At 43.0% G+C, this 72,089-nt stretch overlaps 1 protein-coding gene and 1 long non-coding RNA gene across 4 annotated transcripts; both read right to left on the bottom strand.

The window, feature by feature from the left end:
* Positions 1-24,580: 24,580 nt before the first annotated feature.
* On the bottom strand, positions 24,581-50,159 carry C1H21orf91 (chromosome 1 C21orf91 homolog). Of its 2 annotated transcripts, none has more exons than XM_074946816.1 (5): positions 49,900-50,159; positions 48,825-48,955; positions 32,190-32,723; positions 25,929-26,030; positions 24,581-25,411 (listed from the first exon to the last, which is right to left on the bottom strand). In XM_074946816.1, exons 2-5 carry the CDS (start codon positions 48,946-48,948, stop codon positions 25,251-25,253), a joined length of 921 nt encoding a protein of 306 aa, XP_074802917.1. In that variant the 5' UTR covers positions 48,949-48,955; positions 49,900-50,159; the 3' UTR covers positions 24,581-25,250. The 2 variants fall into 2 exon arrangements, with proteins under 2 accessions (XP_074802917.1, XP_074802920.1); XM_074946819.1 differs by having other exon boundaries at positions 24,585-25,411; positions 25,929-25,991; positions 49,900-50,066.
* A 7,802-nt stretch (positions 50,160-57,961) lies between these two features.
* LOC141983835 (uncharacterized) lies at positions 57,962-67,815 on the bottom strand. Of its 2 annotated transcripts, none has more exons than XR_012638539.1 (3): positions 67,685-67,815; positions 61,005-61,166; positions 57,962-58,041 (listed from the first exon to the last, which is right to left on the bottom strand). It is a non-coding gene; the product is annotated as an uncharacterized LOC141983835 (long non-coding RNA). The 2 variants fall into 2 exon arrangements; XR_012638541.1 differs by lacking the exon at positions 67,685-67,815 and adding an exon at positions 66,628-66,726.
* Between the last annotated feature and the right edge of the window lie 4,274 nt (positions 67,816-72,089).

The following is a 72,089-nucleotide window of genomic DNA, read 5'->3' as shown; positions in this document are numbered from 1 at the left end:
GCTGGAAGGTCACAGCATACTCTACTTTATTTCTTGGAATTCAGATCAATAATACCCAAGGAATCCAAAACAAAAAGAGGGAAAGCAGGTTGCTCCCTAAAACAGCAGCACAACTCACCCCACCTGATTGTTAATCCCAGGTGCTTCACTACAGAGCCACCTACTTTGCAAGCAGGACTAGGAACAACACTGATCCCCCCCTTCTCCCTTAAAGTGATAGCTTGCAATTCCAACACAGTCCTCAGTACACCAAAATACTGATACCCATGTGGGTCATCAGCAGGGCTGGAACCATAAGCCCACAGACTTCTTCCACTTGAGCTAACAGAGTAACTGATAGCAGTAGTAGGTTGTCATTCTCTATGTGGCCTAACACTCGAAGGGGATTGGACACTGGCCAGAGGGTTTCACAGATATACGCTGACAGCAGAGGAATGGTGAGACTCTGGTTCCATTCTGGAGGGGAGTATGCTCTAGCTGGCACAGAATTTTCTTTATTCACCTCAAGCTTGATGCCTTTATTCCCATCCCCTCAAACCTGTCTTTGTCCCAGTCGTGTCTCTTCTCCACTCCACTTCTTCATCCCAGTCCCATTCTCCTCACCTAGCCAGTCCTAGTCTGCACTCCTCAGGCTTCTCATTCCAGTCCCAGTCTCCTTGCCTAGCCAGTCTCAGTTTCCCCTTCTGGTTTCTCTTCTGATTTGTCTCTTTCTACCCCACCCTGGCCTCCAGTTCCCTCCTGTCCACTCCCATTTTCATACACATTAGCGCCTAGCCTCCATATCCCTCCCTGAACTTCTCATCCAATCTGTGTCCCCAACCCTCATGGCCTCTTGTTTCAGTCTCTTTGCCCAGCCATTCCTAGTTCTCCCACTTGCACACCTGCTCCACATTATATCCGTCACCCCTCACCTCTTTCTCCCACCCTGCTGGTTCTTAGTCCCAATCTCTTTACCCAGCCAGTCCCAATCTCTATCTCTAGCTCCTTATCCAGTCTCAGTCCCTACTGTTTCCCTTCCCAACTCCCAGTCACTTTGCCCAGCCAGTCCCAGTTTTCCTTCCCCATCCCCCCGACCCTCAGGATCCAGTCCCAATTTTCTCCCCATTTGGCTTCTTTGGGCTAGATCCACAAATGGATTTAGGTGCCTATGTCCAACATGAAGGTGTTTTGAAAACCTCAAAGCCCCTGCTCATCTCCCACCTAACCCTGGAGGTGCCTCAGATTCCAATGGTAAAGTCCCAAAGGTCAGTGCTTATCTTGTAATGAAAGAGGTGCCGAGGCTCAAGCAATCTTCTTTACATTGATAACTGATGCAGCAAGACCAGAGGTGCTGGGGCTATGAACTACCAAGCCTAGAAGTGCTGGGGCTCAGCCCTGGCACAAATTAAGTGCTGCCAAAGGTACCTAAATTTCTCTTGGTGGGCACGCACACAGTGACTGCAGTCCTGATGCTGCCACTGCTTGGCACCTAGTTCAGGCCTAAGTACTGGCAAAATGTTCAAACTAGGTATTTCTCCATTCTTTGGTACCTAGCTCTCCCCATGCATTGTACAGGGGGCCTGGGCACCTAACTCAGCATTCCATAAAGTCGCAATGTGCTTAAGCCCCCTTGTGGATCTAGCCTAGTGGGTTCTCAACCTATTTAGTGTTGTTGGCCACATATGCAGCTCTCAATGTATATACTATTTGTATGGCCCTGAGGATGTCACATGGGCCGCAGCTGTGTGCTGATTGGGCCATGACTGAGTACCACTGCTCTGTTATAATACCCTGTTTTCAGTTGCTTGTAATTTTGCCATCTTTAACCATTTGGGCTGAAAATGTCGAGTGTCTGCTTTAGGCTGATCATTTATTTATTATTGGAAAATTTCAGCCAAAGCAGTTCAGCTGTTTCCAAGAATAAAATTCATTGTTTTGTTCATGTTAAAAAATTCAAGTGAAGAAATCTAGCTGAAGATTTGGCCTGCACTGAGCATGTTCCAGCTCAGGACTGACCAGGACTTTACCTATAATTCCAGCTCTGGGCTGCTGCAGGCTGTCTCACTTGTGCTCTCAGTGACCCCCTTGCTGGGCCCAGGTAGCATGGAGGAGGAAACTGTCCCCTCTGTTTTTCAAATCAGACAAGAGCTGGATTTTCACATAAAACAGGACTACAATCTCTGTTTTACAATTTAACTGTGGAGTCAATAGGATTTGCTTCCATAATAACAATTAAAAGAATACTAAATTTGAGCAGATAAAAACAAGAACTGACCTTCAGTATGAAGGCACAATGAAACACTCCCACATTCCTTAACAGGGCTTGATAATGTCTTGTTAAAGATGAGCATGAACTGTGAATTCCTCGTTGTTACCAGCCCATTCCATGACTGAAACATTTTTGAAAAGTAACTTTGGCTAGTGAATACAATTAATGTATGGTTGATGTCCGTACACAGAAAACTTTATTCTATTTGCATCCAAATATTAACTATTAGTGAGTTTAAAATATTTTTTCCTTAATGAGATAAGCAGAAGTTTTATATCTCCTGTGTCTTACGTATGTTATGGCAGCAAGAGAAAAATCATATAATATAAAGCGTGAAGAGTTGTGAGTTCTGTTTTGGAGAGAATTACTGTATAGATTATAAGAACAAAGGAAACAGGAATTAGGTTAGAATATGATATACCAGTAGGCATGCATTGTTTTATACCAAGAAGCACAAATTGTAGGTAAAATTTTGAAACTTGAGTAACTAAAGTTAGGCAGCTAAATATTATATATGTATTTTACAAAGGCACAACTGATTTTAGGGTAGAACCAGAACCCAAGATTTCTGGTTACCACTCTTATGGTGACCATAACTATTTTACATTTGGGGACAATGTATACCTTCAGATCAGCGGCACTGTTATGGGTACCCGCATGGCCCCACAGTATGCCAACATTTTTATGGCTGATTTAGAACAACACTTCCTCAGCTCTCGTCCCCTAACGCCCCTACTCTACTTGCGCTATATTGATGACATCTTCATCATCTGGACCCATGGAAAAGAAGCCCTTGAGGAATTCCACCATGATTTCAACAATTTCCATCCCACCATCAACCTCAGCCTGGTCCAGTCCACACAAGAGATCCACTTCCTGGACACTACAGTGCTAATAAACAATGGTCACATAAACACCACCCTATACCGGAAACCTACTGACCGCTATTCCTACCTACATGCCTCCAGCTTTCACCCTGACCACACCACACGATCCATTGTCTACAGCCAAGCTCTACGATACAACCGCATTTGCTCCAACCCCTCAGACAGAGACAAACACCTACAAGATCTCTATCAAGCATTCTTACAACTACAATACCCACCTGCGGAAGTGAAGAAACAGACTGATAGAGCCAGAAGAGTTCCCAGAAGTCACCTACTACAGGACAGGCCTAACAAAGAAAATAACAGAACGCTACTAGCCGTCACCTTCAGCCCCCAACTAAAACCCCTCCAACGCATTATTAAGGATCTACAACCTATCCTGAAGGATGACCCAACACTCTCACAAATCTTGGGAGACAGGCCAGTCCTTGCCTACAGACAGCTCCCCAACCTGAAGCAAATACTCACCAGTAACCACATACCACACAACAGAACCACTAACCCAGGAACCTATCCTTGCAACAAAGCCCATTGCCAACTGTGCCCACATATCTATTCAGGGGACACCATCACAGGGCCTAATAACATCAGCCACACTATCAGAGGCTCGTTCACCTGCACATCCACCAATGTGATATATGCCATCATGTGCCAGCAATGCCCCTCTGCCATGTACATTGGTCAAACTGGACAGTCTCTACGTAAAAGAATAAATGGACACAAATCAGATGTCAAGAATTATAACATTCATAAACCAGTCGAAGAACACTTCAATCTCTCTGGTCACGCAATTACAGACATGAAGGTTGCTATCTTACAACAAAAAAACTTCAAATCCAGACTCCAGCGAGAAACTGCTGAATTGGAATTCATTTGCAAATTGGATACTATTAATTTAGGCTTAAATAGAGACTGGGAGTGGCTAAGTCATTATGCAACGTAGCCTATTTCCCCTTGTTTTTTCCTACCCCCCCACCCCCCCAGATGTTCTGGTTAAACTTGGATTTATGCTGGAAATGGCCCACCTTGATTGTCATGCACATTGTAGGGAGAGTGGTCACTTTGGATAAGCTATTACCAGCAGGAGAGTGGGGTGGGAGGAGGTATTGTTTCATGGTCTCTGTGTATATAATGTCTTCTGCAGTTTCCACAGTATGCATCCGATGAAGTGAGCTGTAGCTCACGAAAGCTTATGCTCAAATAAATTGGTTAGTCTCTAAGGTGCCACAAGTACTCCTTTTCTTATCACAGTACTGGTACTGATGATGGATGGTATTTTCACAAGCATCTAAGTAACTAACATGCATGTGACTTTCATAAAATATCAGGTTTGGAAGGGACCTCAGGAGGTCATCTAGTCCAACCCCTGCTCAAAGCAGGACCAATCCCCAACTAAATCATCCCAGCCAGGGCTTTGTCAAGCCTGACTTTAAAAACCTCAAAGGAAGGAGATTCCACCACCTTCCTAGGTAACCCATTCCTGTGCTTCACCACCCTCCTAGTGAAAAAGTTTTTCCTAATATCCAACCTAAACCTCCCCCACTGCAACTTGAAACCATTACTCCTTGTTCTGTCATCTGCTACCACTGAGAACAGTCTAGATCCATCCTCTTTGGAACCCCCTTTCAGGTAGTTGAAAGCAGCTATCAAATCCCCCCTCATTCTTCTCTTCTGCAGACTAAACAATCCCAGTTCCCTCAGCCTCTCCTCATAAGTCATGTGTTCCAGTCCCCTAATCATTTCTGTTGCCCTCCGCTGGACACATCCACATCCTTCTTGTAGTGTGGGGCCCAAAACTGGACACGGTACTCCTGATGAGGCCTCACCAATATCGAATAGAGGGGAACGATCACGTCCCTCGATCTGCTGTTATGCCCCTGCTTATACAGTCCAAAATGCCGTGAGCCTTCTTGGCAGCAAGGGCACACTGTTGACTCATATCCACCTTCTCGTCCACTGTAACCCCTAGGTCCTTTTCTGCAGTACTGCTGCCTAGCCATTCGGTCCCTAGTCTGTAGCAATGCATGGGACTCTGCACTTGTCCTTGTTGAACCTCATCAGATTTCTTTTGGCTCAATCCTCTAATTTGTCTAGGTCCCTCTATATCCTATCCCTACCTTCCAGCATATCTACCACTCCTCCCAGTTTAGTGTCACCTGCAAACTTGCTGAGGGTGCAATCCATGCCATCCTCCAGATCACTAATGAAGATATTGAACAAAACCGGCCCCAGGACAGACCCTTGGGGCACTCTGCTTGATACTGGCTGCCAACTAGACATGGAGCTATTGATCACTACCCTTTCAGTGGGAGCTGTGAGCCTAAGTTACTTTGGCACTTTTGAAAATCCCACCCACTGTTTTGATCTAACACAATTCCAGTTACCTACATTGATGTAGCTGAATGTCCTTCTATTCAACAAGAAAGTAGAAATTCTGCTACAAGATTCTTTTCTTGATGGCAATTTACCAGTGATCTGAATTTGATATTCTTTTCCTTTTGAGTGAGTTCCTTTGCTTAAACCGTAGTCCAAAACTCAACATCTTTTTAACTTTGATTTGTTCATTATTTTTAAAAGTACAAAAATATATTCCCAGATCTCACACAAAAGCCAAATTGCTTTGAGTATTTGTCATAATGAAGGCAAAAAGAGAATTGGCCATGAACAACAGGAACAATAGTACAGATTTGTGCAGAGTCTCCATGGAAAATCTGAAGTGATTCAGCTGTTTCTTTTGAACTGCTCAATTGTTGCATATTTGAGAGCTCAAATTCTGAGAGTTATTGTGTGACTCTCATTTCACAGAAAAACACATCCTTGTACATTGTGATCCACGTCTCCAGCCTTCCCCATGAGTAAGTCCTTCAAAATACAGCTAATGTTATTAGAGACGATACTTAAAGGTGATGAAATTCTCTGTGTACATGGCTGTCACCTGGAAGGAAATGTATGTCTTTGTATTTAATTTTGAAACAGTTGTTGTCTGGTATTGAGCAAGTTCTCTTTTTGTGCCGAGTTATTTCAACTTAAGGCTATGTCTTCACTGCACAGCTGTATCAATGTAAAAACACAACTTGTTATCTCTATTTAAAATCCTAGTGGAGACAAGGGACAGTAATTCTTTCCTCGATTTGTAGCTAGGAGAGGTCAGCCCTAATCTCCCCACTTTAGGTTGACTGTGACAAGCTACCTCAAGTTAAAACCTCTAAAGTGCCTTGTCTCCATTATCATTTCACATCAAAATAGCTATCCTGGGGTAAAAACACACTGGTTTTTCATTGAAGAGAAAGCCTAACTGTTAAAAGCAGAGAGAGCTCTACTGGACTGTAGCTGAAGCTTTTCTTTCTTTTCTTTCCTTCCAGCTGTTACTACGGCATGTGGCAGCTCAGTGCCTGCAGAATTGTAGTTGCCCTTTCTCTCTGGTTTTGGTTACGCAATGGGAATCAGGATTATGCACTGGGAGACAGGATTTCTCATGATCCTGCACTCAGGCTAGAGGTGGTCAAAAAAACAGGAACATTTTACACAAAAAAATTCACACACACCTTGTTTAATTTTTTTAATTTCTTGATCAGCTCCACTCTGACTCCCCAGTAACACAGGCGCAATAGAAATGTAAAAGCATCTTTTGGTGTTGTTTATAAAAATAAGTGGCCCCCGTATCATTTGGGCTGAGCTTGAAGTGCTGGTTGATCACATGTTGTTGTCACATGCTCTTGTGCAGCTTTGATTCTGCAGTATGACCGCTCAGCTATTTTAAAGCCTTTGCTTTTCAAATAGCTACGGGCATGTGACTTTCAAAGAGCTTGTCCATTACTCTTAGGGCTGACATTGTCAGCAGCCTAGAACAGTGGAAACTGACAAGCCGGGAATATTCTTGGCTGTTGGGAATCAGGATAGAATCTCTGCTCCAGCAGGCCAAACTATAGGGAATGTTGTTGATGGCTGCAGCAGCTACTGAGAAGGCTCAGCGACATCCATCTCTTGTTAGATGACGTGGTTATCATTAAACAGATGAAATGTTCAGTCACTGCTTATATTAGGGCATTTCCCAGATGCCATTGTGTGGATTCTGACCTGCAGATCCAACAACATTGGTAAGGCTATTGTTCTTTACCAAAAAGTCCTCTAACCCTGGGGATTTTGCATGTTCCAAGATTAAGTACTAATTCAAACAATTACACTGCTTTCCCCCATTGAAAAAGACTTGGAAATTACCACCATCATTCGTAAGGCCCAGCAGTAAAGCGCTTAACCACATGCAGAACTTTACGCAATGGGACTGCTCATGTGCTTAAAGTTACACACAGGCTCGACTCTTTTGCCAGATTGAAGCCTAAGGAAAGATGTGTTCAGTATTAGTCTCTGAAACCATCCTGGCTAGGAAGCTTTGTGTTTTTTATTGCAGAGTCACTGCACAGCTATAAACACTGTAAATTGCACTCCATGCTATTTTCATTTCAAAGTGTGAGCACTTTGGAATTTGAATTCTAATTAAAATAGCTACTGGAGTCCTGTAAACTGCTGGGAAAGAAATGCTAACACTGACTTTTAGTGAAAATCTGATGGTCTGTGCTAGACTTCTTTTTTTAGCTTGAACAGGTTAGCATAAAAGGTGGAAAAATTGACTCTATTTCCCAAACATTTCTTCTTTCCTTAGAAGGAGGATTAAGAAATAGTCTTATTTTATAAGCTGATATTTGCCTTTCAGTTTACTCATTTTTGTGCTGCATCAGAAAGCTGGGGAAACGTTTTAAAGTGAAATCATTATAGGGAGTGCTATTCTGCACAGGAATTTGTACCAAGCAAGAGTTACTAAAAGTAGAAGTTTGGCAAATTGCATCAACTCAGTTGTGGTCTCCTCATCTCAAAAAAGATAGACTGGCATTGGAAAAGGTTCAGAGAAGGGCAACTAAAATGATTAGGGGTTTGGAACAGGTCCCATATGAGGAGACATTAAAGAGGCTAGGACTTTTCAGCTTGGAAAAGAGACTAAGGAGGGATATGATAGAGGTATAGAAAATCATGAGTGGTGTGGAGAAAGTGAATAAGGAAAAGTGATTTACTTGTTCCCACAATATAAGAACTAGGGGCCACCAAATGAAATTAATGGGCAGCAGGTTTAAAACAAATAAAAGGAAGTTCTTCTTTACACAGCGCACAGTCAGCCTGTGGAACTCCTTGCCTCAGGAGGTTGTGAAGGCTAGGACTAGAACAGGGTTTAAAAGAGAACTGGATAAATTCATGGAGGTTAAGTTGTTGTACCAATAAATTAAAAACCAGCAGGATCTTATTAAAGGGAAAAAGGCAAAATACCACATTTATTGTGAATACAGAAAGAATCATAGTAAGCAGTTAGTTACAGCTGTAACATTCCATTCAATCTCATCTTTATTCACTCATTCATTCATACAAACACACACACACACACACACACACAGGTTCTGCAAGGTTGTTATCATAGTAAGCAGTTAGTTATAGCTATAACATTCCATTCAATCTCATATTTATTCACACACACACACACACACACAGAGGTTCTGCAAGGTTGTCATCATAGTTACCAGCCTTAGAGTTGCTCATGCCAAGCCACTGGCCAGGTGGCCTGGACATGAGGAGGGAGCAGGGCCTTGTCAGATGCTCATCTGATGCTCCTGGAAGTTGGTTTGCAGAATCAGACCCCAAAGTTCTCACTTTTTAAGAGTCTATTTTTATAGGAATTTCTTCCTATGCCAGTCTATGGGAATTGCTTCATCATGCTGTTGCTGAATCAATCAGCAGATAGCACATTCCTGACGGCTCCAAGAAGTTATCTTGTTCTTTGGTTCTCCCACTCTTGAGGCTGTTGGGTGGATTCCAGTCTGCCCTCCGGGGGTCCTCTGGTTATTTCCACTTGACGCCTTCTTCAGCCGATGGACACTGGATTCTTAGGCTGGCACCTCCCTGATCATTCAGTTGTTATCCACACCAAGCATCCGTCCACATACATCCTCTATCTCTATTTTAATCACAATTGTTAATACAACAAAAGGGCGGGGAGTCTCTGGGTGCTGTTTCTGTTGTTAGAGTATTGCTTTGAGTCTCTGTGAATTGCTTTGAGAACAGATTCTGTCTTAGAATGTACTAACACAATTAGCAGCTTGCAAGTTTCACACATAGAGGGAGAGAAACAGTACCAAAACCCAAGAGACCTCTTAATTAGTAATACCCTGGAATTTAAACTATGGGGAATCAAACTCATTTGTGATTTTAATACAGAACTTCTTTAATATGATCCAACATAATCCCCCTTTTGACACTAAGATTTATAATCGTCAGTGTCACTTTCTATGTAGCCTATTCAAGAGAAGGTACTGTGAGGCAATTTGAGTTTGTGATTCCAATTCATGCCACATACACGATCCTAGTGATGTATCTTTACTACAAGGTTCTGGGGCAACAGGCAAGGTGAGGCACACCCACTTTTGAGGAGTCCATTCGGTACAACCTCTAGTGTCCAATAGCTTCCCTCCCTCCCCAGCCCACTGGCTCAAGGTCCAGGGTAGCCAGAAGGATCCCATGTGTAATATGGGGAGTGGGCTAACCTTCAATACCTTTGCCTCCAGGGACTGTTGGTGTGCAATTTTGACAACAATTTCTCCCATTAACAAGTCTGGTTTTACAATACTGGAAACATATTGAATCCATTCATATTGATAAGTGTCAAACAATGATCTCTTTCTTTTTTAACAAATGCATCAAACCTTAATATTTCCCAATATGACCCAGAACATTTTGTGTTCCAAAGTAGCTAGTGCAAGTTTCTGCATTTCAGTGCATCCCATAGCTATGGCTGTGTAGTTTCCTATTTCTAATTTTTTTTTTTCTTATGCATAAGCCATGTGGTAGTATTAAGCCATTGCCAAAGATTCCATCGGGCTTTTAGGTTACCCAGACCAATTTGGACCAAGTCTACGTTGGCATGTACTTGTTTTTGTATCAGGCTGTCCTGTAGCTGGGACAGAAAGCTTAATTTATTTTTAAGTTCCTGCAGGTCTTCAGTATTTTTTTTTTTTTAAACACACAACAGTGCTAGCAACAAGACAAAACACAAGACAAAACATAGAACACAAAACACAATTTCTATTGTGACAGTAGATTCATGGTTTTGGGTTGCTTTTCAGCTGGCATTAGCTTTTCCTGATTTTCTGAAAGACAAAAAGAACATGTTTCTACCCCTTTTGGGGTGGCAGATTATTGCTTAAAATATTTCTTTTACAAATACCCTTGCTGATTGCAGGCAAAACAGAGGAATTGCCCCCACATTTTCCTGTTTTTGTTCTATAGGCAGGCCAGGTTTCAATGGCTTTTATCTTTTAAGGGTTATGGGGAAATTATCCCACTGTTTAGTCATTAAATCCCTGAGTTTTCCTTCTTATACTGCAGACCAAGTTAATAATGTTTTTCCTGCTGTGTTAAGCTTTAAGTTTTATTTACAGGTAATAACTGAGAAGCATCATTACCATACGACGTTAAAGGGTTTTTCCAAAAATCATACACACTATACATTGTTACAGGGATACTTATTATCATTAAATTTATTAAAATTATCTTGTTATCCCATGCCTTTTATTTAGACAATTTGTTTGCTGACCAGGTATGTCCTTTATCTGCAGCTCCTTTGTGCTGCTAATTCTTTCCTTCCTTTATCATTTAGGTAATTTGCATTTTCACAGAAGCTTCCTGCTTTTGGATTTAAAGCCATCAGCAGCTCACTAAAAGGGACACCATCAACTTTCACCAGAGTTTTGATTACTTTTAACTTCTGCTTCCAAAACACACAGCAATCTGAAAAAGAAAACCCAACCTATTGTGGCTCCCTTTGGAGCCCTAATAGCATTTTAATTAAGTAGCATGGTATGTTTGCATTTCTTTTGCCCCTTCTACAATATACCCTGCACATGTTCTGGGGCAAATGCACATTCCTTCCATAGTTTAACTTCTATAACATTATCCAGATCCATTTTTACATAAGGTGTCACTATTTCTTTTTTTGCTTACAGAGGTTTCATGTACCTTTATCAAAGTGACAGTCTGATTACTCAGAGCCATTTTAAGACTCAGTGTTTCTAACATTGCTTCTTTTTGTTTTGTGCACCTCACCCCTGCTGTTGCTTCAGAGGGGCACTGTCTTTAATTTTTTTTTTGTACTACAACTCTCATCTGCTATTTTGTTACAAAAACAAACAAACAAAAAGAATCCAGAATTTTTTTTTTATATTCTCCTGATTTTGACTGCACTGCTGCAGCCACAACTTAAAAACATTTTAAATTTTGTAAAGCATTGAGTTACCTTTTAAGGGTTAAATGCCAAATCCCAAAGCCAAACAACACTAATTACCTGTGTCTAGCAAAAAGGTCTGTCAGTTTTGCAACTTTGAATTAAAGAGTCAAATGGATTTTTAGTGGCATTATTTAAAACAAAACCAACTGGTCCTTAGAACTTTACATATTTACACACACAGAGATAGATACATACACATTTTCTTTAACATCCCTTCCACACTGCTCTGTTTTTTTTACATCTTACATTCCCTTTATACATTTGAGGCAGCTAAGTTCCAATAGAACCCTCTTATGTTCTTTTAGCAAATTTGACTAAATTGTCCAGTCAAATGATTTTAATCAGTTTATTTTTGCCTGGCTAATTTACAGACATTCCTTTGGAAAAGGGCCCATTTTTCTTTCAGAATGGCTGCAAAGAAACCAAGAATGCTCTTTCTCTAACACTTTTCCTTTTTAACATTTTCACAAAGTTTAGCTGCTTAATTCCCTCCAGCCTCTGCAGAGTTAACTTTTTTTTTTTTTAACTCTTTATCTTTGTAATTATGCCTGGGGGTGCCATACATAGGACCTTCTCCCCCTTTATCTGCCTCCCTCCAGCCTCTGCAGAGTTAACTTTTTTCACTCTTTTTGTATTCCTGGAGTGCCTCTTTCACTATTTTCAGCTGGCTTTGGGTATTTGTAGCCAGCACCTTCGAATTGTCTGCTCCCTTTTCCGTTTGTGCCTTTTCCTCTTTATGTGAAGACAAGCGGAGGGAACAATCCTTACATGCCTCACACAACAACCAAATTGCTGCTGCATCTCTTTTGGCAGCACTAGAAGGCTTGTATATGAGGATATACTGAGCCAATCTATCCTCCAGGTCCGAAATAGTGCAGACATCAGCTAGGGCTTGTTTAGTCCAAGGACTGTGCCCAAATTATTGAAGGTTTTGTTTAAAAGGTGTAATTTCTTTAACAAAAGGTGAGGTTGGAGTTCCTTCTGACTCCATTCCTCCCTCTGGTACTGGCTTACCCTGTTTTCTTTTAAACATCTTAACATGGATATATCAATCTCTTTGTCACTGCTGGTATTACTTAGCAAGTGACACAGCCAAGATTCTGAAATCATAGCTTAATCTATGCGTTTTTCCCCTGCTACCTTCCCGGAGGCCAGCAGGTCCCCTGCTACCTTCCCGGAGGCCAGCAGGTCTGGTTAACCTATTTCTCCCCGCTACCTTCTCGGAGGCCAGCAGGTCCGGTTAACCTGATCTTCCCTGCTACCTTCTCGGAGGCCAGCAGGTCCCCTGCTACCTTCTCGGAGGCCAGCAGGTCTGGTTTAATCTGTTTTCCCTGCTACCTTCTCGGAGGCCAGCAGGTCTAGTTTAATCTGTTCTTCCCTGCTACCTTCTCGGAGGCCAGCAGGTCCCCTGCTACCTTCTCGGAGGCCAGCAGGTCTGGTTTAATCTGTTTTCCCTGCTACCTTCTCGGAGGCCAGCAGGTCCCCTACTACCTTCTCGGAGGCCAGCAGGTCTGGTTAACCTAATAGAAATGCCTAGCTCACTAGAGCTGGCGGTGTGCACACCAATATTTACAATAACTGAGGTTTTTTACCAATATTCCCCCTTTCGCAATTCTCCACCAAAATGTTGTACCAATAAATTAAAAACCAGCAGGATCTTATTAAAGGGAAAAAGGCAAAATACCACATTTATTGTGAATACAGAAAGAATCATAGTAAGCAGTTAGTTACAGCTGTAACATTCCATTCAATCTCATCTTTATTCACTCATTCATTCATACAAACACACACACACACACACACAGGTTCTGCAAGGTTGTTATCATAGTAAGCAGTTAGTTATAGCTATAACATTCCATTCAATCTCATATTTATTCACACATTCACACATTCACACACACACACACACACACACACACACACAGAGGTTCTGCAAGGTTGTCATCATAGTTACCAGCCTTAGAGTTGCTCATGCCAAGCCACTGGCCAGGTGGCCTGGACATGAGGAGGGAGCAGGGCCTTGTCAGATGCTCATCTGATGCTCCTGGAAGTTGGTTTGCAGAATCAGACCCCAAAGTTCTCACTTTTTAAGAGTCTATTTTTATAGGAATTTCTTCCTATGCCAGTCTATGGGAATTGCTTCATCATGCTGTTGCTGAATCAATCAGCAGATAGCACATTCCTGACGGCTCCAAGAAGTTATCTTGTTCTTTGGTTCTCCCACTCTTGAGGCTGTTGGGTGGATTCCAGTCTGCCCTCCGGGGGTCCTCTGGTTATTTCCACTTGACGCCTTCTTCAGCCGATGGACACTGGATTCTTAGGCTGGCACCTCCCTGATCATTCAGTTGTTATCCACACCAAGCATCCGTCCACATACATCCTCTATCTCTATTTTAATCACAATTGTTAATACAACAAAAGGGCGGGGAGTCTCTGGGTGCTGTTTCTGTTGTTAGAGTATTGCTTTGAGTCTCTGTGAATTGCTTTGAGAACAGATTCTGTCTTAGAATGTACTAACACAATTAGCAGCTTGCAAGTTTCACACATAGAGGGAGAGAAACAGTACCAAAACCCAAGAGACCTCTTAATTAGTAATACCCTGGAATTTAAACTATGGGGAATCAAACTCATTTGTGATTTTAATACAGAACTTCTTTAATATGATCCAACAAAGTCCATTAATATTATTAGCCAGGATGGGTAAGGAATGGTGTCCCTAGCCTCTGTTTGTCAGAGGGTGGAGATGGATGGCAGGAGAGAGATCACTTGATCATTACCTGTTAGGTTCACTCCCTCTGGGGCACCTGACATTGGCCACTGTTGGTAGACAGGATACTGGGCTGGATGGACCTTTGGTCTGACCCAGTACGGCCATTCTTATGTTCTTAACTCCTGGTCTGTTGAAATTCCAGTTTAGTCACCTTTATTGCCAATATAATACAATATTTAATGCTTTGTAACATGAATTTGCTTTGACTACATATCCTTTTAGGTGACAATCACATATTAGCTCCAGGAAAGACAGCAATACCAAGAATCATTAGAAATACCAGCTTGCATATGCTCTTATTGGGACAACCCCCCCAGGCCCTTTAAGGCATCAAAAACATTGAACTGTGTGTTAGTCTTGTGTCTGAGGTCTCTCCCTCTCTCCTTCAAACATTTGGCCAAAAAAGGGAGGGAGGGGAGTGGCAACTATTTAAATATTTTCCAGAAGAGTACTTCATTTAATAAAGAGGGATTAGAAAGAGATCTTCCCCAAATTGCTATATTTTCAAGCATGCCTGCACATATATCTCACACTGTTAATATATAGGCGCACACATCTCCACTCACACAAATGTGCTGGTAAGAGCCATGTGTTAAATTACAGAACCCGTAACCAATGCAAATTTAGCAGATGGCTCCAAAACTTATCATGTACCTTTATAGCACCACCTGTCTCTGCTCACTAATCTGTGTCCATGGGGCCTTCTTCCTGCATTCCTCCCCACCTTTTAAAAATAACAGCAACAACAAAACATGGCAAAGGAATGATTCCTCTCCTCTCCCCATTCCACCTCCTAAATATGCAGACCTGAGGCCAAGGATGGGTAATATTAATTCTTACAGCAGTGTGTCCTTGTGACTATGCAGGGCTTTGAACAAAAGCGGTCATAACTGATGCAGGGTCTTGTGGGCTCTCCATTGCAGATCTGGCTTGTTACACTCCACTAAGGATGTAAAGACATGGGAGAAGCTCTCTGCTCAGAGCCACCTTGATCAGGAGTAGGGAGGACCTAAGGTGAACAGTCTTAAGGTCACGCCTACGAGTAGTCAAGCCTGGGGAGAAGTTTTTACTCTGCCGCAGTGCATGGAATGTGTTTTAAAGGAGACTCTAACCCTGACAAGGCCTCCTTCAGGTTTTGGACTTGACCAGAAACAATGATCATGTGGGAAGGGTCAGATCTAAGGACTCAAAGTGGTTCGTATTAGTGGTGCCCAGTGTGTAGCCCATGTCTGGGATCAGTATCTTTTCCTGTGTGTTATAATGACAATTTTAAGAAAAAGAAAAGTTTTCAGCAATACTTACCAGGAATATGTTTGAAGTTCTCTAGCCTTACTTATATTAGCTCAGCTACAAGCAACCTCGTATAGCAGTGATGCTGCTACTGTAGTAAGATTTCAAGCTTTAAAGTCAGCCTGAATTGAAACAAGCACTAGTGCATGTAAAGTATATCTGTGATGGACTGAAGATCTGTAGGCCGTTGCATTCTAGCGGATGTCATCATGGGGTTGTCAAGGTAACCCAGTAGGGTGCAGTTGTGTTGGGGTTTCAGCTGACAGGAAGAAATCAGTTGGAAACCAGGGATGTGGTGGGATTGTGTTTGGGGATATAAAACTTGGAGCCTCTTGGGAGGATAAATGGAATTCTAGCATTCCTCAGTCCTACAGGATGTTCTGTCAAGTGTGAGACCAGAAAGTAGAGTCGGGAGAAAAAGAAAAACATGTTTTTAGGAGACAACCACATTTTGTTCAGTGTTAATGTTAATGTTAATTTTTCCCTCTAGATATATTGTCCTGGAGTTGAACAGGCCTAGTAGTTCATATAAAGTCTTTTTTTTTTCTTCTCAAATTAGCCTCGTGACCTGTTGCACTTAACTGAAAGGCAATAAGTAGCAAGCTTGGATGTGCCCTTGAAATCCTGCTCTGATTAAAGTTCCCCAGAAGAATCAGAGCCTTGAATAAAACAACTATAAACCTAAGAGCCTGGATGGGGGAACCATGAACTATTATTCCTTTTAAACCTTCTTTTATTCCAAAAATGGTACAGGAGCTTTAAGGCTGCACAGTTAAACATTCAAAAGTTAGCAAATGTAAAAGTTATGATCATACACTACACTCACTCTTCCCCCTTGTGTCAATGAACTGAGGACATTGCCTTTAATTATACGATCGCATGCTATTACAAGTGAAGTGTCGTCGTTTTTCTACAACCTGAGATGCATGAGTAACGTTGTAATTTTTATTCTTGTATATTTACACAGTTTTCATTATAATAGTCCAGTATCCCTGCTGATAGATTTTTAAAGTAATTTCACATTAGGATACATAGTACTTTCAACTATGAACTAATATACCTTCTCTCACCAATCAGCAGCACTGCCTTCCCTTTTTAGTTAACAGTCTCACTGCAAATTTTGTGGCCTGAAGCCCCTTAGACAGCAGGGAGCTTACTACTGACAACTGGTGGTGAACAGGGAGAAGCGTGGCCCACAGCTGCTTGAGAGCTCCAGATGGACAGACTACATAGGTGAAGGGGCTCTCTGCTGACATCTGTTGGTGAACAAGGGGAAATAATTGAATGGGCCAGGCCTCATTTGCATTTCTGTTATGTGACAATTTGGGGCATTTTGGTCAAAATTCCGTTAACTTTTTAAGTTTGGGGGAATAGAACATTATTATCCCTGTTGTGTAATGAAAGGGCATGAGACCTGCATCAACTGTGCGGGGGGAGAGGGGTCACCTTGACCAAAACTACAATCTGGTATGGTTGGGTAGTAGTGAGTTTGTTCCTGCCTTGTGATAGGAGTGTATTCCTAGTAATAAAGACTTGATCCTATATGCCACTGCTCTCTGCCTGAGGAGTGCACAGAGGTGTTTTCATGAACATGAGGTGGGTAATGGTGAAGAGGTAGCTTTTGCTGAATCTGCAGAGGGTAGTAGCTGAGCTGTGGTGTGGGTCTCATACCCAGCAATCAAAGCTGTAATCACTTCAGCTGGGCTAGGACCAGGCAACACTTCTGTTTGGGGGTCTGCCTGAAGTCTGGAGTCTCCTAACGCTGGAAAACAGTGAGTGGCATTGCAGCAGGGGAGGGAAGTGGCTATTTCAGAAACATATTGCCTTATTGGACACGTACAGTGTGAGAGGAGGACTACGTTTAAAACTGTTGTCTAGACATCATGGGAGAAGGGTGAAAGGTCTCACTGGTTCCCCCAAGCTTATTCTGTGCCCTTTTGTTCATACAATGGCCTCAGTGCTTGTATGGGGAAGTGTTCCTTTCAAGGGCATCCAGGTGGTATATAGTTTCCCAGGCTTATGGACAGAGGCCTTGAGCCAGTGACATTACAGATCATACAGATGTACAAGGGGACAGGGTTAAATGTTGCACGTGGAACCTCAATGGCAGCATTTACTAACTTCTGAGTGAGTAACTATGCAAATATTATCAGGTCTTTTAAATATGGAATTTCCTACATTTTTCCCCCTCCAGCTAAGGGTGCAAGTAAACAGCGAGTACCAGATTTATTAAACCCTTAGTATGTTTAGGAATAAACATTTTTTTTAAAAAAGTTCAACACCTGGAAAATTAAAAATATAATTTGGAAATGTTTGTCACATTTCAGGGTGCAATCCAGATCAGTGAGGGGCTGTGCCACTGCTGCCCTGCAACTTTGGGTGCCTCACAATGCTTTGCTGTTGTAGCTCCCAAGCTGGGCTGTTCGCAAACAGCCTAACAGCATGCAGGTCACACCCTGAGTGTCTGGGTATAGCTGCAGCCCTGATCCAATAGTTCTGACACAGCAGCCTGTCAGCAAACACCAGCCACTCTCTGGCTTCCTGCAGCCTTGGTTATTACTTGCACGGTAACCCAAGCACACTCCCAGGCCCAAACATTCCCCAAAACATGTTTTCTGCACTGTTCATCCCCCTCCTGGGTAGTTCAGATATTAAAGGTCCATTGTCCCCTGTGAAGGGTCAATATTCAACAGTTTTCTACTTCAACTAGAGTAACCAAACAGCTTAGTTTAAATCCAACACTGGGTTAGTTTAGATTAAAAATAAAACAAGTTTATTTAACTACAAACAGAGATTTTAAATGAGTATAAGTATAAGGTATTCAAGTCAGAAATACCCACAAGAAAAATAAAGATACAACACTTCCTAGTAGCTAAAATTTAACAAGTTAGACTTGGTTCAAGGTAACATTCTTACCACATATTTCCAGCAACATGGCCAGCCAAATTCTCAGGTCAGGCTCTCCCCTCACCAAAATCAAAGGGCTGGTTTCTTTGGTTTTTGTAGCCGAAAAAGAGAGGTTGGGGGTATTTTTGCTCCTCATTTTTATAGTCCAGTCACCCTTTGAAATGCATTTTCTTGAGGGTTACCCCAGATAAAGTTCATCCCCGCAGTGAAGACAGAGACATGGAGTCTGGTGGTGAAAGAGGTTCCATGTTGTTGTTTGCTAAGAAATCATTATTTAGTGCAACTGTGGTTCTTTGAGATGTGATCCAGACATGTATTCCTCTTAGGTCTGTGTGCACCGGAGCCGTTGGCATAGTTGAACCACCTCCAGGAGAGGCAGTAGCTATGTCGGTGGGAGCAGCTCTCCTGCTGACATAGCACTGTCTACACAGGGCATTAGGTCGGCATAACTACGTTGCTCAGGGATGTGGATTTTTCACACACGAGTAGATGCAGCTGTGTATTACATTTAGGCATGTGTGTGCCCAGTGCACTGGAGCCAGAGAATTTTGCCTTGCAGGAACCATAGAGGGGCAGCGCTCACGTCTCATGGTCAAAGCCCCTCACCTGGCTATATGAGGTGGTGGCACTGCCGCTCCAACTACTCTGTTCTTTCACACCAAATGTCAAAGATGAGACTCCGATTCAGAGGGATGGAGGGTGAATTGTGGAATACACATCTGGATCACAGTAAGTAACCGTTTCTTCTTCTTCAAGCAGATGCAGCCATGTATTCCACTTAGGTAACTCACAAGCAGCACCCACCCCCAAAAGCTGGGGCTCAGAGTCTACCTAAGCAAGAATTGGAGGACTGCCCTTCTGAAGGCTGCATCCACCCTGGAAGATGTGGTAATGGCATAATGGGTCAAAAATGTATGTATGGAAGATCACGTAGCAGCCTGCAAATGTCCAATATGAAAACATCACTGAATGCTATTGATGTTGCTTGTGCTCTCATTAAGTGAGCTCACTCCCTCTGAAGGGGTATAGTGGAAGCTATTTCATATGCAATCTTGATACAGGATGTTACCCACCATGGGAGTGTCTGTGAAGAGACCACTTGGCCCTTTGTACAATCTGAATATGACACACACGGGCAAGGCGAAGCACTAAATTGTTTAGTCCTGTCCAGATAGAAGGCTAGACATCACCTGATGTCTAATGTATGGAGACGCTGCTCCTCCGGAGATGAATGTGGCCCAGGAAAGAATACAAGTAAGTATATCACCGATTTCAGATAAAATGGAGAAACCACTTTAGACAAAAATTTTGGATATGGTTGTAAAGTCACCTTGTCTTTGGAGTATTGTGTATAAGGAAGCCCTGCGATTAGACCATGCAACACGCAGACTCTCCTTGTGGACGTTGTCACCAGGAAAGCAGTTTTCTGACCTGAGCAGAAAGGGACAAGATGCTGGGGGCATCCAATCAGTGCTGCTAGGACCACGTTAAGGTCCCACAGAGGAACCTAGTCTTGGACTGGAGGCTGTAAATGAAGAAGCCTTTTTAAGAATCTTACCACTATGGACTGGAGAAGACTGATCTTCCCTGAGGAGGATGAAATGCTAGTATCGCTGCCAGATGCACTTTCAATGAACTAAGTACCGGCAACTCCATAATAAGGTACTCCATAATGTCCTGGATGGAAACCAGCATCAGTTGAATTCCGCAGGAGAAGTGACTGCATGGAAAACCATTTCCATTCTGCTGAATAGGCCAGCCTGGTAGAGGGCTTTCTGCTGTTAAGTAGAACCTGCTGAACAGCTGCCGAATACTGCTCTTCCTCCTCATTCAGCCATGCAGCAGCCATGCCACGAGATCCAGGGAACTGAACTCAGGGTGCAAGGTGTGGCCATGATTCTGAGTGAGTAGGTTGGGATGGAGAGGAAGTGGTATGGGAGGCTGAACTGACAGTGCAAAGGTCGAAGAACCAGCACTCTCTTGGCTGCGCTTGGGCAATGAGGATGAGCTTGGCCCAATCTGCCTTCAGCTTGAGAATGACCTGTGGGATGATTGAGATCGGGGGAAAGGTGTAGAAGAGAGCCGTTTGCCAGCTGAGATGGAAAGCGTCAGACAGGGAACTTGGACCGAGGCCTGGGAAGAGTAGAACAGGAGACATTTCCTGTTGTTCCTTGTAGCAAAGAGGTCTATCTTTGGAATTCCCCCAAGTTGTGGAGATAGTCCAGAGCATGCTTGTCTTTAGAGACCATTTGTGACTCAGTGAAAAATTCCTGCTGAGATGGTCGGCAAGGTGATTCTGAACAGTGTTCCCTCTAATTTTTTACCATGTGTGGAATGAATTTTGTTTTGTGCACCAATATGGAGGTGACGTGTGATTCATGTGGCGGGAGTGGGGCCGAGGGGTTCGGCGTGTAGGAGGGGGCGCAGCGGCAGGGCAGAGGGTTGTGGTGGGGGGGATGAGGGCTCTGGGCTGGGGGTGCAGGCTCTAGGGGTGGGGAATGAGGAGTTTGGGGTGCGGTAGGGAGCTCAGAGTTGGGGCAGAGGGTTGGGGTGCAGGGGGCATGGGCTTTGGGGTGCGGCTGGGGATTTGTGGTGCTGGCTGCCCTGGGGCTGCAGGAGGGAGAGAGAACTCTCCACAGCCCTCTCTCGCCGCAGCAGATCAGGGCCAGGGCGGCTCTCCCGCGGCCATGGGAGGTCCACGCTGGGGCCAGCGGGGTGGGGCATCTCTCTCTGCTGCAGCCCTGAACCCCTGTGCAGGAGTTCACAGCCCCATCCCTCACAGCCTCAGCTCGCCGGGCTGCCAGCACGCTAGGCCTCCGCTCCTGCTGGGCAGCATGGCGACGTGGCTGGCTCTGGCCCGGTGGCGGGGCTGTGAACTCCTGCTGCTCTGAGCGGCATGGTAAGTTGGGGGGGAGGGAGATTGGATAAGGGGCAGGGGATCCCAGGGGGCAGTCAGGGGACAGGGAGTTGGATAGGCATGGGAGTCCCGGGGGGGCCTGTCGGGGGTGTGGATAGGGGTCAGGGGAGCAAGGGGACAGCTAGTTGGGGAGGTTGGATGTGGGGCGGTTAGGGGCGGGGGTCCCAGCAGGGGGTGGTCAGGGGACAAGGAGCGGGAGGGGTGGGTTGGATGGGTCGGGGAGTTCTGAGGGGGGCAGTCAGGGGGCGGGAAGTGGGAGGGGGCAGGGGCCAGGCTGTTTGGGGAGGGACAGCCTTCCCTACCCAGCCCTCCATACAGTTTCATAACCCCGATGTGGCCCTCGGGCCAAAAAGTTTGCCCATCCCCACAAAAGGCTCATGGCTTCTTTCTGGTCCTTGCTGGATTCAGCAGTGTGGTGCTGAATTACGAGAAGGTAAAATCAATGAAATTGTCATCTGCTTCCTGTGTGTGGAGCACCTACCACACTGGGCTCCAATGACTGACATCTCTGGGTTGCTGCAGTACTAAACAAAGCGATGAGTTTAATCTGCCTGGAAGACCTGGTATCTTCTGGACACACACTATTAGTCCCTCTTTCAGCTCTCTCTTTGATTTTTAAACGTTAAGTATGTGTACGTTTGAATAATGATAGTCTCAGCTTTTTAAATGTTGAGTTTGTAAGACTTTACTAAGACAAATGCTTTATTGGTGCACCATGGAGTGAATAGACACATATACGTATACAGCCCTCAAGCAATGAACAGAAACCCGAGTTTTTAAAAATATAATTAAATAAAAATTACTTCTAGTCTTCATGGAACTGCTGTTTGGTTCTTACAGTGATCTAATTTTGATGACCTTCTGAGACACTTTACAAGCACAATTTTTATAGGTTTAAGAATTTCCCTTTGGAGAGAAACGATATGGTCTCATCTCAATTTTATGCGGTGGGAGCCTTGCAGGCAACTACAGGTGCAGTTGCATCGAACTATGACAAGTACCAGTCCAGAAGCATCACATACCTGACCAAAATATGAGTGTGTGTCCTTTGTGCTTCTCCCCCACTCCCCCACCTCCCAACAGCCAACATGGATCAGTGGGGGCAGCTTTGATTTTTGTAAAGTCTTTGGGGATGACCAGTAGAGTCTAAAGATATTTTTTTTTAGTGAGTGAGACATAATTGTTGGTTGAAGTTCACTTCTTTAACCTCTCATATTGCTCTATTCCACTAAAGGGTGTGTTTCTGTGAAACCTATTGCCATTCTTTGTTTGGCTCATGACATCAGTATTATCTCTGGGTGGGTTCATTAGAAACTCATACAGCATAGCTGCCCACCTAGAGGAAATAAACAGTATCACACTCTACTATAAAAGGAAAGGAGTACTTGTGGCACCTTAGAGACTAACCAATTTTTTTGAGCATAAGCTTTTGTGAGCTAGAGCTCACCTCATTGGAAGAAAAGTACTCCTTTTCTTTTTGCGAATACAGACTAACACGGCTGCTACTCTGAAACATTCTACTATAAAGTTTGAGAAGTCCTGGTACTTCAGAAAGTGCAAGTACTTCCAGGCTGAATTCTGAGCAGGTGATGGATTTGAATATTTGCAGTGTAGTTGGATAGCAGTAAAGGGTGTGGGTTTTTTGTTGTCAGTTGTTAATTAGCTGTATAGTATACTGCATTCCATTTAGTTTTACTACATTAACAAGCTCATCTAAAGCAAATCTACTGAAGACTATTTCAGCAGCTAGGCCCAAATGATCAAAATATATTAAGGCACCTAACTCCCATTGAAATCAATGGGTGTTCAGTGCCTAAAGACCTTTGAGGCTCTAGGACCTAGCAATTATGCTACCAGAAGTTCCTCTGAGTGGTATGATACTGCAGTTGGATTGATTTAATAAAGTTGTCCTGATTTAGGTATATAACAGGGATTGGCAACGTTTGGCACGCATCCCACCAGGGTAAGCCCCCTGACGGGCCAGGCCAGTTTGTTTACCTGCTGCGTCTGCAGGTTCGGCCGTTCTGGGTCAATGGGGGCTGCGGGAAGTGGCGTGGGCTGAGGGATGTGCTGGCCGCCTCTTCCCACAGCCCCCATTGGCCTGCAGCAGCAAACCGTAGCCAGCAGGAGGCCCACCCTGGTGGGCTGCGTGCCAAACGTTGCTGATCCCGAGTATATAACAACCTGCAGCAAGAATCTTTGCATCGCCATTTATCAGTGACGTGAGCCTTTAACTTATACTAATGATGGGTTGCCAAGATTCATGGCCAAACAGCCTCATCAAGGAATTCATTAAAGGCTGTCATATGGGCTGTGGATAAACTGTTGAATTTACTCTGCTCTAAAAGGGTAAATATTTCAAAATGTAATCCAGTTAAGTAACCAGAGACCTTTATCAATACACTACCAAAAAATCCCCTTGCTGAACATCTTATTCATGTTTATAGTTATCTTGATATTACATTAAGAAGATGGTCTTGCCTATAGAGAATCCATATTCTCTGGTAGTTTTAGATACTCAGGGATTAGCTAATGCACCACTGTACTTCTAGGGCTCATTTTGCATGCAAGCCATTTGATATTACAGCTCTTTCTCCCTTCAATCACAAAATACCGCAGTGACAAACAATTCATAAGTTCCTAATGCTGGTGCTCAGATTTTGCAGTTGTTCCTTTCTAACAGATGAAGGCTTCTGAACTACATGTGACAGTCACATTAGTATTCAAACCCTAGAAAACAATATTGCCCTGGCATTTGTTCTGACATATTTTCTCCCACCTGCCACTAGATTACTTCTGAATATGAAAACCCCAGCACCATGCCATCTTAATTGTGTGCACACATCAGTTTCATTTATTTCAGCTCTGGGAAAAGCCTTTACTAGTAACTTGTTTTTTGCAGTAGCAACAGAATGAGCAAAACAAAACACTAACTGTTTACCTAAATTTTACATATTAGATACCTTCTTCTGAGAAATGTAAAGAGCAGAGACTGTGCCTTTTTAATATTGGTAAGCACAGTATTATTGGTGCTCCCAGCACTAGTTCCTCTACAGAACTGTACTACAACCAAGTCTCTTCAATTCCTATTCTATTTAAAAACACTAGTATTGAGACAGTTAATGAGGTATGACAGGTTTATTTAGTTTCTTTGAAGCCATATACTTTTATTAAGCATTGAAAAATATTTCACACATACAAAACCAACTCCATACACTAAAACCAAAATATGGAATTTCAAAAAAGAGGTGCTGTGCTTAAGTTTATTCTTCCATGCCTGATGAAATCACCTTCTTGAATTATAAAGTTGCTAAAAAGAGATGCACCATCACAATTTATTTAATGGGAAATAAATTTGTCTTTAGAAAACAGTTTTTTTTTTAAAACATCTGAATCATGAAATATAACCATACACAAGGCATAAATGTTACACAGAATCATTCAAATATTTTATAAAGAGATTTGAAAAAGTACCTAAAATAGTAACTTTTGTTCAGTATAAAATTTCAATAATAAAATATTGCTCATAATAAATAAGGAATTTCATGAATACTGCTCTCCTTGTAAAGCTCTCTTGGTTGGATGCTGTTTGATCAGGTATCAGGTCGTTCTTTGTTGTTGAACAGATATTTCTGTATCACTAAGACATGACACCTGCTTCAGGGGACACTGTCAACTGTGCGTGGAAAAACTACTTCCAGAGTGAACAAAAACAACCCCCCAGTAGATTTTAACATCTAAACACTTGCATTTGTTAGAATCCAAAAGCTGTTGCATACAACTTGTTTTATTTAAGTTTGAAGAAATTTTTTTCCCCCATCATTTCCCCAAAAGCTCCTAGAAGTCGGTGCAGCTTTATTTAATGGAACTGTTAAGGAAAGTTAATATTAGTAAGGACCTCATCCCATTTATATGGGGACATTTGATTTCATTCCTGCTCTTCCCACCTGTAGACATGGCAATTTGGAACAGTTCTTAAGCAGTTGCTCAATAGCAATGTGGCGGACATTGAGTTCTGAGGCCAAAGAATCCTTTTCTTGCACTTGCCGAGTCAGCTCCTCAAAAACATCTGTAAGAAGGTGGACAGTCAAGTTTAAAAGCCATTGCCTGAAGACGTGTTAAACTTGGTTTTGGAATATGCAGTGTGATATTTACAGGTGCACAATGGAGAGCATGAGTACTGGGAGAACATTCAAACATTTTTAGCTGCAATACTCCTTGGTATACAACGCCCCAGTATATTTTAACATCTAAACACTTGCATTTGTTAAATAATCCCATTTAATTTATTTGTAATTTTATTTAAAAAGTTAAGCTCAATGAGCTGGTTACTTTAAAATACAGTTTAAACTCTTGCACAAATACCTTACCAGCAAACGAAGAAGCACATCTTCGAGGAGTTGTAACTGTTTATCAGGAGGTAAGTGCATTATAAAATGTAGAAGTGTCTTTCCTGTCTCTGCTCTGAATTCAAGCTTGTGTAGATTTCAAAATGATCATTTAAGCAAACCTAGAGTTTCATTTCAAATGACATTTTCTGCATTATAAAAAAAAAAATCAATAAGTATTTAAAAATGATCTCTCACCCTGGATTTGCTTGAGGAGTTTTTCATTCAGTTGCTCTACCTCTTCAGGAGTCATCATATTCACTGCAACATGAACAAAACCCATCACCACCTCCACCAAAACTGGGGATAACAAAAAAGCACCTATGAAGTTTCCCATTTGTCAAGATTTTTTATTTCTACCCTTGAATGTTAATAGCTGTATTAATGTGGATTTGTCAGTGTTTGAGATTTTTCTAGTATGATAATTGCTATAGTATAGTAATATAGTATGTGCTATAAGACAAACGTGTATTTCATACAAAAACACTTAGTTCAATGTTAAAAGTCGAACATTCAATGTTATGAAGTGCCAGAATTAAAGCTGCAAGAAAGGATATGCAGTCTTTAACTACATGATCACATTATGTTTTTCTAAAGTGTGGGGAGGGTTAATTTTCATACTTTTAGGCACCTCCACAATTAGATGGTGAGCACGAATAGGAAGTGCTATGAAGTTTGTGACCCTGCAAAAACTGCCTCTGGCCATGACTCCTTCAAGGTAGAAAGGATCTGTCAAGAGCCATGCTGGACTACGATGTACACAAATAGCCCGATGGCAACATTTTTCAAACCTTCGGGAACTCAGAACAAAGTCAAGTATTTCTTTCTCTTGCCCAAATCCCACAAGCACCAAAGACAAACCCTGTACCACCTTAGAGCCCTTTGAAGTGCCAGAAAACTGTCAGTTTCCTATTTTCTACTCAGCTTGCTTTTCAACTGTCCAGTCCATGATAGTTTTTTCCATGTCTTTCTTCCCTATGCAGCTTGACTGCCCTCAGAGAGAGGGCAATGCAAATAAAGGGAAGGGTTTTGAAAAGTTCTCAGGGGTGCCAAACTCCACTTCAACTGAAGTCAATGGAAGGAGAGTGAGGCCAAAGCCTAGTATGTGTCTGGAAAAAAAAAATCTCACGAGAAAGCGTCTTATGCTGTCACAAGTGCAGGGCAGGTTGGGTACGGTCTGCTACTGCTCAGATTTCCCAGGCAGCAGAGTGAAAGTGACAAACCTTGTCATTAGCACAGATGCCCACAGGATGCTGCATAGAGGCAGCAGAAACTTGAAGATCTTAGTAAGTTTTTACTGTGCTGCAGCTTGGCATAGCCATGAGCAGGTGCACCAGAGTCGCTTACTGCAGACTTACCACCACACTGCACCCATTTACACCTAAGTTCTTGTTCAGAAGATTAAAAAAATTTCTAGCACTTGTTTGAAGTAAAGTCAAAGTTAAAATCAACCTGGGATTTTTTCTTGCCCCATTTTTAGTTGCTATCTTCTGCACAGCGCCCTGCCCACGGGGCCAAGTGAGGAGGCATTCGATATAGAGGGGACAAAGAGCAGGGCACATGGGGTTGCTGGGGGTGTGTGTGGGGCACACAGACTGGGATTTAGAAGGGCTAGTGGGGGAAGGGGGGGCCCAGAGGTAGTGGGGTGACATTGAGCCAGAAGCTGAATGGGGGTGGGCAGGAACAAATGGGGCCAGGGTCAGAAGTGCCTGACGGAATGGAAGAGGCTAGGGGGTCAAATAGGTCTGCATGGCATGGCGGAGGCTCCCTAAATCCCTGCTTCCACTGCCCCACCCCACCAAAAAACGAACCTGTTCCATACTTCTTCCATCCATACCCAACCCCCCCACTCCTCTTCTTCAGGTTCACACTCTGGCTCTTTCATAGCAATTACTTCCCTCTCTTACCCCTGACTCCCCTAAGTCTTTGCAATGCAAGAAATATGTTTTTGTATTGTAGTTTAAATGAATTAACAACTTTGAGTAATATGCCTAGTAAGAAATCTATTTGTTAAAAAATTTCTGGAATCTTTTTTGTCTTCTGTATTGTTACTGACATACTTGCTGACAGGTATTTTGAAATAAACTACCAAAATAATTGAAACTAATTATGTTATTATATTGTGTTATTTTGACAAATAAAATATGCAAAATTTTAAAACACTGTGCATAGAATTTAATTGTTTGGCACAGAACTCCCCCAGGAATAATTTTAAGAAACCTGCTAGCCAGAAGCAGACAAGAGAATCCCTAAACAGACTCAAGGTACAGCAGTGTTGTAGAAATCTAAGTACTCTTAACTCTTTCCCCGTAGCTGGTGACAGGCTTCTCACATGGACATTGCTAGTGGTATTTCAACAGCCCCTCACCCCCACCATCATTTTTGTCTCTACCCTCTATGCTAGCAGCTGGAGTCCAATAGCTGGTAAGTTTTGTTAACATTTTCAAGCCCCGTTTGTAATAGCCCAATAATGTCCGTAACAAACATATCACACTGCAGAAAAAACTAGGAGCAAAATTAGTTGAGAGTGACAGTGTTCTAATGCAATCCATATCTGAAATAATAGTTAAAACAAACACACTGGCCAAGCAATATGCATTTATAAATCCACGAAAAAGAAATCTGTAGGAGTGCTGACAGACTTAGCTATATTGCTACTAGGGGGGCAGGTGACGCTCTGAGACCAGCATACTTCAATTTTGACAGAGGACTGACTACATTTATTTTTTTTTTAACAAAATGTTTAGATTTAATTACATTAATATCCACTAAAGTGACGCAATCTCAAAACGACTGGTGACTTACAAACCAACAGTAAATTATGAGTCTGGAAATTTTGTTGCAAATGGAAAATTAGATCTTTTAGTATTACTTTTCTTACAGTTTAAAGCCTTTTTAAGCCTCCCGCTACACAGAGCCATCAGGAAGTAACTTATTTTAAACACAAGAATGGCTTCATACCTTTGGTTTTGTTTCAGCAGTAGGAGGTCAGACATGTAAGTCTCAGGATGACCGACTTCAGTCAGACAAACCCACAGGCCAGGTCAAGCTTTACATAATTCCTTATCTGCTGTAAACTGTCAATTTGGTATTAAGTGAATCAGGATTCCAAAACACAGGTGGGTCAAATAGATTACTGCCTGCTTTGAGATTTGTTGCTTCATTAGATATCGGCAATATGATACACTGCAACAGTTAGGATTATATACTGGAATCCATGTCTGAAATTCAGAACGTCATGAACATGGTGCTTAATTTATTCATATTTAATACTGTGAAGAATACTTATAGTTTTAAGGGAAAAGTTTTGTTTGGATTTCTTTGAGAGCAGCAGCCCAAAGAAACGGACATCATCTCCCCTTATAGCCAGACCTTGATATGAAGACACACTTTTCGGTGTCCACTCCTTCCATTGTGAATTCTACCTCTGTTCTCTCCCTTTTGTTTCTTCAGTTCTCTTCCACACACTTTGCTAGTCTCTTATTTCCCCATACCTTCTCAAGAGCCAAAAACCTTCCCCACTATTTCATTGGTCCTCAAAGGAGCAGTCAGCATATCAGACCCTAGTGAACATCTCCTTCCAGCAGTCCTAGTGGGCAATTCAAGCTTCTGACACTCTGGAACCTGGCAGTGTTTCCATTTCCCAAAGCTGGAACAGAATCCAGCCACTGCCCCAATCCAGGGTCTGGAGGCACCCTCTCAGGACACAGACAAACTTAGTGCCCGCTTTGAGTGTTGGAACCTGCTATGCAGCTGCCTAGCCCCTCTGGGCATAGTGCTGACCCTTCAGCTTCTGATGTTTAGATATGCCCCATCCCACAACCTATGCAAAAGGTGTGAAGCTTCTGGTTTACAGTTCAACTCTCTCAGGGGCAATGTGGTGATTATGAATCTTTAACACAGAGTAGACAGGCTTGCACTGATTCTAGCATCATTGCTCTTTCCTTAAGAGAGAAAGCAAGGAATACAGAGTGCTCCGAAAACACCAGAATGTCCCAAGTGCAATGTCCCTCTCTAGCTCACTCTTCCATTGGGGGAAGAGCAGGGAGGGTAATCAACTGTGTCGCATCAGGCAAGCAGGATCCATCCCCATGTTCACCCTGAAACAGCTTCCCCTCATGTTAACTCATGGTGGAGACAGGCACGCGCACGCACACACACACACTCTTTTACCATTACATTAATCTCGTGCTGCAATTTCATAAAATTTGCAATTCAGAAGTGGTACAAACAGAACCTCCAAACTAACTTAAGGTCCAAATACTGTTTCTTGTTCTCAACGGAAGCAATATTCTGACCGGGGAAATCATGCCTTGCACTGCTTCCCAGTGAATCCCCACCAAACATGTTCTACTTAGGCTGAAGAAGCAGCATCAATAGATACCAGAGGGATCTATATCCAGCCTTCCATGCATTAGGGGCATCTGAACGGTCCCTTCCCCGTTTTTGTTTTTCTGTGCTTGTAATGCTTTCAGGGTCAGCTCAGTCACCTATGGCAGCATAGACAGGAACAATTATTCATACATCTTAATTTCAGAATTCAAGTGACATGGGAAAAAGCAATCCCGATTAGATCACTGAGTGAGTGAAAAATAAGACTCATTTTTAGGAAGCAAAACTCCATTTTTCAAAAGGTGTTTTCTTCAGTTCATTCCCAAGTGTACTTTCAGACACTTCAGATTGTTTAAATGGAAGTGGAAAGGACAATTAGTAGTGACAAGTGTTGGATGGCAGCTATGACCTACATTCACTATAAGTAAGGCTACAATTTAGTCATGGGTATTTTTAGTAAAAGTCATGGACAGGTCACGGACAATAAACAAAAATTCATGGCCCGTGACCTATCCACGAGTTATTTAGTCAGGGGTATTGATAGTATCTTGGGGAAGAAGCACTGCTGGGGGAGCACCCCGGAGGGCTGCTGCTTGGGGGAGGGGGCCGGGGGGCCAGCAGCACCACTTGCCCGGGCCACCAAGCAGCGGCTGCTCCGGCCACACCTGGGGCTGCACCCCCGCCACTGCTCCCGCCGCATCCGGGACTGCTGCCAGGGCCACTAAGCAGCAGCTGCTCCAGTTGCCCTCGGGGCCAGCTGCTCAGACAGTCCTGGGGCCAGCCGCTGCTCAGGCTGTCCCTGGGGTTGCCCGAGCAGCGGCCAGTGTGGCTGGCCCCAGGGCCAGCTGCTTGGGCGGCCATGGGGTCACCCACACTGGTCACTGCAGAAGTCACAGAATCCATGACTTCCACTACCTCTGTGACAAACACAGAGCCCTAACCATAAGCATTACCTTAAAGCCACACAAAGCTTTCACCTGACCATTCTGGACTCCTTATATTATTTCTCTCCCTGTTCTATTAAGCAGCCATTCACAAGGCCCTCTTCTGCTAGGAAGTGAGAATGCTCAGGTTTCTTCCACATCAATGCAATGGAAGATTTCTATATAGTTACACAAAGCTGAAGTGATACTGAGCACCATCAGGAGAGAAAATCTGAGGAATTCATATTATACTATGTGGTCACGCTGTGTATATAACACCTACCACCCAACCAGAATACTACATCCACAGAGTTCTTGCTGTTCACTTCTAATCTGACTAGATCAATCAGAAACACACACTAACATTTCTCTACAAGAATGACAAGAATTAGACTGCAGTTGATGAAAAGGCTTTTTTAAAGGCTCAGAGACCCCTTTAAAATAAAGTGCCTTCCCTCCTCAATAAAATACTCTTTTCCACTACTGGCCATAGTGTAGTGCTATACTATATAGAATGGTAAATTCACACAAGCAGATTACTTCCCAAGCATATCAGAGTTATAGCTCTTATGCTGGGAGTTAACTTCACTGTCCTAGTCAATATGCCTTTCAATAAGACAGGTTCCAAAGTCCAAGGGTGTTTGAAAGCTTTAGTGCATAAGGGCTACTGTATATTCCTATAATCGTTACCAGTATATAATTAAGTACTTTAGTCACACTCTCTAAGTATCCTAATCTCAACTATTTTACTTTGCACATTATTTTGGTTCTATGCTAAGTTTTCTCTAGTTTCCTCAAATTCATTGGTCTCTGAATTACATATCTCAGGAACAATAATGAGAAAAAGTCACTGTCAGTAAACTGCTAATAACCTCCACTGGCACGATTGTGCATCACTGCCATGTCTGAATTATGAAGGATAAGCAAAGAACTCTCCTCACATGAGCTTAGGAGACACATGCTATGTGATGGTTGGGTTAAGACTAGCAGGGATATAAAGTGAACACCTCACACTGATTCACTTGGTTGTGTAGACGCCTGAAAGCTAGTTTTTATAGATGTAAAATAAACTGTTTCAGCACGTTAGACACTTTTAGCTAGTATGTGGGTGAACTTAACTGTTAAAGAGACTACAGATGATTTTACAGAATATAGACCATAGTGAGAAGTAGAAGTGTACCCACCTAATTCCCCCTCTACTTACATTCGTCCCTGCTGTAACAGGGATGTTGTCTTTGGGCATTGGCATCTGAATCACTTTTAGCTTTTTCTGTCTTCGGTGCTTGACTGCAACTAGGCCACAAAACACTCTTGCAACAGAATGTAGCTCCTGTTTCTTGCAACATATCAAGTCTGAAATCAGTAGATTCTTTTTGTTCCAAAATACTTTGAGAACAGTTTGAGATACCCCCAGAACTTCCATCTATCCATTTTGCAGAGTACCTGGGTACCTGGGAGTCAAATTGTGGAATCAGTTTTCTGTCTGTCTGATGTCTGAAGTTAAAAAGCTGGTGTTGAGAAGTTTTTGTGCTGTCAGAATCGGAATCCAAATCTTTGTTTTGTGCATACTGTATAATCCTGTTAATTTTTTTGCTCAAGATACTTTTTACTTCTGCATAGGTACTTTTGGAGAGTTTTGATCGTGGGCAGTCCTGATTTGCTATTAAATGGAATTTTTCAAAGCAGTCTCTGTGCCCCCTTAATGATCTTGTGTGTAGAAGATTGGATTTTGGTACCCCTGTAAAGACAGAAATGACATTGATTATGTAAATTGTGTGTTATTCCGTAATACCTTTAATACTTAGAAAGCAAATGCTTACATTTTCAAGTTGAATTTGTGGTTCTATATATTGTTTCTGGGACTCTCATACAAAATGTGTTGGCAGTTTTCCATTTAAGTGGATCTGAAGACAACTAAGGCTTCAATGAGCACAAAAAGGCCACAAGCATATGCTGCATCAACACTTAAGTATCAGAATATTAGACTTACTGTTTTTGTTTTGGAAAGACAAGGTGCGTGACATAATATCTGTTATTGGACGAACTTCTGTTGGTGAAAGAGACAAGCTTTTGAGCTACACAAAACTCTTCTTTAAATAGTTTTTACCCCAAGGCTTGAGAAATCTTATTACCTGTTCATCTCTGATGAGTGGAAAGGCTGAGTGCTCTACATCAACTTCTGCAGAATCCAAGTTTTTACTCAAAACTAAGTTTCTAGCCCTTACAGTTGCAAAGATAACCTTCCAAACATGAAGCTAGTGCACAACAATGTATTGGCTTCACCCTGAGTCCCTCTATTGCCAGTTAGACATTCCCAAGCTGCAGCAGAATTAAATTAACAAGACTCAGCTTAGTTTTATTTCTGATTTTGAACTCTGTGGACAGCAGTGAAACTTAAGAGTGTTAGTTTCATATTGTTGCTTAGGAAAGCATGTAGTGCTGAAATGGTTTATGGGGAGAGAGGAACCAAAAAAAAAAAACCAACAGAAAGCGAGGGAGAAAGAACAATGGAGATCCTTCTCCCCCTTTTCTCTCTTCAGCAGCCAGAAGGGTCTGGTGGAGGAGAAACAAAATTTTTCACCTTCTGGGAGCTACATAGGTAAAGAGACCTAAATAAGGTCCAAGGACATATTCCTACCCAGCAGCTACAGGTTGGACTTCTCACCAACATACTGCCTCAACTCTTCACTGACATCTTTCCACCCTCCATGTTTCATATCTACCATTGGCTAGTATGTGGGAGACAGGTTTTTTCCCCCAAGCTCTGGTTATCGACTCTATAGTTTTCAAAGATAACCTGCAAAAGACTTTCAAAGCAAACTCCAGTGATAAATACATACACATTTCTAGTGTAAACCAGGGAAAGGCAAATCATTTTTCTTTTCATGGCTTTCTAATATAACTTAAATATAGCAAATCTCCTTAACTCAAGAGGCAACAAGCCTTTGTTGCAAGCCATCAGATCTTTAAGCCATCAGGGAATAGAAAGGTCTGTAAGTCAAAGTTACAGTGAATACATTGCTTAAAAGCCTTCACAGACTTTTGAGATTTATTTTTTCAATACCATTCCCCTCCCTCGCCTCTCTTTTCAGCATGAAATGCTGCTGATGTTATTTTATGCTTATGAAAACTTCAAGTCTCTCATATCTTTAAGTGAAATATTATACAAGTTACTGTATTTTAAGACTCTCTCTTTGTCCAATTTAGTGCTACACAGAAAAGAAGCTACTGATGATTTGGAGCAGAGAGCAGAATGCACAATGAAGTCTGTTCCTTTTGTTGGCTTGAAAAAAAAAAACAAAAACAGTCCAATGCAGCAGTAACTAAGGATCCCCTGAAGGTCTTGTGCAAGAAAATGTGGAGGGAAGACAGAGAAAATATTTTATCATTAAGTTCAGAATGTAAGTTTCAGTACACGTCTCTACGTTTTTGCCTAGTACCCATACACTGTAACAGTTATATGGAATGTTCAGTTTAAAGAGTTACGCCAATACTTACAATATACTTCTTTGTTTCCTCCCATGAAAAACAAGGAAGTCATTAGTCGACAGAGGATGAATTTCTCGCCCCCATCTCCACAAAGTCAGCTTCTTAACTATGGTTGTTCGGGGGGTGCGGAGGATGGATGAAAGGAATTTTAAACCCACACCTCCAAACTGTTGTCCCAATTCTATTTAGATAATACTTTAAAAACAAAATAATGTCATGTGGTCCATACAAGGCTTGAAAAGTCTACCACACACGAACCAGAGGATTTTTGAGCAAGGACATCAATCCTGCAAAGTAGTTAGTGTGACTCCATCTCACACAAGAGATTCCATATTAGGCAGCAGACTCCATCAATTTGCTCACAGATGGCCACAGACTAGGTTGCATAAATGGATTTGGACACTGTCCAGAAAAAGCTATTCCTTAAAACTGCTCAAATAAAACTGCAGCATCTGCAGGCTCGGCCAATCTCAGCTCCTAATAGCTGCGGTTTGCCTTGCCAGGCCAACGGGGACTGCGGGAAGTGGCGCGGGCTGAGGGATGTGCTGGTCACCGCTTCCCACAGCCCCCATTGGCCTGGCACGGCGAACCGTGGCCAGTGGGAGCTACGATTAGCTGAACCTGCGGACACTGCAGGTAAACAAACTGTCCCGGCCCACCAGCGGATTTCCCTGATGGGCCGTGTGCCAAAGGTTGCCGATCCCTGCTATATACTATACAGATTTCATGGGGGAGGCCACCATTTCTCAAACTGAGTGTCCTGACCCAAACAGAGGTTGCTGGCGGACTGCAAGGTTATTTTAGGAGGGTTGCAGTATTGCCTCCCTTACTTCTGTGCTGCCTTCAGAGCTGGGCGGCTGGAAAGCGGCAGCTGTTGGCTGGGCACCCAGCTCTGAAGGAAGCACCCTGCCAGCCGCAGTGCAGAAGTAAGGGTGGCAATGCCATACCATGCCGTACTTACTTCTGCGCTGCTGCTGGCAGCGCCTCTGCCTTCTTAGTTGGGCTCCCGACCAGCAGCCGCAGCTCTGTGGCCACCGGGCTCTGAAGGCAGCACCGCCGCCAGCAGCAGTGCAGAAGGGTAGCAGTACTGCAACCCCACTACAATAATCTTGCAACCCTCCAACAACCCCTTTTTCTGTCAGGAGGACCCCCATAATTACAACACCATGAAATTTCAGATTTAAGTAGCTGAAATAATGAAATTTATAATTTTTAAAATCCTATGACCGTGAAATTGACCAAAATGGACTGTGAATTTGGTAGGGCCCTATTCATAAAGTAGTTTAGGCATAGTCACTATGCCTAATTTTCAGGGGTCTGGGATTCACAAAGCCTGATTTTGGCAACTATGCTACGTATACAATGAAGGGGGATAGATAGGTGTCTTAGAATGGGATTAATAAAAGTCAGCACACTAGGTGGTTCCCCACTTAAATTACCCAATGGGAAATCCCAAGCTAAGTGTGTGCACTAAGTCCTTGGCCTGTCTCATAGATCAGTGCCTACGTCCAGGCTGCAGGGAGGTGCCTCTATCTCCTTCAAACTCTCAGCTGCAAACACTGCCTTAGCATTAAGTTGTTTTTGTAAGAAGCTGGGGCAAAGGAGGATGACTTCCCTCATACCCTAACCTAACCAATGTGGTAAGACTTATTTGCCTGGAACGTGAGAGACCCCTGGTTCAAAACCCTCCTCTGCCTGAGGGAGAGAAGGGATTTGAACAGGGCTCTGCCACCTCTCAGGTCAGTGCCCTTGTTACTGGTCTACGGGATAGTCTGAAGCGGGGCTCCTTCAGTCTCCCCTGCTGAAGCTGTTCCACTGTAGATATACAATTAAAAAAAAATCACTGGAGCAGGGGAACTGGTTCCTGGGTCTCCCTCTTTCCAAGTGAGTGCTCAAGCCACTAGGGTACAGAGTCTCTCATGCTTGCTCCCCCACCGTGCTCCCCCCCCCCGGCCAAAAGTATTTACCCTCTGGAATAGCTCAATATTGGGCCAAAGAGTGCACATAAGCATGAGAACGACCCTAGTCCCATCATTTTATGTAGTCAATTGAGTCAGGCTACTGCAACAACCTTCCAGGCCAATAACTTTACTATTCCAACAAATACAATTTTATGCATTATTTATTTTCTTGCTCTGGACTTAAAATAACTATCACACTGACCAAATGTATCTATTCTATGTCAGAGTATGATATTAGAAGTTGTGAGCTTCAGACATAATTGTTATATAAGCAGAAATTAAACAGAAGAGAAGAACTCAAGGCCATGTTCTGCACTGTGTCAGTTGTGCAGCCACATAATTTTAAACCATATGATCATTTCTGTAATAAATTACAGAACTGTTTGTTTTTTGCAAGCACAATGTTGTCTATGAAAAAGCCAAAGAGGGCCAAAATTTAAATTTCTTATGTCAGTTAAATTTTTTTTTTTTTAAATTTGGAATTTGAAGTAGTCTTTATACAACAAAACAGCAAAAAAAGGGTGCACAAATCATTTGTAGGTCACCTTTAAGCTATCATGAAAGTTTTGCATTACAAGATTTCACACATCCACACTACCAATCTTACTACATGATTTTGGTGCAACAGTTTCTAACTACCGTTTTAATGAGTTAAGTGATAAGTAGTGCTTTCCTCCACAGCAGCTCTGTCTAAGGTCTAGAACTGATGTTCTTTGGCATTTTGGACTGAAAACTCAGAACTTACAATTGCCAGCCCAACACAGGCTAACAGACACTCATCCAGACTCAGACCTACAGAAAAAAGTACTCTCCAGGCAATAGATATTGTAGTCCAAAACATTGCCCATCTGCTTTATATGGCAACTGGAATGCCACACTTGGAAACACACACACCACACAGAGTCGTAAGATTTATTTTTTCCTTTTATTGGTATTTCATCAAAAACTTTTTGCAAACTGAAGAATGCCATGGACCAAGCAGCTTAGTCAGTTTTTATCAAGAAAACAGGTATTCAGTCCTGGTAGCAATTAAATTAGTTCTTCCTCCACCCTATGGAAAGGGACAAATAAGCAAGCAAAGCAAAGCTCATCAAGGTTATGGTAAATTACAGCATAAGTTTATCTTACAATGATACAATATTCACTAGCCAACTTTGAACCAGAGCTTCCCTGGCTAACCTTGTCCCAGGGTTTCTTTATTATACTGTTTAAAATTTTGGTCCTTGTGCCTCAAAATTCCCGCATGGTAGCCTGCTGCACCTGTGCTCCCAGCATGACTTCGCTAATTTGGATAGTCTAGTCTTTAGTAGCCAGGTATGCATCCATAGTTGCTTTTACGGGTATATGTATACACTTGCCCATTTGCCCTTTCCCCAGTTTTCTGGGAAGGAAGCAAAGCTGCAGCAATTAACACAAAGAATACTAGTAGCCAAACACCGTGCTATTACACAAGTATAATTCATTACATTGTACATTTAAAAACAGCCAAAAATGGATGAGAACTTAAAACCAAGGCAATAACAGATCACAAGCCCCTGTGATGATTAAACTTGGTGATATTCTAAATAAAAAAAGAGCTCTCAGCCATGTTTGCAGGTATTTTGATCACTTCACCTGGGGGGGTGGGGAATAGTCATCCAAAATTCAAAGTACATAAGATTAAATCCACTCAACAGGTGCAAATGCTGAACACACCACAGGGTGCTCTTGAACACCAAGACTATTTCACCAACTTGCAGTGATCAGCAGCCTGTTTTGCTTAACTTCTGTTGCATTTTACTTTGTTAGGTAGCTGTTAAGACACTTTGGTCTTTCCACCCTATCAATTTAAATTAATGTAACAGAATAAGCTACTGCCATTACCTTCAGATCCCAGCAAGCGTCTAATGGGACTTCTCAGTTCTAATTGCTTTTACAACTGTGAACATCAATTAATATTATCAGTAGCTGGAAAGGAAGGAACTTTTTAGTCATAAAATGCATTTTTCAGATACATGAATGCTATAAAGCTCACTGAACCGGTTCATGAAGGTTTGTATTGCAATATTACTTAATTAAAATGTTTACTATAAGGCTACTAAGTTTGGCACTCTCCTCCACTGAAAAATTAAATGTACAGGTGTAAATTAAAAATGATAATCCAGTTAAAATCAATTTAAAGATGTCCATACACTTAAAGTGTATTACTTTAATGGAGTCTGTATGAAAGCACCTTGTTAGTTAAAATTTAATACTCCTGGGGGAATTCTGCACCACTGTGTGTGTGCAGAATTAGTGTTCCCTGCAGATTTCTTTGATTCCCTGCAGAAAAATGACTTTCTGACAGGGAAGCTGCAAGAGCAGTCACGCACCACTCCCTAGAAGTGCAGGTACATCATTTCGGGTTCCTCCCCTGCTTCCTGCCCCCATCACTCTTCAGCTTGGGGGCTGGGGGGAGAGAGGGGGATCACTCTGTGGGGAGCTGCTCCCTCATCTGCCCAACCCCGGTGCATCTGGGCTTCTCATACCCAGACACCCGCGCCAAGCCTTACCCCGTATACCCAGAACCCACCCTAGCCCTCCATACCTGAACCCCACTCCATTGAACTCCATCCCTGCATCTGGAGCCCCCCTGCATCTAGATCCCCTGCCTCCGGACCCCTCACCCCTGCACCCAGACCACCCCCCACTGAGCTCCCTGCACTCAAACCCCCCCACACTGATAATCCCCACTGCACATGCACCAGCCTCAGCCCCCACATCCAGACCCCCAACTAGTTGCACCCAGACCTCCACCCCAACACATACCATTCCCCCAGCACCCAGACTCCCCCGCTGAGCCCCCTACACCCAGACCCCTCTGCTAAGCCCTAAACACCTTCACCTGGAACCCCCCCCCCCCCCCACAAGCCTCGGTGCATTCAGATTCCCTGCTACTCAGACCCCCCGCTGAGCTGCCTGCACCCAGACTGTCCCACATAGAACCTTCTCACCCCACACTGAGTCCCCTCATACTTGGATCCTGCCTGCCCCACATATGGTGTGCCTTGCACACAGGGGCAAGCCCCCAGGGTGTTTTTGCGGCAGGTCCAGGCCTTGTGCTATGTCGGGGTTGGATGCAGCCTCACCGCTGAGTCTGTGTCCCAGGGATGGGTGGTGGGGAGGCTGCAGGGTGATCTCACACCATCGTGCAGCCAGTGGCCTATGCTCCCCACTGCCATGCTGGAGCCTCTGCATTTATTTATTGACAAATAAAACTTGCAGAATTTTAAAATATCGCGCACAGAACTTTTTATTTTTTGGTGCAGAATGCCCTCAGGAATATTAAACTGATGCAGTTTAATGTGTAGACCAGGCCTAAGATCTAAAGAGCAGCGGAAGGGAGTATAAGACTCTGCTATCTGGGTATAGTGCTGGTGCCTGTCCTATCCCCAGCTTCTATTAATTCAGGATTTTGGGGTGGGGTTACTTATCCACAAAAGTGTAGGAAGGAGGGAAACTGCGTTCCATGGTCTTCTGGATCTGCTGGGCCAGTGCTGGGAAACCTGTGTTACCATCCTATTAATCCAGTACTTTGGAGCACCAAATCCTTCCTACCTGGCCTATTAGGTGGCTTTAGGCACTCTTGGTGCTTTTCCTTTCTGTCCACAGCTGTTGAGGTGCTTCAGTCACTTAACAGTTGGTCTGATTCTACCTTCCCTGGGAGATCCAGCCCTAGTTATGACATCCATGGAATACCAACTTATACTGAACTTAAATCAATATAGCATTGCGCGGTGTGAACATAATACTTGAAATGTTATGTCATGTTAAACTGGTTTAACTACATTAATGTAACTATCCCCATGTAGCTTAAACAACAACTAATGTGTTGAGGCCAAAAGCCAGCCATTACTCAATCTCTAGTTTTCCTGGGCTGGTGGTGAAGTTGTAAGTAAAGTGCATAAAATTCTTTTAAACATAAAAGAAAGACAATGACTACAGCTTCCTAAAAATGTGAGAGACTACATAGCCTTGGATAGCGGTTCAGGTCAATAGTGACCGAAAGCAGTTGTTATCCAACAGCTGTTCAGTGGCCTGTAGTGATCTGGTCTGTCTTGAGTTTGAGACCCCCTGAACTAATGACCACGAGGGCCACATGAGGACTAGTATATTGGCCCGAGGGCCACACCACTGACCACCCCCGCCCTGCTGCCTCTGCCGCGCCCCCGGTCCACCTTTCCATGAGGCCCTGCCCCACCTCTTTCCACCCCTTCCCTGCCCCCATTCCAACCCCTTCCCTGAAATCCCTACCCCAACTCCACCCCCTCCTGCTCCCAGGGGGTGCACGGTGCACTGGGGGTTCATGGCAGGGGGTCGGGGTGCAGGGTGGGGCAGGTGGCTCAGGGCAGGGGGTTGGGGTGCATGGTGCATCAGGGGCTCAGACCAGGGGGTCGGGGTGCGGCAGGGGGCTCAGGCCAGGGGGTCGGGGTGCAGGAGGGATGTAGGGTGTGGCAGGGGGCTCAGGGCAGGTGGTCGGGGTGCAGGAGGGGTGTGGGATGCAGCAGGGAGCACAGGACAGGGGAGTTCGGCTGCAGGAGGGGTTCGGGGGGTGGCTCCGGCCCGGCACACACCAGGGGCAGGGCAGGCTCCCTCCCTGCCTGCCCGGCCCCCACGCCGCTCCGGGAAGCGGCCAGGACCTGGGGCGGGGCCCCAGGGGTCTGTGTGTTGCCCTGGCCGCTCCTCCAGGTACCTCCCCGTAGCCAATGGGAGCTTTGGGGGAGGTACCTGGAGGAGCAGCCAGGGCAACACACAGACCCCCGGGCCTCCAACCCTGGTACCGGCTACTTCCCGGAGCGGTGCGTGCCGGGCCGGAGCCGCTTTAGGTAAATGCTGGGGGGGCTGCGGGGAGCTGGGGGGCCGCAGAAAATAACCCTGCGGGCTGGGTGCTTGAGACCTCTGGTTTAGTTCCAGTGGAATAGAGTCCACATTGAAGACTACCATCATAATTAGTCTTTGCAGACAGGACCAAAAAAAAAAAAAAAAAAAAAAAAAAAAAAAAAAAAAAAGAATAGCAACTGAACTACTTTAACCCCTACATGGAGTCTTCCATAGGAGGAGAAAAAACTGGCGAGAGTGGATGAAGGAAACTTTCACTGCACATGTTCTGCCGTTAAGTAACAAATTTCAGTCTGACACAATCAGATTTTAGATTTTATCATGTAATATAGTATAGCTTTTATTTAAGACATTTTAGATGTTTAATAATAGACTTGTCAAATGTTTTCAATAATTCTGCATTAACAAGACTTTAAGTTAGTATGTCTTGGAACAGTTATTTTTCCTTCTGCCAAAACACATTAAGTGATAGGAGCATGCAAGCAAGGTAGTCCAGTGTAAGAAGAAAAAGCTTTTTTGAATTACACCAGAACCAACACACCCTGAGCTATTTTTGTATTGCATGTCTTAAAAAAAGAGAGACATCCAACTTTTGGAGGAAAAATGCTGGAAGAAACCTTTACTGCCAAGTCTGAGCTCTTAATAAGCGCATGCAGATGTCTTAAGCTTCCGATATTAGAAGGTTCCCACGAGCATCTGTCAGAGAGGCAAAGCAGAGCTCAGTAGTAAAGCAGTCTCCAAACTAGTTTACAGAGGATGTGTCTGTCTGGATGAGAAGCAACTCAGATCATGCAAGGTTTCTGCTAAAATTAAAGATCCAGGCTAGCTAATGGGTAATACTGAAAACAGTTCAGTTAGTCTCCCTTCCTACGCCACAACCAACACGAAATTACAAGGGGGGGGGGGGGAGGAGAGGAGAAAGAGTCTGTAGAACCAAGATACGTCATGAGATTTCCTGGCTTACTTAAGCAATCTAACCCTTATAAATTAGAAACAGGAAATGCATTTTAAGCAACAAATCTTTTCATGTTTCCTGTAGTTGTGAAAAAGCAACTAAATTATGTGTGTGTGGTTGAGCTGTTTTTTTCTTCTTTTTAAAGCCACAGAAGAGTTGACATGCGAGGATATACACGAACAAAACTGACCTTTTAAGTTTTTGTAGACTTTGTTCAGCATAACTAACACGTTACATGGTTTAAAGAGTTATCAGATGTCTATTCTGACTGAACTAAGTGTTAAGGGACACAATCAGTTACTTTAGGCACAATTCAGAATTGGCAAAAAAACATTTTTTAAATTAAAAATTATTTATATTTAGGTAAATACACCTTCTTTCCCCCAAAGAAGAGGTTTGGATACAAAGATTCCCTTACAGTGCAGATTAAACACATAATAACTAAAAAGTGAATCTGACTACACAAACTGAGCAAAGTGTAAGGCAGGTGAACAAATGATGTAAGAATATATTTAAATGGAAATAATGTTTGAAGTTTACTAATACTTTAGCACAAGTACAGAAAAATTTTAAGATGTGATTTAATCCAAGTTTTTCTTTAAATAATGATAGTTTATAACCCTCCTTCCTCCAAAGAAATTATATAGGTAGGTATCAGGAAACAGGGAGAATCAAAGCTGCAACTGTAATATTTTGCATATGTTATGTGTCTATTCCTGTGTCTTCTGTCTTTTGGCTCAACCCTGCCAAGAGCTCAGATCAGGTGGACTTCAGAACCTAGGTGGATCCCTACTGATTTAGACTGCAAGCTTTTCAGGAGAGTGACCATGGATGAAATCCTGGTTCCACTGAAGTCAATGGCAAAACTGCCCTTGCCTTCATGTGCATTTATACAGCACCTAGTCAATGATATGAGCCTGATTTGGTCCTTATGGTATTAACTCAATACAAATATTGACCAACAGTATAGACACAGCATGCATTTATATTTCACTCAAAGGCTAAAATCCCTTGTGGTTCAAAGGAATTCTTTTAAATGAGCAAAAATGCTATTTAATATGATTGGGGAGGGGTGTAGAGGGTAACCTGCCTGCTCACTCACAAAAGGTTCTGAACGAGACATTTGAATTTTGAGTATAGATATCCTTGTGATTACGTACTGCCATCTGAGCTAATGTCCAAACATGCTAATAAACATTTAACTCCTAAAAACAGCCTCAGAAAAGCAGAAGTTGAAACATACTGAAACCCTAACACCAATCCAGGAAACAACCTAATGACAGACTGGAACATTCCCAACCTAAGAGCTAGATGAAAAACTACATTTTTAATTCTACTTAAGTAAGGCCCAAAGGATGTAGTCATTATTCATACAAATGAACTTCTACAGTTGTTTGGAATCTCACTGAAGTTAGAGGGGCTCTGCATGGGTATAATATTCCATCCATACTAACCAACTGAAAGATCATGGTTTATGGTTAATTAAAAAGTCAGCCTAACTATCTGTACTTTCTACAATATTTAATCTACATACGTTTGAAGTTCTACAATCTTTCTGGTTTTCTTATTGTTTTAAATCTCAGGCCAAATAAGTTTAGTTTTGCTTAAGATGTGTGAAATTGGTACAGGCAGTTTTAGGAAAAAATGCTGTCAAATACTCCCCAGGGAAGAACACAGAACTCTGACCTTAAAGGAGACCAAGTCAAGAGAGAAAGCTTGGGTCCTTTGTGAAATATGAGGGAAATGAAAACTCATTTCCAGAAAATGTTGAAGGGAAGCTGACACAGGCTACTGGGGGCACTGGAAATGCTTATTACCTTGGAAAGATACTAAGCACAGTTACATGTATTGAAAGTTTGTTTTAAAATACAAATGGCTTCTTTATTTTACTGAGAGGGAACAGTTTGTTTATAGGCAAACTGCTTATCTAAATATAAATTCAGACAGTAAGTTAAACCAAACATCATATACAATAGTTAGAACAAATATTTCTTTCCTAGCTATCAGTTTCATTTCTGAAGAACTGCAAAAGTGCTTGCTTACTTCCCATCGGAACAGCTAGCACTCACCAATAGAAAAGACACCCAATAAACTACGTGTTTGCAAGTTTAACAGTCTGAGTGCCTGACGCCATACAGTTCAAATAAAAAGCAGCAACTATAAATTTTAAATAGCCATGACATTTCTGACATATTGCATCTCATAATTTATAACTATTCAGTGCAAGAAAATTAGCAATTACAAATGATTGCTGATTTCTTGTGCAAGAAGTGACTGATGACAGAATGATAGAAATGTAAAGCTAGTAAGAAAATTCCTGATGCATTTTGCTTTATAAAAGTGTGTGGATTACCCAATGTGGTCCCCTCCCAAGTCTTGAATAACTGAAGACCACTACTACTGGTCTACATGCCAAATAGTAAACTGTTCTGCAAGTCAAAGGTCTATGAAGTGTTAGTGAAAGTAACTTAATATCACTTCAAGGTAGAAAAGATCTAGTGATCAGGGCTCTGCGCCGGGACTCAGGATACCAGGATTCATTTTCTGGCTCAGCCACAGACTTTCAGTGAGACTTCAGAAAAATCACTTATTTTACTTTGTGCCTTGGTTCAGTTTCCCCTCTGTAAACGTGTACAGTACTTCCCAAATTCATTGGGGCATACTGAGGGCAAAAGGCAGTATTTATGAAGTCCTCAGATTCTATGGCGATAAGGGCATCAATGCTTAAATGTTTCTAGATTGATAAGTATATGAACCTAAACATATCACATTTACCTTAAACAAAAAATAGTTTTAAGTAGCTATTTCTTTACGTCTGTTGTAAAAAAATCTTAAAAATAAAGCCTATATAACAAAGACTTTTGTGCAGTAATATTAGTACCTCTAATACTATTCAAAATTACCAGAAATAAATGCATTTTGTTGCAATCATATTAAATCTGAGATTTTTATAAAGCTATATTTATCCACTACTGTCTCAGATTCAAGCTCACCTGCTCAAAACAAAGCACAGAGAGACAAATACATACAGTAATCTCACAATAAAAGCAGAAATATTTTTATATCAAGGCTCCTATCAGCAAGAAGCAAGTGTCTGAATGTCAAAGTCATTTATGTTCACAAGTCATGCACAGCCGTTACACTGCAACAAGAGCATTTAACTGCAAATAAAAGTATAGTATTTGGTGGATTATGGCACCAGGTTTTCTTTAATCCTAAAGTGTAGGTGGTGGCATTAAAATATAACCAGAAAGAGAAATCTGTAAGTCTATCAGTTATTTTAAAAACTATGAAAAAAAAATCCAAGTTTTAAAGTACACTGACAATATCCCTTAATTCAAAGCAACTGTCCAGTTTCACTAACAAAAGATGAAGCTACAGTAGGAAGCCCTTTCTACATAAAAAGGGAAGGCAGATGGTGAAGTACTACTGAAGTATTAAACACAAGTGCTTGCTAGATTAAGATGTGTACTACCTTTTTAATTGAATGAGTGACAAAGTTTAAGGCTGTTTTATTTTAATTTTTACCAAAATGAGTTGAGAGCACATGAAAGTGACACAGACTGACCAATATATTTTCTGGCTTCTGTGAGACACGAGTACAACTACCATTCTTTAGTATTATGTATGCATTAAGTGAGCTGTAGCTCACGAAAGCTTATGCTCAAATAAATTTGTTAGTCTCTAAGATGCCACAAGTCCTCCTTTTCTTTTTGCGGATACAGACTAACACAGCTGCTACTCTGAAACCTGTCATTAAAACTTCAGTTAGAACTGAAACAGAGCATATTTTTATAATTATAGACAGCAAGCACTCACATCAGTTTCACTCTTCAGGCATTTAATAAAGCTTGGGGAACCGCAAAGGCATTAGAGACCTTGACCTCAACTTCAACAGTGCTCCCTGACCCTCCCAAAAAACCCTCTAAGGCCTTTACAAGCTTGGTCAAAAACTCAACGGCATTTCTTTGTAATGTGGTAACTTTTGAATGCAGCATCTGACCAATTCCAATATTTCAGGGAATGTTCTATGCAGACTGGATCCAGACTGATTTGGGATAAACTGCAAGACCAATGGGGAACACATGAAGCTGCTGCCAGCTCTTAAGCAAATCTCCAATCACCTCCGCAACTGTCTATAGATTTAAAAAAAACCTGGTTGATAGCATCCATCAATGTCTTCCAACATAACAATACCCTATCTCATCTCTGCTCAGCATCCCAATAGTTTAACACAGCGGTTCCCAAACTTGTTCCACCGCTTGTGCAGGGAAAGCTCCTGGCGGGCTGGGCTGGTTTGTTTACCTGCCGCGTCCGCAGGTTTGGCCGATCGCGGCTCCCAGTTGCCGCGGGTTGCTGCTCCAGACTAATGGGAGCTGCTGGAAGCGGCACAGCCTGAGGGACTTATCACCCAGAAAGAAATAAGAAGGGTAGGAAGGAGGGGAATGGGTGCGTATGGAGGCGTGTGCACAAAGTCCTTCAGGAGTGGAGAACAGGGACCCAGGTATGGGGCAGCAGAAAGTGCCCCTTGCATGGGGGAAGTGGGAAAATGAGCGTTTATTACATAAAGCTCTTGCTACCTAGGTAGGAGGAAATGGGAAGCAAGACACCTCCCATTGTGGGGAGAATGGGGAACACAGAGCATCTCTAGCGGGGAGGTGGGGGGAGACTGGAGAGATGCAGGGAGTCCCTGAAAGAGACCAGGAGTATGGCACACTGGGATTTTTGGCCTACACAAGCTATGAAGTTTGTGACCCTCCACCCCTCCTTCATGTTAAATGCAATCAATTAGTTCTTTCCTATATCAGAAAGAAAGATATAGGACGAGATGCTACTACTTAGAACAGCACGAAGGACACACTAACTTCATACATTCCATACCAATTAACTTGTTCCCTTTCAGTCGCCCATGATCAATGCAGGCCAGATCTACACTAGGCTTCTGCTGGCATAGCTATATTGGTCAGCAGCGTGGACTGCTGTGATCCCTGACCAACATCGCTGTGCCAGCAAAAGCCCACACTGTAGAAGCAGCTTTACTGGAAAATCTGCACTTTTACAGGCATAGCGTGTTTCACTCTTTGGGGGTTGTTTTATTATACCGGTACTAAGCACACTTTTGCCAGTACAGCTGCATCCAGATGAGAAGCACTTCACCAGCATCGTATACTGGTATTCTTATACTAGTAAAGCACTCCTAATGTAGGCATGGCCTGGGATCACCCCTGCTAAAATACTTCTGGGATGGGTAGATCTATCCATTATATAATCAGACTGGATTACTTTTGTTTGCTGCCAGACTCAGACATGTGATACTACAAAGCATTTATGGTGTACCAAAATGGAAAAGTTCTAATTTGCAGCACTCTCTTTTGTGGTGCAATTTAATTCACACACAGATGAATACAAGAAAGTAAAACTTGACACTTTAAAACAAGGCTGTTCAGGCCACAAAAACATCCACATACGTGGACCCCTGAAGCTGCAGGCACTGTCCCTGCCCTCAATATGGTTGTTTAGATTACTGCTATAAAAACTGATGTTTTAACCTATCCAGAAATGTGTTGTCCTTACACTTTACAATCTGATAATTATATAATTATATTAGTTTATTTGTAAACTCTTGGGGGCACAGAGTGCCTTCTGAAGTAAGTTTCTGTACAGTGCCAAACACATAAAATGGAAGAAATACTATTGCAATGGTTTGCACACCTGTCAGCAATGAATTTGGAAAGGATAACATACATGGTGATACATACCAGAGGACAAGAACTAGAAATAGATGAAGACCAAAGATGTGTTGGACAGACATAGTGAATGACATAGAACAAAAAGGTTTAAAGATGAACAAAGCCACAACAAGACAGGGAGTGGTGGAAAGACTTAATTCAGCCCAATCACTGCTGCTGAGCTGATGGTCAGGAATCAAAGAAAATCAAAGAACAAAAGACCGGGCTTAGCATAGGCAGCCACCTATCTCTGACTGGGAACTTCAGGCGCTACCACAGTACAAATATACTTTTCCAAAATAAATAGAAAAACATCCATTACACAATTTCTCTTGGTATTTTGAAAAGCATTTCCTGTAATTAGATACTATTTATCACTACAAGTATACAACATTATTTGAAAAAGGTGATTGTCTACTTTTTTGTAAACTTTTGCTTATCCAAAAGCCCAGCCAAGCTGATTTTTATAGTACATAAAGAAATCTAACTGAAACATGAAAGAAAAGGTAATAATGAAAGTCATCTACTCAGGAAGAAGTTATTTAGAATAGCAAAACTACGTTAAATATTCAGGATTTTGAAGACTTGAGGAAGAATATCCATAAAATTATCACACTGTTACGTAGAAATAGTGTTAAAATTATGCATTACTACAAATTTGTTTTTAACTATTTATACACCAACAGCTACAGACAAGAGTTTGTCTCTCATTGGCTTCAAGCCACCAAGTCACTTCCCTTTTTTAAATTTTGTGTTAGAACCTTCTTTTTCTCTTTAACTCAGTGCAAGGTATTCTGGGACATTTAGAATGAAGTACACTATTAAGCTAAGTTGTACTGATTTCTTACCTTCAATGTTTAGCTCAAAACAGACGTGGCAAAATGAGAGTGTTTCTTTTTCTGTTCCCAGTTTACACACGCTGCAAACATTATCATCATTCAAGTCAATGTTAACAAACTGCTCTTCATTCATAGTGCCCCTAGGAGAAAAGCAAAGGTGATAATGTTATTTTATAACATTATACTATCCTTTTGTCAAAATGAGAAAGCAAGATATATATTTTGCATTTCTTGACAAGATAACAAAACCCAATATTCAGTCAATATGCATCCACATTTACTACAGAAACCGTGTGGTTCCTGAAAGCGCTTTGAGTTCTGGACACAGATGCACAAAGAAAATAAAGGCTACAAACTCATTTATGCACTATTATTATTTTATTCATCAGAGCATAACTTCTGAAAGCAATACAAGCAATCAGATGCCTCTCCCTTTTCATATCTGACGTGATCACATCATCTTAAGAACAAGAAAACACGGGGAAGGACTAAGGAGGCTTCTATATGCGCTCTGTTAATTCCACTGCATAAATATTTTAATGCAACGAGAGACGTTTGCCTAAACCACGTCCTCCTTGGTAATTCTCCAGTCAGACATTAGACAACAACAAAGCTTGCCCTACAACACGCTGGATGGTCTTTCCCCGCCACCCGCCCGCGGACAATTAGCGGCGTCTGACGGCGCAGCGAGTTACGGCAGCGCTGCCCGGGCAGCGGCGGCAGCCGGGAGCCTGCCGGGACGGAGACTATCCCGAGCCCCGTCGCGGACGGGGGGGGACGGGGACGCGGACACGTGGGCCGGGGCGCTGGGGGCAGCACCGGCGGGCGAGGCGGGGATGACGCGACCCCGCACCGCCGCCAAGCGAGCGGCACGGGGCGCGGCCGGCTCCCAGAGCAGAGCCACTGGGCCCGGGCTGGACTCGCGGGCGCGGCCGAGCAACGGGGCCAAACCCTCCGCCCGCCCGGCGCGGCCGGGACGGACACAGGCGGCGCCCGGCGGCGGCGCCCCCCTCGGCCCCGGGACCCCCCCCGCGCCGGCCCCTCACCACAGACCCCGACTCCCGCGGCAAGCAGAGCCCCTCACCGCTGCGTCGCTCCCCGCGTCTCCCGGGCCGGCGGCTCCCCAGCCCCGCTTCCCTGTGGCTAGCGGCGGCCAGGCGGGCTCCCCGAGGCCCTCGCCCGCGCGCTTCCGGAAGAGACCATCGCGCTACAGAGAAAGGGGGAGGGGGAAGGTTCGATGACCATGGTCCCGACCCTCTAGCCGCCTCCCGTCACGCCCGCCCCGGGCCGGGGCCCGCGGAGGTTCGGGGTAAGTGAGTGGACGGAGAGCGCCTCCAGCCCTTCCCCTCCCCGCACACGCCGCTCCGGTGGAATGTGGAACCACCCCCCGCATGTGCAGCAGTTGGACTCGCCCAGCGCATTGTGACGCTGCTTCCCACACACTGGAGAAAGGACGGCGAGCGCAAACTGTCTGACTCTCGACTGTACCACAGTCAGTGTGGGTGCTATGACTGGCGCAGGGTAACCTTAACTCTGCCCCCCCAATGCACGCTGGTGACATGGCTCCCGTTTATAGGGCTGGCAGCCTTTTGTTCCCAGAGTTGCCTGTGTCTTACGCACATCACATCTCCCTTCACTTTAGCGAACTAGCCCTTGTTGAAGTTGCAGGAAAAGTCATGCATTGTCTGTGAAGGGATGACTTCCACAGCCTTGTCAGTTTCCTATATGATGTTTCTATCTCCCTGGTTTGGGAGTTTTGTCACATATTGTGTTGAAACACACCTGGGCCTGGGTAGGTTGAGCACTGGCAAGACAAAGTAGGTGAGGTGTTATATTTTATTGGGCCAACTTCTATCAGTGAAAGAGACAACATGGTTACAACTCCACTGCAAACATCCCTACATTGGGGTCATTCCTCTACAGTCTGGAATTACATGGTTACACCTTATATCCAGGGGACACAGTGTGTTCAGTGAACAGGTTGGATGGTGATTCAAATGGGGACAGAATCCATATAATTCATGTGTCAAGTGGCCCTAATATCCCTCGTCCCCACATCCCTCAGCGCACGCCACTTCCCGCAGCCCCCATTGGCCTGAAACTGCGACCCACGGCCAGTGGGAGCTATGATTGGCCGAACCTGCGGACGCTGCAGGTAAACAAACTGTCCCAGCCCGCCAGCAGATTTCCCTGATGGCCCACGTGCCAAAGGTTGCCCATCCCTGCCATATGTAATTACTGCAGTCTAAATTTGCATTTGGCTTATGGAAATCACTGCTCTTACTCCGATGATACACCAGTGTAACTGAGAACACATTTGGGTCTCACATTGGTTAGGCCAGTGGCTCTCAACCTTTCCAGACTACTGTGCCCCTTTCAGGAGTCTGATTTGACTTGCGTACCCGCAAGTTTCACCTCACTTAAAATCTACTTGCTTACAAAAACAGACATAAAAATACCAAAGTGTCACAGCACACTATTACTGAAAAATTGCTTACTTTCTCATTTTTACAATAAATTATAAAATAATCAGAATATAAATATTGTACTTACATTATAGTGTATAGTATATAGAGCAGCATAAACAAGTCATTGTATGAAATTTTAGTTTGTACTGACTTTGCTAGTGCTTTTTATGTAGCCTGTTGTAAAACTATCTAGATGAGTTAATGTACCCCCTGGAAGAACTCTGTGTACCCCTGGTTGAGAACCACTGGAGTAGGATGTGTAGTAAATACAGCAGTTGTATATAGGGAATGAGGCAGGGATCAACTTGTTGAACAGTGAGAAGAAAAACAAATAGAGCTCAGGTGCCTTAACCATTTGCGAAACTGGTACCTCTGTACTTTATGCACGAGTTGTCCTATTGACTCCACTGAAGTCAAAAGTACTACTCAGTTAGGCATGTGTTTAAGTGCTTTGGTGGATCAGGGCCAGTGTGCCCTGCCACTTGCAAAATGAAGCTTTCTGGAAGCAAAATTTGGTCCTTTACAGGGTTGTTATTTTCACAACAGCATCTCATGAAGTTAAGGAAGAAAGGAAGGAGGGGAGTTTCAACTAAAGAGGGGTAAAAAAATTATGTTTATGTGGAACGTGAAAAAGTGAGGTAAAACAGTGAAAGAGGACAGTAGGGTTGAGAGGGAGTAGGAGGGTTAGATAAGGTGGGGAGGGGGAGGAGGGTGACAGGGTGGAAAATGCCAAATATGGGTTGTGTGATCCAAACTGAAAGGAAAACCAGGTCTGCTCTGTGTTTGTACTTAACCTGAGTGAGTTAAACTGTTAGTAGTAGATTATATCTTTCAGAAATTTCTGCAATTAAAAAAAGCTATGTACGTCACAGTGCGTGTATGTCAGAGGGGGATTTTGTCTACCCACACTCATTACCAAGAAAGAGGCTTAATATTATAGGAAGATATGTGTTGCATCATACTTCCTCCTTAGAAACGCTTGTTTCTACAGTACTTAATATTATGTTTATTATATTTTTTCATTGCATTTTTTGTGGGGAATCTGATTCCATGCTGTCACGAATAAAAATTACAAGGAACTTAAACCCATATTACCACATTAGATTATAATAGTGAAAGATTTTTTTAAAATGTCATTTACTTTATTATCTGTATAATTGATAGTGTCACTGATAGTTGCCTAACACTTTCCGCTATAAAGCCCTGTACTCAGTTTCTCCTAACTTCGCTAAATTTAACATGTTTTGAGATAAAATTTTCCTGGCAAGTTGCCTGCCACCTGCTGATTTTTTTTTTTTTTAAAGTTTCAGTAAAAACATCTTAGCTGTTTGCAAGAATAAGATTAAGGAACAATTGCCTATGTTATATTCTTACAGTGAGATGCTCTAGCAACTCCATGTTTTGGAGCAGACACTTGAAATTTGGTAGAGAGTTAACACTGGTGTCAGCGATGTGCTTTTTGCTGTTCCTGTGAACATCCACTCAAATTTGGCCATGTTATGAACTCCGAAAAATTGGTTCATAGCTGCTCAGTAGAGGTTTGTTAAAGGATTGCAGTATTATTCTTCAAAGATTCACTATGTATTGAGCATGCACCACCATCCCTATGCTCGGGTCAGACTTCACGTGCACTAACCCCACAGTGCCTGTGTAATCCACACACCTTCTGGTGTGGTGTTCTGTTCCATCTAGGAGCACTGAGACCACTTAGAGAGATAAAAAATGAGTCTGCTCTACAGCTTTAGCTAACAGCCAGTTGGCTTTTAGCTCATGTGGTAGAGGCTCAGAGGTCCCAGGTGTAATCCTGCCTGCTGACAACCGGGACCTGTCGTTGTTATACATACTCCAGCCTAGGGCTGTAGTAAAAGCAGGACTTTTCCTAGAATTGCTCTGCCTAGCTGGTAGGGGCTAGTGTGGTGGCAGGCACTGGAACAGAGGAGGGAGACTGTCTCTCCTACGCTTTCAGTGGTCCTCTTGCTGACACCCATGTAGCATGGTGGTGGAAGGGGAATTGTCTGACTTGAATGGAAAGCGGATAGGAGCAGAGGGAGACATAAGTCTGGGGTGGTGTGTAGGGGAGCTGAGGATGAGGGACTAGCCTGGGGAGAAAGGGGAAGAAGGGTCTATGAGTACTAGCGCACACTCCCCTCAGAGCCTGAAATAGGACCTAGGATTCCAGAGTCTCAGCATTGCATGGGCATAGTATTTCAACAACTGTGAAACCTATTGGCAAAATATGTTTCTCTTCCACTGCTAGTGGCTTGTCCCCATAGAAGACAACAGTCTATTAGTGCAACCAGCTGCTCAGTTAGCTCAAGCAGTAGGTGTGTCTCTGCTGTGGCTCTAAAGATCCAAACCGTGCTGATGAGCCATGCGGGGGTCAATATGGTTGTGCATGATGGATTTTTTTTTCCAGTTTGCTTTATAAAAAAAAAGGAAATTACATAAAAATGTATTAGAAAGGCAAGGGGGCTGAGATAATATCTTTTATTGAGCCAACTTCTGTTGGTGAGAAAGACAAGCTTTCAAGTCACACAGAGCTCTTCTTTGGGTCTGGGAAAGGTTCTCAGGGAGTCACAGCTAAATGCAAGGGGGAGCAGATTGTTTAGCATAAGTAGTTAGCACATATTCTAAGGGACCATTCCAGGTAGAATGGCCCATTAACACCCCCCCTGCAGTTATAGGACAAAAAGAGGGGGTGAGTGGGTCATGTTCTCTGTATGTGTGTGTATATATATATATATCTTCCTACTGTATTTTCCACTGCATGCATCTGATGAAGTGGGCTTTAGTCCACGAAAGCTTATGCTCAAATAAATTTGTTAGTCTCTAAGGTGCCACAAGTACTCCTCATTCTTTTTGCTGATACAGAATAACATGGCTACCACTCTGAAACCTGTCACCATAAATCCAGTGTCTCTATTCAGTTCATGATTTTTAGAGTCGAGCAGAGTTATGAATTTAAGCTCCAAGGTTCATCTTTTGAAAGTGTTGTACAGGTTTCCTTTCAGAATGAGGACTGATAGGTTAGACATAGACCGCTAAGTTCTGTAATGAACTGGAGTGACATTAAAAGGAAGAAATTAGCGGTTAACTTCAATGCCATTGTCCTTATTGACAGTGTTATCATCTTGCTATTAAATACAAAATTTTAGGAGCAGAGAAAGTGGTTTTTTGTTTGTTTGTTTTTTACTTTAGGATTTCATCTGAATTTCAACATCCAGCAGATTTTTAAAAAATAATGTGTGTGGTAGCCTGGAAACAGATATTCTCCTGAAGTAAAAAGTGAATCCATAAGCTTGTACATCCATCCAGTGGGTCACAGAAGTGAGATAGCTAAGCCAACTTGCAATTACTCCTCTGAGTCATATAGGATCTGGGTGGAGCAGCAGCTACTCCATTTTGTCACAGTAGGGAGGGGGTGGCAACCAACAAGCACCAGGTATTACAGTGGATTAGAGACATGATGAAACAAAGTGGAGTTATGGCTACTCCAGCAGCTGCGGATGTGAGGCAGAGGAGTGGAATGATTCTACTTCCTTCCAAGTTCTCGTAAAACATTGTTCCAATAACCTAATTAAGAAAATTACCTGAGCAGTCTCAATATTTACTAGTTTACCCCATTCTCTGTTTTCCAGGATAGACTTTGAAAATTCCTGATTCCTATGAATAAGGTCCCAGTTTTTAATAATAACGATAAAAAGAGTCTTAGCTCTTAAGCAGTGCATTTTTCATCCATAGATCTTAACACCCTTTACAAAGCCACTGCCTCTTCAAATGAATTGGACTTGCTGTCTAAAACTGCTGCCTTGAGTTTCTCACTTCCAGCTCCATCCTTGACTTCCAACAATCTATTTTCCACTCTGTCCAAACTAAAGAAACTGCTCTCACTAAAGTCTAATGACCTTCTCCTGGCCAAATTCCAGGGCTTCTATTCTATCCTTTTCCTCATTGATCTTTCAGTAGCTTTTGACACAATAAGCCACTCTCTGTTTCTTAAAACCGTGTCCTCATATTGGTTTTTGTGACTGTGCTTTCCTGATTTACCTCTGACCTCTCACCTACTTCTGCTTCAGTATCTGGTTTAGTGGGTCCTCTCCCTCCTCACTCCCTTTTTCATTGTGCACCCCCTCAAAACTCTCTCCAAAGCCCCTCACCTCACTCTGTGTCCTATTTCTAGATACTCTTATCCACAAACTTGTCATTGACTATTATCTTTATGCCAATGACTCACAAATCTACCTCTCTACTGCTGATCTATCTCTCTGCATCCAATCCAGCACTTCAGCCTGTCTTTCTGACATCTCCTAGTCGCCCACTTAAATTCAGTATGGCCAGAATTGAGCTGATCTTGCCCCCAGTAGCCTTCCCTCACCCCATTTTCACTATCACTATGGATACCACATCATCCTCCCAGTCACTCAGGCCTGTGATCTGGGTATCATCTTCACCTTGGTTCTCCCTCTAGATCAGCACATTCAGGCAGTATCTAGATGCTGTTGCTTCTTCGTACATAACATTTCAAAGATCCAGCCTTTTCTGACTGCCAAAGCTTTTGTCCAGGCCCTTATTTCATGCCTCAATTAATGTAAGTTCTTCCCTTTAACCATGATACTGCAATTTGTTGGATCATATTAAAGAAGTTCTGTATTAAAATCACAAATGAGTTTGATTCCCCATAGTTTAAATTCCAGGATATTACTAATTAAGAGGTCTCTTGGTTTTTGGTACTGTTTCTCTCCCTCTCTGTGTGAAACTTGCAAGCTGCTAATTGTGTTAGTACATTCTAAGACAGAGTCTGTTCTCAAAGCAATTCTTTGTAACAACTACTCACACAGAGAGAGACTCAAAGCAATACTCTGTAACAACAGGAACAGCACCCAGGGACTCCCCGCCCTTTTGTTATATTCATCTCGCTTTGTTAACAATTGTGATTAAAATAGAGATAAAGGATGTATGTGGATGGATGCTTGGTGTGGATAATAACTGAATGATCAGGCAGGTGCCAGCCTAAGAATCCAGTGTCCATCGGCTGAAGAAGGCGTCAAGTGGAAATAACCAGAGGACACCCGGAGGGCAGACTGGAATCCACCAAACAGCCTCAAGGACGGGAGAACCAAAGAACAAGATAACATCTGGCAGCTCAGAGCTGTCAGGAATGTGCCATCTGCTGATTGATTCAGCAACAGCATGATGAAGCAATTCCCATAGACGGCATAGGAAGAAATTCCTATAAAAATGGACTCTAGAGAGTGAGAACTTTGGGGTCTGATTCTGCAAACCAACTTCCAGGAGCATCAGATGAGCATCTGACAAGGCCCTGCTCCCTCCTCATGTCTAGGCCACCTGGCCAGTGGCTTGGCATGAGCAACTCTAAGGCTGGTAACTATGATAATAACCTTGCAGAACCTGTGTGTTTGTGTATGAATGAATGTGTGAATAAATATGAAATTGAATGGAATGTTATAGCTATAACTAACTGCTTACTATGATTCTTTCTGTATTCACAATAAATGTGGTATTTTGCCTTTTCCCCTTTAATAAGATCCTGCTGGTTTCTATTTTATTGGTATAACAAATTCTCCTAAAGATCATTCAAAATGCTGCTGATAGGATCATCTTCCTAGATTGTCATTCTGACCATGTCATCCCCCTTCATCTTTGTGGCTTATCCTTAGTGACGACTTCTTCTCCAGTGCACAAGCTTGTTGTCTTCTTCTGTAAGGCCCTTCATTATTTGGCTGTACCCTGTCTATCAGTTTTATTGTCTTAGCAAGCCATCAACTCCCACTTTCTCTTTGCCAATAATGTTCGTCTTTACTCCTTTACACTACTTCTCCCACAATCATCTTTGTGCTTTCTACCAGTCTGCTCCTTCCATATGGGAAAAACTGTAAAGCCATTTTTTGTCCTCTTTAAATTCCTCTCATAGTCTTATTTCTGCCATGCTGCCTACAGAACACTGTCAGATGATGACTGGGCAATAGTGACCTGAGACTACTGCTTTGTATAACATGCTAATTTTACTCATACTTTGACCTCCCAACATTCCCATTTGTCCATTTCATCTACCTGTTGTGTCTTATTGTAAACCTGCATCGTAAACTCTAGTCTTTTTATCACTTGTGTATACAGTACTTAACACAATGGAGCCCTGATCTCTGATTGGGAGCCCCTAAGTGCTATTGTAATAGAAATAAATTATAACAGCAACAACAACATGGTAGAGCTAAATTAAAAGACACACAACCTTTCATTTATAGCATTATGAAACTGGAGTGCCCTTTCAGAGATCCGAAAGAGCTATGTGAACCAAAGGCAAATCCTCTCCCTTCAGCCTGAAAATGGAAATCTAGACAGATGTCCATTTTAACGAGCAAGGAAGGTTTAATGACATACCAGTGTCTTTCCATGATAAACATCTGAAAGACTTTTTTTCTTTTATGTGCAGAATTCCCCTGAAAACCACATACAAGTCTGAAAGAGCATTCAGACAGATGCGCCACTGCTGAAGTATGTGGATGTCTAGGCTCTTAGCAAATGCTCTGCACTTACCTAGACAACTGATAACACAAGCTGCACCAACAGAATATAAAGTAGACTGTGTCTGTTTTTATAAAACTGCTTCATGTGACAGGCTTCAAAGCTTTAATGTAGTTCTGATGTTAGTGTGCTCTTGGCTCCTTATATGCTCTTGTGCACATTGACATGGTATCAGCAGGGGCTCATCTGTTCCATTGTAATTATTTCATCTTTTCCTAAAGAAAAAACAACAGAGACATAAACAACCCAAAAAATCTTCACACTTACTAAACATGCTTTAATTTGTTTACCCTGTAGAAAGAGAACCACATCCTTCACATGTCCTTATTTAAACTAGTACTACTCTAGATCCTTGATATCACACCAACAGTTAAGTTATTCTGATCCTCCACTGTGTCTAGTATTGAAGGGCAGGAGGTCATTGTGGGGCTAGTACTGGCATCACGGTATATGTGCATGAGTCAAAGTCCACTCATAGAGCACTGTGACGCTAGTTTTGACTGCTAGCATCATGGCTTATTGTTTATATATGCAGTCCTCCTGTAGCACCAGGAGTCAGCGCTTGTGCCATATCACAGTGTGACAGACTGACAATATCCTAGACAAACCTCCTGAAATTTAGATAAACTTTATTCTATTAAACCTGATTGAATTAGAGTTAATAACTTTGGCAGTCCATTGTATTAAAAATGTCATTGTGGGTGTTATTGTGGAATTATATGTACCTTCTCTAGGAGGAGAGTGATGCTAATGTACTTCCTCCTTTACCAGCCCTTTGAAGCCATCCCCATGAAGAGGTGCGCATATATTGATTCAAATTGGATTCTCCAGAGACCAACAGACAAGAATGGACTTCTGAATAAATAGCTGCGTTTTAAACTGGCTCAGGGCCTTCTTCCTGATCCAGCAAATTGACAGGACTTCTGATCACCGGAGGGCCCCAATCCTTAGGGAAGGGTTGGAACATTTTGGCCTACTGAAACCCCATAAGACTGTGTGCTTGTTCTGGGCTGGAGCTGTGATGGACTTGTGAGCACAAAGGAAACCCTGTAGGTGGGGTATTGAAGGACTTCTCCTTCCAGAGTCCATGTTAGAGTTGGAATGGTGTCTGGTAAGCTTATTAGCATGCATCTAGGTTCTTTCATTGTTTTTAATATGCTTTCTTTGTAGTGCTTTTACCTTAAGAATAAAATAGGCTTGCATGGAAAGAGCTGTGTGGTAGCTTATAACTGTTGACAATCACTCTGTTATCAGTCTCTGAAGAGAAGCAAGAAGGTGTGCTTATGCGGCCTGTCTCTTCTGGGAATATCACAGTGAAGCCAGGGAACTGTGTAGCCTGGAAATATCCTGCTCAGAAGGGAGAAGGATGAGGGTCTGCACCCAAGAAAGGCACCAGCTGTGGAGTTGGAAGCCTGAGAATGGGTGCCTTTGCTGGACCACTGAGGAGAAATACAGAGGCAGTTGCCCTGAACAGTACAGTATTACCAGATACCACTGTGAGGAAGCACAGTTTCAATGCTGAGCTGCAGTGGGCAATGGAGATTGACAGGTTTCAGAGTAGCAGCCGTGTTAGTCTGTATTCGCAAAAAGAAAAGGAGTACTAGTGGCACCTTAGAGACCAACCAGTTTATTTGAGCATAAGCTTTCGATGCATCCGATGAAGTGAGCTGTAGCTCACGAAAGCTCATGCTCAAATAAATTGGTTAGTCTCTAAGGTGCCACTAGTACTCCTTTCCCAATGGAGATTGAGAGAGAGATGCCTCATGAAGATGGACAGTTCCTATAAAATATGTTAGCTTGTTGGGAACCCTAAGGGGCACAGAGATGATCTGAATAAATACATACTCCAACATTTCTAAACGAAACCATGCTAGATTTCTAGCTATCTTCATATAGTACCACTTTTTCATTCTGTAAAAGCCACAGACAGTGCCATGTTCGACTGCTGAATGGATGTGTTTTCTATGCTGAACTAAATGAAAAGTAAAGACTGTGTTTAGCTCTGCTTCTTACTTAGTTAAAGCTAAAATGACACATCAATGTATGTGCAAGCTGAGCCTTAATCTTTAAAGACTGTCAGAAAGTATTAGGCTTATTGTTGACAATGGCCTAGTTTCCATTGATGGGTTCATTAAAAGTTTTGGCCAGCAAAATCAGGAAAAAAGTACTGACTGGCAGCCCTAAATTAAATTCAGAAAGAGCCACCCTGTTTTGTTAATCCATTCCGGGTACTTGAAAACAACTCAGCAGGATAGGGAACTAATCCTATTTCATTTCAAATGCCTGCTGGGTCCATTTAATGAGCATCATGTCTGGTTCTTCTTTAATCCAAAATAACACTTTAAAAATATTTTGAGTCACCTTTTTGGAAAGTGAAAGTCTGGCATTGAGATACTTAGGGCCTGAATATCACCTCCATTTGGATTAGTGGAGGGCTCCCAAAGAAAGTACAAATGGGATGTGTAGTAGGAGGGGAGAAGCAAATGGTCTCCCCTTCTCCAGATCCTGTGGAAGCTCTGCCGCAAATACATTGTGGACTTGGAGTCCAGATACAGGAGTGGGGGCTGTGAGTGGGTGAGGTGTAGAGAGAGAGGACTGCTCTTCTCAGCATCACCCCACTTCATAGCAGAGAAGAATTTGCCGGGTGAGATAATGCTGACTCTCATGCTGCTTACATTGGAATGTGCCCGGATGGGGAGAGGAGGCTCCAGCAGTTGGTGTGCAGCCCATCTCCTGAGGGAGCCACGCTGTCATGGTGGGAGAGGGGCCCGGAGATCAATCCCAAGGTAGTGCACCTCCATACAAATACTCTTGTCTCCCTGAGTATTGTGAGATCTGTGAAATTTCCTTATGGGTCTCAAACAAATGTGGAATAGGTGGGTCACATGCCTGCCAGTTTTAGTGAACCAAACCCCAGACCCCTATGACAGAGCAATCTGAACGGAACCCCACTAGTTTCACTGTGCTAACTTTCACAGTTTGAAGGTGATAGAGCTCTTAGGATGCACTGTATCTCCCAGTTGATAAGGACTGAGGAAATCACAGTAGATACCATAGTGAACTCAATCTTTAGTTGAAGGGTGGGAAGGTCATAAAGAGAAAATATCACACAGGAGAAAACTTGGGAAAAACAACATTCATAGACAATGTAGTAGTTTAGTCAGTATTTTTCTGTTACCTTTGATAGTATCAAAACTATTTGTGCTCCATTAAGGTCTCCCTCAAGCATATTCCAGACTTTTGTTCTACTGTAGCCAACAGTGATATCACAGTCTAGTGTGTGACATCATAGTGCTATGGAAATTATGTCTCCATTTTAACAATCTCCCTCTAGGATCACCTAAGACAAAAAAAGGTGTTAAAAGGGTGAAAACTGTTCTTTAAACACCGGGGCCTAGATCTTTTAGTGTAATAGTTATGATTACAAACCATGCTTGCAACTCTGAAGTGTGCTGCCCTGATCTTCCCCATTCAGCTGAGGCTACAATGCGACCCGCATAGATCCCAGATGGCCACTCTGGGGAGGGATGTCCTAACCACCCATTGCTCTCAGCCACATACCTACTATCTACTTTAGTTTTGGGTAGCTCAGCTCACTGCTTGTGGAGTAAGCAGGATGTCATTCATAAGCCCTGACATTCATCCTGGACGGACCCAATTAATAGTGTTCTGAGCCAGGTGTCTGTTGAACTACTTCATAGAATCATAGAATCATAGAATATCAGGGTTGGAAGGGACCCCAGAAGGTCATCTAGTCCAACCCCCTGCTCGAATCAGGACCAATTCCCAGTTAAATCATCCCAGCCAGGGCTTTGTCAAGCCTGACCTTAAAAACCTCTAAGGAAGGAGATTCTACCACCTCCCTAGGTAACGCATTCCAGTGTTTCACCACCCTCTTAGTGAAAAAGTTTTTCCTAATATCCAATCTAAACCTCCCCCATTGCAACTTGAGACCATTACTCCTTGTTCTGTCATCTGCTACCATTGAGAACAGTCTAGAGCCATCCTCTTTGGAACCCCCTTTCAGGTAGTTGAAAGCAGCTATCAAATCCCCCCTCATTCTTCTCTTCTTCAGACTAAACAATCCCAGCTCCCTCAGCCTCTCCTCATAAGTCATGTGCTCTAGACCCCTAATCATTTTTGTTGCCCTTCGCTGGACTCTCTCCAATTTATCCACATCCTTCTTGTAGTGTGGGGCCCAAAACTGGACACAGTACTCCAGATGAGGCCTCACCAGTGTCGAATAGAGGGGAACGATCACGTCCCTCGATCTGCTCGCTATGCCCCTACTTATACATCCCAAAATGCCATTGGCCTTCTTGGCAACAAGGGCACACTGCTGACTCATATCCAGCTTCTCGTCCACTGTCACCCCTAGGTCCTTTTCCGCAGAACTGCTGCCTAGCCATTCGGTCCCTAGTCTGTAGCGGTGCATTGGATTCTTCCATCCTAAGTGTAGGACCCTGCACTTATCCTTATTGAACCTCATCAGATTTCTTTTGGCCCAATCCTCCAATTTGTCTAGGTCCTTCTGTATCCTATCCCTCCCCTCCAGCATATCTACCACTCCTCCCAGTTTAGTATCATCCGCAAATTTGCTGAGAGTGCAATCCACACCATCCTCCAGATCATTTATGAAGATATTGAACAAAACCGGCCCCAGGACTGACCCCTGGGGCACTCCACTTGACACCGGCTGCCAACTAGACATGGAGCCATTGATCACTACCCGTTGAGCCCGACAATCTAGCCAGCTTTCTACCCACCTTATAGTGCATTCATCCAGCCCATACTTCCTTAACTTGCTGACAAGAATACTGTGGGAGACCGTGTCAAAAGCTTTGCTAAAGTCAAGAAACAATACATCCACTACTTTCCCTTCATCCACAGAACCAGTAATCTCATCATAAAAGGCGATTAGATTAGTCAGGCATGACCTTCCCTTGGTGAATCCATGCTGACTGTTCCTGATCACTTTCCTCTCATGTAAGTGCTTCAGGATTGATTCTTTGAGGACCTGCTCCATGATTTTTCCAGGGACTGAGGTGAGGCTGACTGGCCTGTAGTTCCCAGGATCCTCCTTCTTCCCTTTTTTAAAGATTGGCACTACATTAGCCTTTTTCCAGTCATCCGGGACTTCCCCCGTTCGCCACGAGTTTTCAAAGATAATGGCCAAGGGCTCTGCAATCACAGCCGCCAATTCCTTCAGCACTCTCGGATGCAACTCGTCCGGCCCCATGGACTTGTGCACGTCCAGCTTTTCTAAATAGTCCCTAACTACCTCTATCTCCACAGAGGGCTGGCCATCTCTTCCCCATTTTGTGATGCCCAGCGCAGCAGTCTGGGAGCTGACCTTGTTAGTGAAAACAGAGGCAAAAAAAGCATTGAGTACATTAGCTTTTTCCACATCCTCTGTCACTAGGTTGCCTCCCTCATTCAGTAAGGGGCCCACACTTTCCTTGGCTTTCTTCTTGTTGCCAACATACCTGAAGAAACCCTTCTTGTTACTCTTGACATCTCTTGCTAGCTGCAGCTCCAGGTGCGATTTGGCCCTCCTGATATCTTTCCTACATGCCCGAGCAATATTTTTATACTCTTCCCTGGTCATATGTCCAACCTTCCACTTCTTGTAAGCTTCTTTTTTATGTTTAAGATCCGCTAGGATTTCACCATTAAGCCAAGCTGGTCGCCTGCCATGTTTACTATTCTTTCGACTCATCGGGATGGTTTGTCCCTGTAACCTCAACAGGGATTCCTTGAAATACAGCCAGCTCTCCTGGACTCCCTTCCCCTTCATGTTAGTCCCCCAGGGGATCCTGGCCATCTGTTCCCTGAGGGAGTCGAAGTCTGCTTTCCTGAAGTCCAGGGTCCGTATCCTGCTGCTTACCTTTCTTCCCTGCGTCAGGATCCTGAACTCAACCAACCCATGGTCACTGCCTCCCAGATTCCCATCCACTTTTGCTTCCCCCACCAATTCTACCCGGTTTGTGAGCAGCAGGTCAAGAAAAGCGCCCCCCCTAGTTGGCTCCCCTAGCACTTGCGCCAGGAAATTGTCCCCTTCGCTTTCCAAAAATTTCCTGGATTGTCTATGCACCGCTGTATTGCTCTCCCAGCAGATATCAGGAAAATTAAAGTCACCCATGAGAATCAGGGCATGCGATCTAGTAGCTTCCGTGAGTTGCCGGAAGAAAGCCTCATCCACCTCATCCCCCTGGTCCGGTGGTCTATAGCAGACTCCCACCACTACATCACTCTTGTTGCACACACTTCTAAACTTAATCCAGAGACACTCAGGTTTTTCCACAGTTTCGTACCGGAGCTCTGAGCAGTCATACTGCTCCCTTACATACAGTGCTACTCCCCCACCTTTTCTGCCCTGCCTGTCCTTCCTGAACAGTTTATAACCATCCATGACTGTACTCCAGTCATGTGAGTTATCCCACCAAGTCTCTGTTATTCCAATCACGTCATAGTTCCTTGACATCACCAGGACCTCCAGTTCTCCCTGCTTGTTTCCAAGGCTTTGTGCATTTGTATATAAGCACTTGAGATAACCTGTTGATCGCCCCTCATTCCCAGTATGAGGCAGGAGCCCTCCCCTCACAGACATTCCTGCCTGTGCTTCCTCCCGGTATCCCGCTTTCCCACTTACCTCAGGGCTTTGGTCTCCTTCCCCCGGTGAACCTAGTTTAAAGCCCTCCTCACTAGGTTAGCCAGCCTGCTGGCAAAGATGCTCTTCCCTCTCTTCGTAAGATGGAGCCCGTCTCTGCCCAGCACTCCTCCTTCATGGAACACCATCCCATGGTCAAAGAATCCAAAGCCTTCTCTCCGACACCACCTGCGTAGCCATTCGTTGACTTCCACGATTCGACGGTCCCTACCCAGGCCTTTTCCTTCCACGGGGAGGATGGACGAGAACACCACTTGCGCCTCCAACTCCTTTATCCTTCTTCCCAGAGCCACGTAGTCCGCAGTGATCCGCTCAAGGTCATTCTTACCGTTGGGCAAGTGGAAGCCCATCACTAACTTGCTTACTGTAAAGTTTCCTTATCCAAATACTTTCAGCTGACCATCACCTAGACAGCTAAGCAACTGCAGAGACCTCATGCAGTGAATGAAATACAGCTATTCAAGAACTACCACTATAGTGTTAAACCATGTAAACTATACAAAGTTCTTTACACAAAGCTGCAGGGTGATTCTGGAGCCTGGTGTAGAGTGCATCTTGTGGGAGCCATTTGATTCCCTTGTAGGAACTTAATGTACGGTGTGTTTCTTTAGAAGTAGCTGCCTACAATTCTCCATCTCTCTTAATGCACCATTTTAATGATGCTTCAAATTAGGCAACACTTCTCAAGGTGTATGCAATTAAATATACCTTCAAATCCCTCCCCCTTTTTGGAGCAAGAGCCATAGGCATAGTGACCAAGTGCTCAAACAGGTATTGTCCAGTGAATTGCAACTCAGACAATAGGAAAAATTGAAGCACACTGGGTAATTTAGACAGTGAAATATGTGCACACACTTTTTGTATGGCGGTCAGTCTATCAAAGGCAGTTCTCATTTCCATCACATCTACAGAGAGCCACATAGAGGGGACCTCCCCTGGTTATTAATGCACCAAGTTCCTGTTATTAACTTTAACGGTGTTTGCAAATTGCTTCATAAATTATCATGGCATACTTTGATATTTATCATTGTGAAAATTAATAAGTGGAGGATAGCTCAACAGAGTGAGTGCTAAAATCACCATCCTACGCGGTCCTGTACCAGCTGTAATCATTTCTAGCAGTGAAAAGTGGGTGCAAAATACTACTATTCTACTCGGGCAGTATTTCACACCCGTTTTGCACTGGTGCTGATGACTACACACAGTGCAGGGCAATGAAGACTCAGGCCCCATTACTGTTCACAAGGAAAAATATATATAGCTATCCTGACAATGGTCAAAGTTCTGCTACCTAGAATCACCATTTGGAAAGGGTACATCACAGAGAATGAAGATAACGCCATATACGTAACACATACTATTCATAAATGAAATTAACATGTTCATGCCAGGATGCTGGAACAATTTGCTTAGTAGGGGTGCTGAGAGCCATTGAACCAAACCGTAAACCCTATATATGATGGAAACCACTTCAAGCCAGGGGGTGCAGTAGCACCCCCAGTCCCCCTAGTTCCAGCATCTATGGTTCATGCTGAAGAAATCTTTGACCCGAAGGCCCGTTTTTAAAATGAACAGGCTATGACACTGAGCCAGCTTCTCCTAGCTGAAACAAAATCTCCACAACCAAATATTCCTTTCTCCCCATGCATCTCTGCTGTTTCTCCAACACTACACAGTTTGGAGGCAGAGTCAAACAGCTCCATGTTATTCTCTCTGGCCTGGAAGAGGTTGGCAGGCAGCCCTCTTCCTACATGTGTCTCCCTCCTAGTAGGGAAGAGATGGAACCTTTGCTGTTCTTCTTTCCAGAACTTGTCCTGATTAGCTGAGGGGGAGCTCTGCCCCACTCTACATGACAAGGCGCCTTCCTGGTTCCAGGCCCTAAAGAGAGCAATTGCCTTGGGTTTTTCTAGACCCCAGCTGTTACCCTGGTACCACTTATCTTCTCATAACATTTGTCAGTCATTTCCTAGATTTCTGTCTGCTGCAGAAGTCCTGGAACGAGCAGCCTGGCTCCTGAGACTTCTCCCTTTGGCCTTAAAGGTCCATATACCACATTATAAGTGTGTTAAAAATGGGCAAAGACTAAGTTTTCATAAAATATATCTTCATCTTTAGCAAGACTTCTATGTACCTATCTCTGTCTAGGGGAATAAGGATGTCCTCAGCAATGGCTGGTTCAATGTCCTCCTCCTCCGTTGCTACATTTTTCGAGACCTCCAATATTGGTCAGACTCTTCACATCCACGGAGCCAAAATACCTTTTCCGGTGCCATGCTGACTACAGCCTTAGCTTGTTGTAGCAACAGAATTGCAGCTATCTGATGTCACAGTTACGCTCCATGTTGACGTGAGTGGAAAATTTGAGTCCCTTACTCAAATGAGGTGCTTCGCAATCACAGCACAATACTATAAGGGCAGTGCACAAAATCACTTTCCCCTATAATTGTGAGAATAAAACAATTAGTAACAAATGTGTAAAGTTAACTTTTCATGACTTGTATTTTTTCATACATTTTATACTTCCTATGATGTCCATGGCAAATTATCCGTGTTATCAGTTCAAAACAGTTATGCACCATAATCCCAACAACTGCTATTCCTATATGTTACATAGTTCAAGGCATAAAGACACTGTCAGTAACTACAATTATCTCCCATTCACTGATAATAGTCCTACATCCCCATTGCATACAGAGCAATATGCCATTTGGCAGTGTAAATTCTGCAAAAATCATATCAACTAAGAAGAAAAGAAGATGGTTCTTACTTTACACATAACATCACACTATTACTTACTTCATATCTGTATTCATAAATAATAACAACTGAAAGTTTAAACAGCAAATAATTGTCATCCAATTTCTGATGGTCAAACCAAAACCTTCACACATACAGCATTCAGAAAAATATCCAAAGCCTGTAAATACTGTCATGTCACAGTTATCAAAACTATTTTCTCAGGTATAAACTGGGCACACAGGAAAGAAAGCCAGAACTCTAGTAGATTACTTCCCCAGTAACACATTGCAACCATGTAATTTTTACGTTATCTTTCAGGAAACAAAAACATGAACTTGTTGCAACTACATTCCTTTTGAGTTAAAATGTGACGTTCTCCCCTAATCAATTTGTAATCTGAAACATAAACCTGACCATATACATGTTTTTGCAATTCAGTTATTACATACCATTAGATTTAACTCCATCCCGTGAGGCCACCTTTTACGAACCACAGAACGATGCTGTGACAAAAGCTATGTAAATCATGGAATATTCAAAGACTATTATATTAACTTTATAAATGGTATATGTATCTGTAAGGGCTTGTTAGTGATTATACTCCTGGCTAAATGGGTAAGATAAACAATGCTTCCTGCAGGAACTAAAAACATTAGGGGGTAATTAATGCAAATCCTCAATACTGAAACAATGCAAGTAACATGTCTTTTTAAACTCCTCACCCCCTCTCCCGCAACCAAGCACAGAGAATGCTTTGGTCTGGTGGTTCAAAGAACTAAGAAAACAAAGAACTCAAAGCTGCATAAAACGACAGCCTGGATCTGGGAGAGACACCATCTGAGAGTATATAGGCATTAAACAATGACCAACAGAAACAGGCCCTGTGGAAGGACTTGAAATATTTTAGACCTGTCAGGGTCTTCATGTGAAAGACGCATGACCATCTTGGTAAGCGGGGCATGCATATAAACTATTTATCGTTTTCAGAGATGTTTCTCTACAATGCAAATTTCTGCCTGGTATAAGGCAAAGGAACAGTGATATCTGAGATTATTCTGTACTTTTCAGATGTCCTCCAGGCTTTGGGGAAATTTGGATCTTCATCTAGATCTGAGCTTCATGACTTTGGCTCATCTCTAAACTTTAGGTTATAATTGAGGCTTGAGTCCATCTCATTTTTAGGATCTAACTGCAGATATGTATGAAAACTCTGCATTTTCTACAGCCTTGTTACTGAATTTGATGTAATCTAAACACAAAGTTCAGCAAATGTAGTGTTAACATAAAGTAAAGGCTGCGTGACTTGAATACTGAATGTTAATGAAACTGAGTTGTGTCATATTACCCTCATTTGCTTCCCATATATTTACTCTCCTTTCCCCCTCAGAAGCAGCAACTCCACATTTCACCTTCATTTGTATACCCAAAATACAGCCAGCTTAATTACCAATTATAACCTTACTCGTTTAAAAACTAAATCAAGTGGAAACAACTCCAAAACGTGTCTCCCTTGAGGAGAACTAAAGCCTTTGTGTTCATTTTCTTCACATATTTTGATTAGTATAAAGTACTGTGTAGCTTAGAAGTTAAGCTCCCCAAATTGTGTTGATTTAAAATCAAGGTGACACATTGATCCTCCTGGGAAGAAAGTCAGATCAACACTACAGCCTCCTTCTCCTCCTTCACCCCTGACCTCACATGAAAACCCATTCCTTCACAGGAGACTGACAAAGCAGCACTATTGTAACCTGCTCAGCAGGCAGCCTTTTATTTATTTCCACCATTTTTTGACTTATTTCTTTCCTGCCTGACCTTTGTTATTTCTTCAGGTTTAGAAGTCCCTACAAACAGGCTTGTGGGTTTATCCTAAGTGCAATTTCTCCATCTCCTGTGAAACAAGAGCTCCATCAACTTTGTACAAGGCATATTAGCTACTGGGTTTGATATATTTGAGACCTCCACACAAAGCATTGTTCAGGAGTGCAAGTGCATTTCACAAAACCTGTCTAGTTCCTGGATGATTTTACAGTGAGTTGTTCATAGTGAAGTTCTCCATTACCACAATAAGTGCCAAAGTAAACATGAGGTTGTCAAGGTTCCTCCCCCACTCTGAACTCTAGGGTACAGATGTGGGGACCTGCATGAAAAACCTCCTAAGCTTATCTTTACCAGCTTAGGTCAAAACTTCCCCAAGGTACAAAATATTCCTCCCTTTTGTCCTTGGATTGGCCGCTACCACCACCAAACAAATACTGGTTACTGGGGAAGAGCTGTTTGGACACGTCTTTCCCCCCAAAATACTTCCCAAAACCTTGCACCCCACTCCCTGGACAAGGTTTGGTAAAAAGCCTCACCAATTTGCCTAGGTGACTACAGACCCAGACCCTTGGATCTTAAGAACAATGAACAATCCTCCCAACACTTGCACCCCCCCTTTCCAGGGAAATGTTGGATAAAAAGCCTCACCAATTTGCATAGGTGACCACAGACCCAAACCCTTGGATCTGAGAACAATGAAAAAGCATTCAGTTTTCTTACAAAAAGACTTTTAATAGAAATAGAAGTAAATAGAAATAATAAAAAATCCCCCCCTGTAAAGTCAGGATGGTAGATACCTTACAGGGTAATTAGATTCAAAACATAGAGAACCCCTCTAGGCAAAAACCTTAAGTTACAAAAAAGATACACAGACAGAAATAGTTATTCTATTCAGCACAATTCTTTTCTCAGCCATTTAAAGAAATCATAATCTAACACGTACCTAGCTAGATTACTTACTAAAAGTTCTAAGGCTTCATTCCTGGTCTATCTCCGGCAAAGACAGAATATAGACAGACACACAGACCCTTTGTTTCTCTCCCTCCTCCCAGCTTTTGAAAGTATCTTGTCTCCTCATTGGTCATTTTGGTCAGGTGCCAGCGAGGTTACCTTTAGCTTCTTAACCCTTTAAGGGTGAGAGGAGATTTCCTCTGGCCAGGAGGGATTTTAAAGGGGTTTACCCTTCCCTTTATATTTATGACAGAGGTACTGAACAATTGTCTTGACAGCTGCCATCATTTGTGATTTTCCTTTAATACATAATTTCTCATCCTTTGTGACTGTGGTCTTTGCTTTGAGTTTAGGACCCTCTTCTGTAGAAGGTGTCATATCAATTTTCAAATCACAATTATTTAGGTTTTCAGAGGTTATTGTGAGAGGTTTTTGTGTCATCCCTTTAACCATCCTACAAGCAGCTGAAGGTCCCCCACTGCCATGAACAGAATACAAACAAACATACTGTATATAGCTCAAATGTCATAGGATGGGGTTTTAGTGATGATTCATAACAATAACAGAAGATAATCCTAAATCTAAACTCTGCCCCATGCAAGTTTGGATGTTTCTAGGGCAGTGGTTCCCAAACTTGTTCCGCCGTTTGTGCAAGGAAAGCCCCTGGCGGGCCGGGCCGGTTTGTTTACCTGCCGCGTCCACAGTTGCAGCCGATCGCAGTTCCCACTGGCCGCGGTTCACTGCTCTAGGCCAATGGGGGCTGAGGGAAGCGGCGGCCAGTACGTCCCTCGGCCCGCACCGCTTCCTGCAGCTCTCATTGGCCTGGAGCAGTGAACCGCCACCACTGGGAGCCGCGATTGGCCCAACCTGTGGACGGGGCAGGTAAACAAACCGGCTTGGCCCGGTAGGGGCTTTCCCTGCACAAGCGGCGGAACAAGTTTGAGAACCACTGCTCTAGGGTAACCATGAAAGTTGGCATCTGTCCCCACCCCTTAGCTCCCTCTGAGAAAGAAAGTCTCCAGACCTTCTTATATCCTGATGAAAATGCTAACAAGGAGCACTTGTGACTGTCAGATGATGTTACTTGTTCAGGTTCAAGCTTTAGACTCAGCACAGAAGTTCTGGATCCTTTCTTCTGGGTTTTAGAGCACGTTACACTTTCCCTTCCACATCCCTAGAAATTACTACACATGACCTTACTGTGCATTATCAGGGCTCTCTCTCTTTTTTGGCTATTTAACTCTTTGAGGGCACTGGTGGATTACTTGCCTGACCATATCAGTAGACCATGAGTGGAATCCTGGCCTCATTGAAGTCAATGAATGTCTTGCTCTTGATTCCAATGATGGCAGGATTTCACCCTATATTTACAGCTTTCCATTAATTATAAGGGATATTCCTTAAAAAAATTGATAGCTCAAAGTGTGGTGCTCGGAGTTACATAAACTTAAAATATTCCCACTTTTTTCTTGATAATTTGTAAATTTCCCTCTTATTTTAAAATATTTTAGTTACATGGTTGTTTCTAATGCAAAATCATTTGACACCTAACTCCACTAGTGCATATTGCAACTCTTGATCTATAGCATATGCCTTTCTGTGATCTTCTCTTTTAAAAAGAGCCTTAATAAACATCCATGCTCATTTATAAACTGTTCAGGAGACCAAAAATGAAAAGAAACAATTACTGTATAGTAAAAATAAACAATGTTGATTACTTTATTCAAAGCGACTTTCCATATAGACTGCACCTTCTGGAAATCATTCTGTCTTTTATAGCTTGCGGTAGACATCTAATAACTGAGAGATCACTCGTGTAGTATTCATTATTATTTTGAATGTATTATTTACACAGTAGCCATGTGTGTGCTATGTGCTTTATAGAGCTTAGAGTAAGACAGGTCCCTGCCCTGGTATTGGAGGAAAACAAGGAGAGAGAGAAAAAAGAAGGCAATTTTTCCCCTTCATGTCTATATGCCCCTGTGATAGTCTTCCCCAACCCTTAACATTTCTACCTTTATTTAACCAGTATAATACATATTTACTTTTCTTCTATGTCCACCCTTAATACAGAGCGTGGGTGAA

Source organism: Natator depressus, chromosome 1 (genome assembly GCF_965152275.1).
Source record: "Natator depressus isolate rNatDep1 chromosome 1, rNatDep2.hap1, whole genome shotgun sequence".
Lineage (NCBI taxonomy): Eukaryota > Metazoa > Chordata > Testudines > Cheloniidae > Natator > Natator depressus.
This window is presented reverse-complemented; position numbering and strand designations above follow the sequence as displayed.

Bases quoted from the DNA above. Each gene is read 5' to 3' on its own strand.
- C1H21orf91 (XM_074946816.1), bottom strand. From the start codon at position 48,948: ATGAATGAAGAGCAGTTTGTTAACATTGACTTGAATGATGATAATGTT. The intron at 32,724-48,824 runs GTAAGAAATCAG...CTGTCTTTACAG, and splicing joins TTTTGAGCTAAACATTGAAG to GGGTACCAAAATCCAATCTT. The intron at 25,412-25,928 runs GTGAGAGATCAT...ACCTTCTTACAG, and splicing joins ACTCCTCAAGCAAATCCAGG to ATGTTTTTGAGGAGCTGACT.